Below are 65,959 nucleotides of genomic sequence, written 5' to 3'. Positions count from 1 at the left end.
TCCTCAACCGATTGACGTGTTGTTATCCATGAGGATGGAAAGTGAAGAAACTCTTCGGTCATACACAAATAGGTAGTGGGAGCTATATAAAGAAATATGAGGTAGGAATGAACAGGTGGCTACAAGTACATTTAGGCTCGAACTCCCACATAAGTCGAAATTGAGAGACTCTCTAACCATGTGCCCTCCTGAGAACATGCACCAGCTTATGAGAAGAATTGAGGAACACAAGAGATTGGAAGATGATAGGCTGCAAGGCAAAGGCAAAGCCCTGACCTCCTCCAAGTACAATAAAGACTCTCATCCTGAGAGACTAGCAGAGAACTAGAAAGGAATTAAAGGTCTCGAGTCTAAACTTGGCATCGCGGCCTGAGGGCGTTAATGTGACTTTTAAAGAGCTTGTCTATAAGATCCTTGAGCATATTAAGAATGAGCCTCACTTCTGATGACTAGGGAAGATGGGAGGGTACCCGGCTAGAAGGAATCAAAGCCTGTACTGCACCTACCATAGAGAGAAAGGTCATAATACCAAGTAATGTCATGTACTGAAAGACCATCTGAAGCAGCTTGTAAAGGTGGGGCATTTGAAAGAACTTGTTGTCGAACAAGGAAGGGGAAATGTAGGACAAGGATCAAGAAGTCGAGGTAGCACACTTCCCTCGCCCTTGGGAATTATTGAGGTTATTCATGCAGACTCTATTGGCGTGAATGTGAGCCGTCAGAGAGGCATATTGAGTGTGGCAACCCCGTCTGGGACAAAGGTGTTAGACCGACTTAAGAAAAGGCTCAGAGTGAATAAATACCCCATCTCTTTTAATGAGGGGGACTTTGAGGGAACGTCACAGCTACATGACGATGCTTTGGTCATGACTTCGCGAATTGGAGGATTCTTGGTGAAAAGAGTAATGATAGACCAAGGAAGTGGGGCTGAGATCATGTATCCCAATCTGTACAAAAGGCTAGGTTAAAGCCTGAAGATCTGAGCAATTATAGTACGCCGTTAGTGGGGTTTGATGGAAAAGTAGTGGTGCTCAAAGGGCAAATAAAGCTCTCGATAGTGATCAAGGAAGGAAGGTTAAGGTAGATTTCATAGTGGTGAATGCTTTTTCACCATACACGGCGATTTTGGGGTGACCTTGGATTCATGCCATGGGGCCATACCTTCTACATTGCATCAGAGGGTTAAATTTCCTACTAAAGATGAAGTCGCGGTAGTCTGAGCAATCAAAAGGTGGCAAGATAGTGCTTAGTGGCTACGATAAATCATGAGATTAAGCAGAAAAAGTAAGTTGAAATAGAGCAATTATAGCAATTATAGGGCCCCGAGGGCTTAATAGGAGCAGATAGTGTGGAGGAGTTGGTTTAAATATGGATTTTGCCTTACACTAACAGATACTTTTAGATATGAAGAGTTTGCGAGTAGAAGATCGAGTGGAAGTTCTCCTGTCACTAGTACAGAATTTTGACGTGTTTACATAGAATCCGTACGAGGTTCTTGGGGTGGACCCAACCTTTATTACACATAAGTTAAATATAGATCCCTTGGTCCCACCGAAAAAGCAAAATCTGAGGAGATCAGCAAAGCCACATGTGAAAGCCATGAAGGAGGAGGTAGAGAGATTGAAGCAGGCAAGGGCTATTAAGGAGGTGTTCTTTCCCGAGTGGCTATCAAATACGGTGGTGGTGAAGAAGAAAAATAGGAAATGAAGAGTTTGTGTCGATTTTACCGACCTTAACTGAGCATGCCCAAAGTACCCATTCCCCGTACCTAAGATAGATCAATTGGTGGATGCCACATAAGGACACCCAAGAATGAGTTTCTTGAACGCTTTTCAAGGTTATCATCAGATTGCGCTCGCACCTAAGGATCAGGAGAAAACCTCTTTCATATTACCCGAAGGTTATTATCATTACATGGTGATGCCTTTTGGGCTAAATAATGAGGGAGCTACGTATCAACGAATGGTTACTCAGATGTTTAAAGATTAGATCAGGGATATAGTGGAAGTTTATATTGATGACATAAAGAACGGAGGATTGAGTGACCACCCTGATGTGCCCCATATTTTACTTTTCTGCACTTTTATGATTCTCATATTTTTGTTTTTGAATTTAATAAAGGATTAGAATGTTCCAAATCCCCTGTGAAAACAATCTTATTATCTTTTAATTTGAGCAATAAGAGAATCACTTTTTAATTATCTTTGCTTATTGTCATCTCATTTATTTTTCTTTTTTCTTTTCTTTTCCTTTGCTATGTAACTTTTGCCCATGACATCCCTTCGGGAATTTTCGCCATGTCCATGGTCTTTTCTCCTAACTTTTTCCTAGATTGCCCTTTCGGGTTTTCAATCTAGCGGGGTTCTTTTGCCTTAATTTTTGCCTAGATCACCCTTTCAGGTTTTCAACCTAGCAAGCTTTTTTCTTTTTTCTTTTTTCTTTTTCTTTTTCTTTTTCTTTAAATGTGGTATTTTCGAAGTCTATTCATGTTAATCGGGCGAAGCATCTCTTCTCCATCCAAGTCTGTGATCCTTGTAGCACCTCTAGACATGATCTTCTTAATGATGAAAGGCCCAGACCACATTGGCTTCATCTTTCCTCTTGGATCAAAACTTTCATTTCTAAGCACCTTTAGAACCAAGTCCCCTTCTTTAAGGTTTCTCGGTTTCACTTTCTTGTTGAATGCTTTAACAGTCCTTTTTCGGTACCCTTGTGCATGATATTATGCCCTAGCCCTTTTCTCATCTATCAAAGTCAATTGTTCATATCTTAGCCTAATCTTCTTCTAGGACCTTAGTTTCCACCAACACTCTCAAAGATTGTATCTCCACCTCAATAGGAAGCACCGCCTCACTACCATAAACCAAAACGTAAGGTATTGCCTCAGTTGATGCATGAATAGAAGTTCTATAACCCCATAAGACAAACGGAAGTTTCTCGGCCCAATATTTGTATGTCACTACCATCTTGGCTAAGATGTTCTTCACATTTTTGTTAGCTACTTCTACGGCCCCATTAGCTTGTGGTCAATATGGTGAAGACTTGTGATGCTCAATGCCATATTCTTCCATGACCCTTCGAACTTCACCCTCAAATTGGGAACCATTATCGAAAATGATCTCATGGGGCACCCCAAGCCAACATATGATGTTGTTTTCTAAAAACCAAGCCACATGCTTAGCCTTCAATACAAAGTAGGAGGTTGCCTCCACCCATTTGGTAAAATGGTCAATTGCCACCAAAATGTATTCATGCCAATTTGAAGGCTTAGGAGCTATCCTTCCAATCACATCTATGCCCCAAACCAAGAATGGCCATGGAGAAGTCATGCTATACAAGTCATTCGGTTGTACATGGTTCAAGTTGGCATGTGTTTGACAATCATGGCAACTCTTCACATAATCCACATAATCAGTCTCCATCGTATTCCAATAGTACCTTATCCTTAGGATTTTCTTGGCTAACATCCTTCCATTTATATGAGGGCCACATATCCCTTGATGAATTTCTTCCATTACCCTCTTGGCTTCTTCCTTCTTCAAGCAACAAAGGTGTATACCATCATAGGACCTTCTATAGAGTTGCCTTCTACATAGGATATATTGTGTTGCCATCATCCTAATGGAACGATGTTCTCTCTTGTCGGCACCATCCGAATATGCCCCTAGTTCCAAGAACTTCATGATGTTATAGTACCATGGAACTTCCTCTTCCTCTATGGTCATTACTGAAACTTCGGTCTTCCTTTTGTGCACTTCCTCATAACTTTGCTCAATCTCCAAGGGTCGTGTTTATACTCCCTTGGGTATTTCAACCATAGAGGCCAAGGTAGCTAAGGCATCAGCAAACTGATTTTAAGCCCTAGGGATGATCGTATACTCAACCTTATCAAAGGTCTTGGTTAAGTCTTCCAAATGTTGTTGATAAGGCTTCAAGTGTTTCTCTTTCACCTTCCACAACTTTTGTGCTTGGGCTATGACCAAAGTTGAATCTCCAAAGACTTCGACCTCTTTTACCCTTAATTCTCGAAGAGCTTCCATTTCGACAATATAAGCCTCATATTCAACCATGTTATTCATCGTTTCAAAGTTTAACTTGATTGCCAAAGGTATGTGAGATCCCTCGGGAGTGATCGAGAGTATTCTTATCCCATTCCTATATTGGTTCATGGCTCCATCAAAGTACATCTTCCATGTCCCTAACTCAACATCCAAAATTTCCTCATCTGAAAAGTCTTCTTTTCCATCTTCCCCCTCTATAGGATTCTAGGCACAAAAATTCGACACGACACTCCCTTTGATAGTTTTCCTAGCCACATACTTCAAATCGAATTCTGCCAATAAGATCAACCATCTTGACAATCTTCCACTCAAAGCGAGTTTCTCAAAGAGATACTTTAATGAGTCCATTCTTGCTACCACTCATATTTAGAAAGATAAGATGATATGTCTCAATTTCTGTATGGCCCAAACAAGTGCAAAGCATGACTTTTCTATGGGAGTGTACCTAGTCTCATAATCATGGAACCTCTTGCTCAAGTAGTATATGGCCCTTTCATTCTTGTCGTTGTCTTCTTGTGCAAGCATACTTCCAACTGCATCCCCTATGATGGAGAGGTATAGGAGTAAGGGTTTTCCATGTTGTGGATGTACTAGGATAGGTGGGTGGAGGAGATTTTTTTTTATAAGTTCAAAGGCTTTCTGGCACTCATCGTTCCATGTATGCGGTTCATTCTTCCTTAGGAGTTTGAAGATAGGCTCACAAGTAGAAGTAAGCTTGGTAATGAATTGACTAATATATTGTTATCGACCCAAGAAACCCCTTATCTCTTTCTCACTTTTAGGTGGCGGAATCTCCAATATGGCTTCAATCTTGGATGGGTCAATTTTTATCCCTCTTTTGCTCACTTTAAAGCCTAGCAATTTTTCGGTAGTTACTCTAAAGGTACACTTTTATGGGTTCAATCTTAACCTATACTCTTTAGTCCCCTCAAAGAACTTCCTCAAGTTTATGGTGTGGCTTTCCCTATCTTTGATTTCACTATCATATCATCAACATACACATCTACCTCATTATGTATCATATCATGTAATAAAGCTGTAGCCACCTTTGGTAGGTTGCCCCAGCATTCTTGAGGCTAAACGACATCACCGTGTTACAATAGATTCCCCATTCAGTAGTGAAAGTGGTTTGGTCATATCTTGGAAGCCATCTTGATTTGGTTGTATTCCGAAAAACCATCCATGAGAGACATTAAGGCATTTCCTGCCGTGTTATCCACCAAGACATTAATGTGAGGGAGAGGAAAGTCATCATTAGGGCATGCTTTGTTCAAGTCCTTAAAATCCACACACATCCTCATCTTCCCATCCTTCTTGGGTACAAGCACGACATTGGCTATCCATTCAGCTTGGTGTATAGGTTTGATAAACCTTACCTTTAATTGCTTAGTGACTTCCTTCTTGATTTTTAAGAGCCATTCGATCCCTATTCTTCTCAACTTTTGTTTGACAGGTACCATGTGATCATGAGTATCAAAGTGATGTTGAGCTATCTCGAGGTCAATTCCAGGCATATCTTCATAGGACCATGCAAATACCTCTTGAAATTTCGTGAGGAGTTCTTGAAGATCTTTTCTTTCTTTTTCATTTAGAGTTGAGCCAATTTTAATTAAACATGGATTCTCATCATTGTCCAAATTAATAGTTTCAAGAGTTAGTTCCATGGGTTCAATTTTCTTTTCCAATTATTTATTAATTTCATTTTCAAATTCATTGAATCATTTTAGTGCAAAATTTCAATGTTGGGACACATTAAAGTAAGCCAAATCAGAATTCATCTTATTGAAAATATTGAAAAGTACATTGGAACTTGTATTACAAAACTTTTTCCCCATGTTTTCAAGAAACCCAACCCAAGTCTAATTATTAATGGGCCCTACAATAGACACGATGAATTCTGTTTTCTTTCTTCTTCAAGGCTTGCCACTCTTCCCCTCGGCCTTCTTCAGCCAATCTTCCTTCTTCAGAGGTTTCCATTTATGCATAGCTTCGGTTATGTCATACGGATCCTGGCCTTATTAGGGAAGTCTCTCCCCACCTCGTCAAAGAACCAGTCGTCGTCATCCCCAACAACTTATCATTTCATCATCTGCTTCTTCTTCTTTGTTCATCACAAGGTATTAGTCATTGTCTGAAGAAGGGTCCATGTCGCGTTCAAGCATGAAGCAAGCTGGGGTGACTTGAGTTGTTCCCACCTTTGAGGTCCATTCTGGCCAATCGTGATCTTCCCACGATCCTACGTCTCCTAATTCGGAGAAGTCGTTGACGTGAGCCCTCTTGAAAGTCTATGGTCCAAGAGCACTCTTCAGTATGGCATAAAGTTGGGTGGAAGTAGGCGGACCTTCCCTTCTGCCATCATGTGGTTGATGTCTTCTTGAGTCAACTCGCTTTGTCCATGATTAGCCTTGTCTTTTTCAGCTCCTTCTTTTTCTATCTCAGAAAGGTGGCTTATTATCTTCTTAAGGACTTCAACTTGTGCCTCTACACATTCAAGCATCTTTTGCATAAGGACCTTTTCACTTGAAGTGTCCATCTTTCCCTCTTGAGGGGTCTTCCCTTTGAATGTCTTGCCTTCCATGAGACTTGGATTAGAGCGATGTCTGAAAAGAAGTCTCATTTTCATCAAGTTCATGTCTCAATTAAACTTTTTTTTTAAAAAAAAAAAAAAAAAAACTTTTTAGATGTCCTTAAAAAATTCTTAAGTTTATTTTAATAAAGGTCCAATTACAATATCACTCCCTTCCCTCTCATGGATTTTTTCCTTTTGTTTCATTGGGCTTTGGTCCATTTACAATAAGGCTCTCATCTTACTCTCATGGGCTTTCATTAGAATGTACTTAGAAAATTTCAACCCTTTGTCTCAAACACGGGCTTACAACATATTCATCACCTTTGGGCTTTTCATTTTTCTTTACTATTTCACTCTTTTTTTTTTCTTTTTTCTTTTTCTTTTTTTAAATAGCCCTTTAGCTAGAATATATTGTAGCCTTCCTCTCAAAGTCCATGAAATTCTCATCATTTTGGGCCTAGGCATGCAACAAGGAGGCCCAAGATTATGGAAGTTTATATTGGCTTTGTAGGATTTTGGATACTAAGTCCATAACATATTTATTACTTTAGGCCCAAAGTCTTCTTTTTCCAAAAGGACTTTTTTCACTTGGGCCTATGATAGCAATTAGGCTATGGTTTTATAATCTTTCAAGTTAAGATATACCTTTAGATTTAGAGGCAAGTCTCTTATATGGAGAACTTCTTTTCTTTTATCCTATAATATCTTAGGGTATACCATAACGTTAGGGCCATCCCTTCTATTTTTATATCTTTTATTTGTTCCTTAATATTAGGTGAACACATGATATATGGTTGAACAAACAAGAGATATAAAGGGTATTCTTGGTGATAAGGTCTAGGATCTCTCTAATGTGGGTAGGCTCCCTAAAGTTAAAGGGATAGATAAGTAGGGCACTCGTATCTATTTGGGCTATGATTCCAACCGAGGGCTTAAGTGGACCCTATAGTGGATTAGTAGTAAACCCTTAACATACTCAAAACTCATTATAGGGGATGACACTGATTGTGAGTTTGTGAGATTAATTCTGGAAGATTTGGGCCTGAATGGAGCCTTCCATCTTCCCACTCATCACCAATTGAGGTTAAAGAATAAAAGAGAACAAGTGATGTATGTACAAACAAGTATTGAAATAGTTTTTATTAAGGTTAAGAAAAAAGACACATAGGAATTAAACTCACTATCTATAGTGGAGTCACCACTGTGGACACAAAAGTCAGTGTTGCCACCTAGTTTTTGCAATGATTTAGGAACTATATATATAGCTTCCTCTCGAGGAATGACCATTGATCTTACTACCAGAAATATGAGTTCGGAGTTTAGGTACGCTCTTAGGAAGGTGTAAGGCACCCAAGATTACCCAATACTAAGGTTAGCCTCTCATCATTATGTCTTACGTCTTAACCTTATTAAAAACACTTTCAATACTTGTATTCTCACTCACGAACATACACTAGCATATATCTAAGCATACAACATGACATCATTCATCTCAAAACAACATAACATATCCATCCATAATGCATAGGAAGCCGAAACCACACATAATCCTAACATGTGAAACCCTATCATACAAGTATATTTATCTCTATCGTCAAAATAAGACCATAAACAAATGTGTAAACATTTTCAATGCATGACTTACCTTTTACTTATCTCGCAGCAACTCAGCACCTAAGCATTATGCATGAACATTTGAATGCATGACCATGGCATTAAAACTAAGAAACCCTAATCTAAACATGTTAAAGACAAACAAGCATGTGAACAAAGTAAATAGAAATTTATGGAGCATAAAACATATGAAAAGAAACTAAACAGAACAAACATGTGAAAACAGAAACATTAAAACAAAAATTAGGGTTTATGAGCAGCGGCTCACGCACACAAGAATAGGCTTGCATACGCATAATCAAGCCTGCGTGCGTAGGCAAGATTATGCGTACGCAAGTCCTTGCCCAAAAAACCTAATAACATAGAAACAAAGCAGAACTTTAAAATGAAAATTCTAACAACCTACGTGCATAAAACATGAAGAGAACTATAAAACTAGCCTAAACAGACATACATAAACATAAGCAATGCAAAGAACATGATTAAAATGTAGAAAGAAAAGTAGAAAAGAGAGGGAAATAAAAAGAAAAGGTTGGAATCAATACCTTAAATGAGAAGCTTTACAAACTTGATTTTGATCGTTTCCCTCAATCAAATCTATCACAAGTTATTAAACAAGCGATTAGCAAAGTTAAACTAAAAGGATTGGGACTAGAAAAGGTCCCAATCAAATAAAATTGACTTGAAGGTATTTTGTGAAAAACTCTCTTTTGATTCATTATTTTCTAGTGAATCTTAGGTTTTTCTCGTGAGATTTCTGTGTGTTTTGAAAATATATCATATAAGGCTTTATATAGTGGAAAAAATGGGGTTTGGAACGGCTCTCAGACTATATGAAATTCATTTCAAACCTTGGCCATTATTGCAAAAAAACTTGCATTTTTTATGTTTCTGAAACTTTAGCTGCGTATGCAGGAGTATGCTTACAGATGGTCAAATTCAGGTCGGTCCCTCGAGCACGGTTAGTGCCTTTGGGAAGTTCGTTGTCGAACGCTATTTGACATCAGGAACATGTTTTAAGATAATCCTCAGAAGGAATCATTTTCTTTGGGATTCTAGGTAGAAGTGGAATTGCGTGGGAATTGATGCAAAAGTAATAATTTGGACCCTCACTAAGGGGAAACTATAAAAGAGAAGATGAGATGAATGGAGAGGGGGTTGGCAAACAGAGAGAGAGAGAGAGAGAGAGAGAGAGCGAGCAATACTTCGAGTGAGAAGGGAAATTAAAGGGTAGGTTAGAACTAGGCTTATGATCACAAAGATGAGGGGTTGGGCTATCAAGGCAGCATTTGAGGCAACAACCGGTGGGAATGCAAGGAAACCCACCAACAAATAAATTGAGAGTTCAAATTCTTCGTTCCTGAAAGAAGCACCACTGGGTTTGGGCACAACAAATATTGTCTTATCAAATATTCTAAAAAATGTAAAATTAAAATACGAGTGTCTTTAAGGCAATTGTTAATAATTCATATTAAGAAATTTTTTATAAAACTTGTATGAGGAATAGAAAAAATAAGTTAAAGAAATTAAAAAAAATTCTCATAATTAAAAAAAATAATAATAAAATAAGGTATCATTTTAAGTAATTAACCCCTTATTTTAAGTCATAAACCAAAATTACCCAATAACCCCTGAAGAACGAGCAATTTTCCAAGTCAACCCCACCACCCCCATTTTCACTCTCTGAAACTCTCTCTCTCTCACAGACTCTGTGTTGTGTATCTGACTCTGATCAGACCCAAACCCAAAACCCTAAGCTCCAAAAAAGCGAAAATGTCGAAGCTCCTCATATTCCTAACCCTAATTCCTCTCCTCCCAATTCTCACCACCTCCTTCTCTCCCGAAAACCCTTCGGGTCGCCGAGTCCTCGTCTTGCTCGACGACCTCGCCCTCAAATCCTCGCACTCCGTCTTCTTCAACTCCCTCCAGTCCCGCGGATTCGACCTCGATTTCAAGCTCGCCGATGATCCCAAGATCGGCCTCCACCGTTACGGCCAGTACCTATACGATGGCTTGATCTTGTTTTGCCCCACCACCGAGCGTAAGTTCCTTCAATTTTTTTCTCTCTCTCTTTTGGATCTGTTTGGTTCCCGAGAAAATGAGGGAAATGAAGTGAATTTTCGGATCTTATTAGCTCAATTTAGACAAATGGAGGTTAATAGTTTTCTTTCCGAATTGTGCTTGCATTTCCTCAGTGAATTTGAGCTGGATTAGGTTTGATATTTTGCGAATTCAGAGGGGTTTATATATTTATTTGATTGATTATAAATCTATTTGTATCAAATTCCTTACGTTTTTATTTGATTGCTCGTTTTTTCATCTGTTTCATTGTCGAGAATGTGAGGGAAATGAAATGAAAGTCTGGATCTTATTAGCTCAATTGAGACGAATGGAGGTTAATATTTTCCTTTCTAAATCGAGCTTGCATTTTCTCAGCAAGAAAACATGGCTTAAAGCTTTAATAGTAGCGATTTGAGCTGGATTAGGTTTGACAGTTTGGAAATTCAGAGGGATTTATTTATTTATTTGAGAATTATAAATCTATTTGTATCAAATTTTTATGTTTTTATTTGGTTAGCGGTTTCTCCTTAAAAAAAAAATCTGTTTGGTTGCCGAGAATATGAGGGAAATGAAAGAAGGTTTGAATGTTATTAGCTCAATCGAGACAATTGGTTTAGCATTAGTTGAATTGAGGTTCATTAATTGTTCTCCCTAAATTGGACTCACATTTTCTCAGCAAGCATACAGGGCCTAAGGCTTGAATAGTAGAGATTTGAGCTGAATTAGGTTTGATAGTTTGGCAATTCAGAGGGATGTTATTTATTTGTATATCTATTTGTATCAAATTCTTTAGGTTTTTCCTTGATTGCTCCTTTTTATTTGGTTCTATATGGTTGCCAAGAAACTGAGGGAAATGAAATGAAAGTTTGGATTTTATTAGCTCAGTTAAGACAAATGGTTGCATTAGTCATAGTTGGATGGGGGTCTGTTTGATAATCGTTTTCTTTTGATATTGTACTTAAATTTTCTCAACAAGCAAACGGGCTTTAAGGCTTGAATAGTAGCAATTTGAGCTGAATTAGGTTTGATATTTGGAAAATTAGAGGAATGTTATTTGTATGATTATTTATAAATGTACTTGTATCTATTTGACTTTTTTGCTTATAAAAAAAATAAATGTACTTGTACCAAATTCTGTAGGTTTTGGAGGATCCATTGATTTGGCAGCTATACTGGATTTTGTTGATTCGGGTCATGATTTGATTATTGCGGCCGATTCTAATGCATCTGATTTGATCAGAGAAATTGCCACTGAAAGTGGAGTTGATTTTGATGAGGTGGGTATTAGTATGTAAACATTTTGATCACCCACCATATATGTTCAATTTCTACAGTGTGTTTGGACTTCTTTGTTGTTTACTTTAATAAAAAAAATTACATGGAGACATTATTTCATTTATATGGGTACAGGACCCTGCTGCCCTGGTTATTGATCACAGCAGCTATGCTGTTTCAAACACTGAAGGAGACCATACATTGATTGCTAGTGATGAGTACATCAAGTCTGATGTAATTTTGGGAAGCAAGAAAATTGAGGCAAGTGCTGACATTTCTAACTTTAGTCATTAGTCTCTACAAAAATATTATTTCAGATGCACATCGCCTGACATACATTTAAGAGTTTTTGCAATGACTGGGCTTACAACTTTATTCATGAAATTTCCATAACACATTATTCTCTGATGTCATTTTCACCACGTTTCATAATAGCCTTTTCTCATGTTTAATATACTTTTACAACCACTGGCATACCGCACTAAGTTCACTGTCAATTATTGGTAAGTGGCTATGACATCACAGTATTCACTTTTGTTCACTGTTTGGATATACCTGTGACAGGCTCCTGTACTTTTTCAAGGAATAGGCCACTCATTAAATCCTTCCAATAGCCTGGTAAGATGTCCATCTCATGTGCCTTTAAACAACTAAGGGCATGTGCGAATATCAAAATTATTTTAATTTTAGTTCATATGCTTTTGTCATATTCATTTAATTTTTCCTTATCCTCCGTCAATAGGTGCTGAAAGTTCTTTCAGCTTCTCCTTCAGCATATTCTTCTAATCCAAAATCCAAGCTATCAAATCCTCCATCACTTACTGGATCTGCTATCTCTTTAGTTTCTATTGTGCAGGTATGTTGTAATTTAAATCTTCTTTTTCATCGACTCTAGCAAGCTCTTATGTAATGTTTGTGTGATTTTATGAAGTAAGAAACACGCACCTGGTAATGATTGACAACTATGCATGCCAAGCAATATTGTAGAGTTTCATACATCATACTTTGTTATCTGTTTCCTGTGTTTTGGTAAGGACATCTCCTCCTTTGCTCTAGGCTTAACATAGAGTTCAAAACAGTTTTTTTCCTATCTTAAATTGGCTTAATGGATGCATAAGAGAAGGCATAGCCTACATTCACATATAAAGTGTCTTTTTTTTTCCTCATTACCAATATTTGGCAGAACCAAAACTGATAATCAGGCTTGATTGTGTTTTAGATCTCGTGCAACGTAGGATTTTTTGTGGTGATATATCTACTTTGCGGATAACTTTGATGGAATTCAAACTAATTCCATTCTTAAAGGTCGCATGTACTGGATCCATGTTATCGAATTGGCATTATGAGCCTCAAAATTGGATTAATCTTTGTCTTTCTACTGAATTCTGCTTTCTGATATTACTTCCTATTCCAAAGAACAAGTTCCTTCAGCATAAGATAGCATATTATTAAAACTAAAGACTTCTTACTCCTAGTTGGTTGAGGAAGGCAACTGAACATTGGAGCTTGTTTTCCTGCTCGATGTAACCCTTTGGCATGTTTATTTGTGTTCGAGAAGTTGCAATTTTTTGGTTGTGTTGATGACTATTTGGTCTTGGGGATATGCTTTGTTACCGTAGTGCGCGCAACACAGATTCTTAGTAGGTTATGGTTGGAATGAGTATTAATATGTGAGAAGGATTTGTGTCTTATTAACTTTGCATGTATATGAAATCTTTATGTTCTCAATAGCATTTTAGGCTGCTTTGATCTCTATAATGCATGGTTCTAGCGCAGTTGATATCTTCATAAAATCTGAACAGTTTCAGCTGTTTTTTGTTGCAGGCTAGAAACAATGCTCGGATTTTAATCTCTGGCTCGTTAAGTATGTTCAGCAATCGGTATGTACTAGTTACTGGTCAGCCTTGCCAAATTTTTCTCATGTCATGTTCATTAATAAATTTTGGCTTTGTTTTCAGATTCTTCAGATCTGAGGTGCAGAAGGCTGGGAGTCCAACCAAGTGAGTTAATCTTTGGCCTGCCTTTGTTCACTGTCAAGCAAGTGGCAGGCTTAGTGAATACTGTATCCAAATATGACACGTTTGGACTACCCATATTCAAATGCCTAAACTATCTTATGCTAAATATGTTTAATGGTAGCTGCATTACCTTTTAACTTAAAAAAACAAAAAAAACAAAAAACCCAGAAGCTCGTTATCTCTATCCTGTAATCATTAGAAATGATTCAATGGTCAAACATTCATGTGCGTTTGGCAAAAAGCTTAAAGCTTTTTGCTTTTGGCCTCAGCTTTTTAACAAATAAACACCAAAATCTAGCTTTTAGCCTTTTGTCACACCTTTAATATAAAAGCTACCAAAAACTACACTTTTGATAAACACTATGCAAATAAGCCAATGAAAACTATGGGGTTCCAAACAGACACAAATTGTTGCTGAGGTAGATTCTTGCAGTTTTTTGCCTCATAATTCATTGACGGTGAGAAGGAAATTGAATAAATTATCTGTTAGAGGCAGCTATAACTGTTGTCAACAAACTCTTAGCCTAATCCTATAAGCACATTGGATATATTTATACATTGTAAGAGTGCAATATAAATTTATGAATTAATAGAACTTTGGACATAATACCCAATACAGTTTCTGATAGAGCTGTTGACGCCTATGGAGATTACTGTGCTCAGGATGTGCGGTTATCAATAAGGGCCTCCAGAACAGAGAGAAGTAAATAATAATAATAATGTCATGCTAATTTAATGCAAATTATAGTTTGGAAGTGGTGTTGATTGTTGACAAATGAGCTACACTCCTCTCTCCCTCTAAATATCTCTTCCAGCAACAATTGTTGCAGTCTCTCTATCTCCCATGATTGCCCTCTGTCTGATGATTACAGTACAAGTTTTCATGGAATTTAGAATCTCCTAATTAAATATTTTGATATCCATGAAAAATGAGGTCGTGATATAAATATACTTATGTGTCTTATTTTATGCATATTCTTTTTAATACTTAGAAATTGGCCATCTGCTTCTAAATAGAAACTGATTATGGATTTATTTTGTGGTATCAGACATGAGAAATCGGGTAATGAGCAGTTTTTGACTGAACTTAGCAAATGGGTTTTCCATGAAAGAGGTCATCTCAAGGTCAGTCTCTTACTTTAACCTAGATGTTACTTAGTTTTATCTGAATAAGATTCTGAAAAAAAAAAATCATTTATTTTATGTCATCATTTGACTACAATTTTTTTAAATCATTGCCTGCTGCATCATGTTTGGATCATAGGCTATGAATGTAAGACACCACAAAGCTGGAGAGGCCGATGAACCTACCATCTATAGGGTCAACGACGACTTGGTAATTTCACTTTTAGTACTGGAGTAATTATTAAATATAAGTGCTAAAATTTAATTAGAAAGGAAAGGTTTTGGCCACTACTCACATTTTAAATTTGGTTGAAGGAATATTCGGTTGAGATTTATGAGTGGTCTGGTGCAAGTTGGGAACCATATGTGGCTGACGATGTTCAAGTCCAGTTTTACATGATGAGTCCCTATGTTCTGAAGAATCTATCAACTGACAAGAAGGTACTTTATTAGATTATTTACGGCATATGTTGCATGCAACTTCACTGCCTAACTTTCTATTACACCTCTATTCATAATTACGTCATCTTGCAGGGTAGTTATTTTACAGCATTTAAGGTTCCAGATGTTTATGGGGTTTTCCAGTTCAAGGTTGAGTACCAAAGGCTTGGATACACAAGCTTATCCCTGTCAAAGCAGGTATATAATGTCTTGTACTCTGTGTTCAATGTAGGGCATTCTAAAAGGGGCATGGGTGGGGGGAGCGGAGCTGTTATTTTATGTAATAAATATTTGTAGTAAGAGTGGATATCATAGAATGCGGAAATGAATATAGCTTCCTTCCTATGCTTGATGCTAATTGCAATCAAGCTGGTTTTTGCTGTTTGAGTTGAAGAGTGGCTATATAAAAAGGTGTAGAGAAGAATCAGAAATGCACAATACTTATGTAGTCTGTGGTCTTTAGTTACGTTTATTTCTGAAGTTAGTTTCAACTGTCCTCCATTGGAATTGTCAGATTTCAACTCTTACATGACCATTTTTGCTAAGAAAATAATGCTTACTATGAGTCCTGGTCAACAATTAAAAATAATACAGAATGGAAAGCATGATCTGCGCTATGTCTCTCACATGATATTGCCTGTGTCATAACTTTCAAGCTATGGAGTAAGTTCAACAAAGTGATAACAAAGTCTAAGCATCTTGAAATCCAACTATCTGCAAATTGAATACCATCTTAGACAATTTGCAAGTATGATCTAGTAAAATATATTAACTTTTTCTTTCTCTTGTAACTATTGACCTGCAGATTCCAGTCCGACCCTTTAAGCACAATGAATATGAAAGATTTATACCAGCAGCCTATCCATATTATGGAGCAGCATTTTCAATGGTATGAGACTCTCTCTCTCTCTCTCTCTCTTATTTATTTACAATTTATTATAGGGAGAAATTAGCGCTTTAGGATTCTTCTATGAGTTCAGGTAACTGGACTCCTCTGCATGCTTCAGCTCTGGTTCTTTATACAGAAGCTGCAGTGTCTTTTTCTTATACCTAGTAATGCTGTCTAATCAGGGTTGGTTATTGGTCTGTAATCCTGATGGGGGAGTAATGAGCAAAGCTCAAGTTGTTGGCAATTAGTTGTTCACTTGTCGGCCCTGTTTGTCGACATGTGTCTACATAGTATGTCTTGGGGGGGTTGAAGTTTTCGATTGATTGACAGTCTTGGGCTATACCTATGCTAAAGGACTGACATTATTTTGTTTAAATTGATTTTTCCATTCTGTTGCCCATTTCTTCCAAAGCTGGAATTCTGTCACGTATGCCATACTATTGCATTGGCACAATGCCATCAGGCATCAGCAATGAGTGTCCCCTAGTTTTTTGGTGATACTGTACTTTTGAGTCTAATGCATCTCTCATTTCTGGAATTCTGATCTTTGTGATGATATTTTCTGATGCAGATGACAGGTTTCTTCATCTTCACTGCTGTCCACCTATACAGCAAGTAGCTGTAGAACCATAGGATGTGGGCATAATGTACTGTTGGGACTGCAAGCATAATTGTCTTATTGAAAATTTTGTTTAAGCAATGATGTAGCTTAGATGCTTTTGATAGTTGGACAAGTCACTTGAGTGATTTTTTTGATAAGCACGTCTCACTTGTTTTAGTTCTTGAGCTTATTTTTAAAGATATCTTATAGGCATACTAGTTTTCTTGCCAAATACCCCCCCAAAAAAAAAAAATTACAGGTAAATGTGATCACTAAAATTCTTTTCATTTAAAGTTCCTAATGGCTCATAATAATATCAAGAAAATTGTTGAACCGCTCCCTTGATAACAGCAACCAGAGGAATCCTCACGGTTATTAGATTTCTCCTCATTTGATTAACAAGAGATCGATGACACCAACGGTGAAAGGTTGACTATAGGTTTTGAACAAGGTAAACGAATTAAATCTTTGCGCTTGCTATGGTTGCCTGTGTTAACTCCATAAAAACTACAAAACGTTAAGACAACTCCTGTACTTGGAGAAGCACAAGCAACCCAATGTTGCGACCGTATCATAGTTCGATTGCAATTAGAATGGGGAGTTTTTCTTAAAGAATGGCAATGTGAAATATATTTTTAGAAGATAGCTTGTTTTTCTTATCCGGTGTTATGTGAACTGGTTTTCTTTTTACAATTCGTGCATGAACCCCTAATCAGATCAAACACGTGATTCCCAAAAAAAAGAAAAAGGATCAAACACGTGAAACCACGTTTTACCCTTGAAACTCTAATTCAAAACAAAAGGCCATACAGGCTAACATTACTATTATGAGGATAGAGCTAACGTTACTATTACGAGGTCTTAAGAGTCTTAGAGTGAAAATGGTGGTATCGAGGAGTTTTCTCACAATAGCTCTAAAAAATATGAGACTATTAAATTTAATGCAATATGCACATTTTTCTACCATTTGTTATTCAACACTTTAATTTTATTATTGTGATGCATTGGTAATTTCTATTCATTAAATATTAGAATTTTATGCTTGACTTTCTTAATTTAATCACATTAAGGAACCAAGGAGGTGTTTGGGTTTTTTTTCACCATTTCAACCTTTTCAAAAATCGTCCCCCAACAAGTGGTAATACCATATAACAAAATTTGTGTACTAAGTGGATGCCTTTTTTTTTCATTATTTATAATCTCCTTTTTTTTCAATCAACATATTTTATATGTAAATTAAGAAATTTTACTTCAAAAATATATATTAAAAAATTAACGTAAATTTCTTTAAGTGAAAGTCTCTCCCCAAAGTTTTAAAAATAATACTTCAATTAAAATTTTATAGGCACAAAGTGGCCCAAAATTCATTTGGATCAGGTCCCATTGTCAAACTATTATTTGTTGACTAGGCCCAATACCAAACTAGCTTCCTTCCCAACCCTCATACACAAAACCCTAATCCCCACAAACATATATATCTTCCCATCTTTCCTTCATTTCTTAGCCGTCAAACTCACACAAACACACACAGTTTCTCACCTTCCCCTTCCCCCCTCCCCAAAATCAATGGGTCGTGTAATCAGAGCTCAACGTAAGGGTGCTGGGTCCGTCTTCAAGTCCCACACCCACCACCGCAAGGGCCCCGCCAGGTTCCGCAGCCTCGACTTCGGCGAGCGCAACGGCTACCTCAAAGGCGTCGTCACCGAGATCATCCACGACCCGGGTCGCGGTGCCCCGCTTGCCCGAATCACCTTCCGCCACCCTTTCCGGTACAAGAAGCAGAACGAGCTCTTCGTCGCCGCCGAGGGCATGTACACCGGCCAGTTCGTCTACTGCGGGAAGAAGGCCACCCTTGTCGTTGGGAACGTGTTGCCCCTGAGATCCATTCCCGAAGGAGCTGTGGTGTGTAACGTCGAACACCATGTTGGAGATCGTGGGGTTTTCGCTAGATGTTCTGGGGACTATGCCATTGTTATTAGTCACAATCCTGATAACGACACTTCCAGGTCCTTTGCTTTTGGTTTTTGTGTTTTGTTTTTTGTTTATATGTTTAGATTTTATGGAATACGTGTGTTGTTCATTGATTTTTTTTTTTTTTTATGGAAAATGATGTGGGGTTTGTGGAATGTAAGGTGTAAACTTTGATAGATTGATCTGTTCGATTACTTGATTTTCTAACATGAATTACATATGCTATGAGAAATATGTTAATATCGAATTGGATCATACACGTTAATAAGTTTGTGTATATATTATATGTTTACAGACATAGAATTTAAAATCCATGCCCAAATATTAGCATAATTGAATTAATACAAAGAATTAGCATAAATAGCGTTGGGAACATGTTTCATTCATATGTTTTAAGGCTTTGTTGTTGTATCTTGTATCGGCCGAAACATCAATATTGGTGAAAACACCCAAAAAATCCCACATACAGCTGTTATAGGCTGGTAGTGTTATGGCATTGAGAAATTTGATTCCAACTCTACTTGCTACATAGAGTGGCATGTGCTTCTCTTCATTAAAGAAATTATTCTCCTTCTGTTTAGACAGGTTATGTTATGTGGCTCTTGTAATGGTAGATGGTAACTACCTGTTTAAATGAGCTGTTTTGATTAATGTCGACTCTTTTTTACATAACTTGAAACTTTGGTCATCCAGTTCAGTTATCTAGTTGATGTTTATTGATATAGAGTGTCTTCAATCCTCTTTGAAATTCATGCTCAAAGATAAATGAAATAATGGTTGGAGTGATTTGTTGTTCATATGATTGTGAAAGGAGAAGTGGGACTTGGAAACATTTGTTTACTAATAGTGCCAATTTGCAAACTGGAATGATGTGTCCGTCATCTTCTATTGATACATGTATCCGTATATTTTCTAATCTTATTGGAGTTCTTATATTGTTGTAACTTAAAGATCATATTGTTTTTTTAAGTAACCATGTATGTTTATGTTAAGTCCTGATGACTTCCCATGATTTGTGTTCTTTCCAAGAGCTATAGTTGATTAGTTCAGTAAAACTTACCAGAATTATGACTTGTTCCACTGGTATCATAGATGTGTATATTTCTATATTTTAATTCAGAAGTGTCAGTTGCTCATCAGTTTTGTATCTTTGCTCAATTTAACAGGGTCAAACTCCCATCTGGTGCTAAGAAGATTGTTCCAAGTGGCTGCCGAGCAATGATTGGGCAGGTTGCCGGTGGAGGGAGAACTGAGAAGCCCCTTCTCAAGGCTGGTAATGCTTACCACAAATTCAGAGTGAAGAGAAATTGCTGGCCCAAGGTACGTGGTGTGGCTATGAATCCAGTTGAGCATCCTCATGGAGGAGGTAACCATCAACATATTGGACATGCTAGCACCGTCAGGCGTGATGCACCTCCTGGTCAAAAGGTTGGTCTCATTGCTGCCAGGAGGACTGGTCGGCTTAGAGGACAAGCTGCTGCAACTGCTTCTAAAGCTGACAAGGCTTAAAAGAGTGTTATATTTTTTATCTGATGCTTCTCTTGATTATCATCTAAGACTAGTCGGTGAACTTTATTGCAGAAATTTTGTTTTGGATTGTCTTCTTTTTCTTTTTTCTTTTTTAAATTATAAGAATTGGTTTGTGCACGTTTTGAAATTAGTCCAATTAAACTGTTCCTATTTCTGTTGAAGTTCTCTTTACATTATACATATGATACAATTTAGTATCAACTATGCTTTAGCAAAGCTTTGATAATCAGAATAATTTTATTATTTTTGCATTATACTGATGCCTTTGGAATCCACAATAAGTTATAAACTTTTGACATAATGGTGGTAGCAGTGTTAGTAGCCGTCATTTTGGCCAGAATGGAGCTATGGGTATGTCCATTGACTTCATTCTGTCTCAGAGATGCTGAATAATTCAATTGTAAGGTGCTTTTGTAAGATTAGATTTACCTTGTTGATTGAAAGGCCCAACCTTTGGCTCTTTGGCCATAAGGCGATGAGTGATGCTGAATATAGTTGAGTTGCTGCTATTGATCGGAAACTGAAGTGTTAGATTCATTAGTGATGGATCTCTGTAAAAATGATATTTGACTTATTATTAATCCCATTGATGAGGCCAAGAGTGGGGCAGAAAGGCTTTTATTTCTTAATTAGACAAACTGTTATTAAGGGAGGTGGTGAACTAGATGCCTTCTGGGAGGACTATGAAGATGATATGAAGGCCTAACAGGGATTTGTGGGTGGTATGGAAAACTTGTTTGTTGTGGGGTTTCAGCAAATAAATGCCACTTAATGTAAGGCCTTGGAAGCGATGAAGATTTTGATGGGGATGCTAGAAGGTGGTGTAGAGGATTGGAAATCATATGGGTCGCTTCCCGTAGGCAGATGTATCGTAAGATGCTGTGAATTGGGGCCCTTTTTTTAATGAATTTGGGTGGAGTTTGACATAACCTAAGACCCTATTACTAAGCAAACAGATCAATTTTTTGGTTTTGCCAACTCCAATTTACTATGATGCTTTCAAGTTCAACTTGTGATTACTGTGGGGGGAAAAGCTTGAAATCAGTCCTTCGTGTTCTCTGGCCTGTCAATATGCAGTAGAGGTTTAGCATGCCGGTTGTTCAAAATAAGTTTAATCTAAGTTTTTCTAATTGGGCCATGATAGATATCATTGTCTGGATGGTCTAACACTTGCATTAGTTTTGGATGATTTAGTATCAGAGGAATGAAGCCATGCTTTTGTTGCCGGTTTGAGTTGGCTGCCTTTTATCCCCATCTTTATTTACAAATCATATTGTTGAGTTCAGCATATCCTGGACGGAAATGACTCCTCATTACAGAGCAAGACTTAAATAGAGTATTTAGGTGTTGTTTCTTAGGTTCTTTTAAGATTTTGCCATATGAATTTTTTCTCATAAGATAGAGCATAAAAGTGCATTATTTTTAATTAAGTAAAACATATGGTTGAATCTTAAAAGAAAAATCTAAAGGACAATACTTAAAATATTGTACCTAAGTTTTATTCCTCATTATAAATATGAACTAAGGCCAGAGGCTCAAGGCAAACAACAAAAATGCCTCACAGCAGATTCTGGGGGAACAAGCTGGGAAGAAAACAGATGGGGAACAAGCTGGGAAGAAAACAGATAAGGAATGTACTTGAGCAATGCAATTCAGCAATACACAAATCCTTTTTAGAATCTCATTAATAACATTTTTTTGGAGCTAATTTGGGGAGCAAAGTTGTCTTTAACTTAAAGGTGTTAGTTTGGGTTGCGCAAATCAAAGCCATAACCCAATTGGCTTTGTGGTAGTCAAAAAAAAATAATAATAATAATGGAATGTGAGCTCATCCGCTTGATTGGCTTGAAAAATATCGAAAGAGGGACATGAAATTCTTGAGGGAGATTGAAGCAGTCAAACATGGAGCCAGATGTTACTGTGATATAAAATCCTTTTTATTAGTGAGATGAACCAAAACACAATAGTCTTCATTTGTGACTTACAAAGTTGAACTGGCCAAACACAATAGTCTTCATGAGTGGTTCCAAACTGCCTTAATTAGCAAATCTAATGTTTCATCGTACCTGTCTACTGGTAAATCTTAATCCATCTTTTAGGATCATGGTGTTTGCCGCCTACATTATATTTTTAAAAATTGAGCAACCCATTAAAACTGATCTTTTGGTTTTGGATCTTTAATTATAACGATAGATTTCTCATGGTCATTTTATTTCCCCTTGATACCTTTATATCATAAAATTCCCCATGTACCAGTTAAATTCATTTAAAATTACATCTCCGTCCAGTGCATAATTGAAGTCAATTTACAACTAATAATTATCTTTTGCATTCAAAATATGCATCTATCATTTGGTATTCACACAACCATGAGATCCATATACCAGACACATGTAAGGCTAGAGAATGTGAGGCTCTACCAAAACAACGAAAATAAAATGAGGAATTTGAAAATCAATATACCCATGAAGAAAAGAGTGGTTCTTCCCAGAAAGAAAGGAAAAAAAAAAAAAAAAAAAACAATTTACACACTTCGAAGTTCTTTTTTTAATACCCAGAACAAAATGACAAATAAAAATAAAAATAACCCAAAAAATGAAGAAGGAAAATCAAAATATATGTATGGCGAGTTACTAAGAAAACACCTTGTGTTTGAAAATAAAAGGTGTTAATCAGCGAAACTTCCAGTGTTACTTTTGGCCTCCCATGAATCAGTCTAAGCACTAACCATTAAGGCTTTTTTAGCTTATCTGGGATTATGAAGGCACAAACAATAGAAAACCCAACAACCAAAAAAGAACAAATTAAAAGAAAAGAGCTCTAATAAGACACATTGGAGTGTCGTTGAAAACTCTTGTACAAAGAGATAGGAAAACATTTTACTTGAAAATTGAAAGAGAAAATACCAACGTTGGAAAGCCTAGCTCTTTTGGACTACAGCAAATCAGGTGCCTTGGAGGCTCTGCGGCTGAAAAGTCTGGTATTTATAATCACTGGTGATTGAAAAGTCAGCCAAAACCCTAATCCCCTCATGGTTTTAAGATTTCGTCCTTTACTTTAATGCTATTCCTATTTGTCACCTCAATGTTTTTAAGTTTTTAAGTTTTTCATCTTAACCCATATACTTAACGGAATGACATATCTTGCAAATTTTTTTTTTAATGAAGCTTAAGTTAAATGTTTTAGTCGTCAGGTGGTGTCCAAATCAAATTGTAAAAATTACGAAACTAATACAAAAATACAAATTTGAACAAATATAAAATTGAATTAATATGAATTTATAATGGACATCTTTGTAATTGGAAATGTGGAATAAGTTCTTATATCAATTTTTTTTTTCATTTGGAGACAGTGAAAGATATTGATTGGGAAAAATAGTCAATCAATACAATAACACGCTGCGGAATTATTTCTTTTTTCCCTCTTTTGTCTTTTTTTTTTTTTTTTTTTTTTTTTTTTTTAAATTTCAATTCAAAGCTTCTTTATAAAAATTTCACCTTTGTTTGATTCTAAGGGCAATTTCCTCAATTTTAAATCATGCACCATACAATTTAGGCGAAAATGCACTTTTGGTCCCTATATTTTGGGTCATTTCTCAATTTGGTCCCTAAACTGATTTTACTCCTAGGTCAGTCCTTGATTTTTTAAAATCATTTTTAAAATAGTCCCTGCCGTCAACCCGGTAACAGAAAAATCTAAGGTGGCAAACAGAGTGCATAGGTGGCATGTTAGATGCTGATATGGCTAATAAAATAACATCAATAAATACCACGTCAGCATCCATGTCAGCATTTTAATGACAAGTCAACATTTTAATTAATAAAAAAATTAAACCGAAAAAATTCAAAATCAAAAACAAAAAAAGAAAAAACTTTTTCAGAAGAACATTGTTCTTCTTCTTCCCCAAGACATGAACTTCATGTTTCATGTTCTTCCCCAAATCAAACCCAACATGACATCACTACTCAAAACCATATATTAATAACAATCTCCCAATCTCTCTCTATACATCACTACTCAAAACCATGGAAGAGGAGATAGTCGGGGCAGAAAGAGAAGAAGACGAAGAGTCGTCGTCGAAGATAACGCAGTCGACCCGAACGACAACGTTGTCGACTTGAGGGACGAGAGAGTGGAAGCGGCGCGAAATGATGCAGCACCAACCCAAGGCTTTAACATCGCCGATCCTGTTGAAGATCAAGAAGATAGAGTCGGGAAGACAGTCGAAGTGGTCAATGTGTGATTGCGACTCCGAAAATGTCAGATCTGACATTGTGAAAAAATGTAGGCTGGTTTGTGATCTGAATTCGTTAGTATAGGAAGTGGGTTTGGTGTAGATCTGGGAAATTATAAGCCATGTGTTTCTGTTTCTGCTTTACTTTCAAATTAAGATAAAGGTTTGTTCAAAGCTTTTTTGTTTTATATATATACATATTTGTTAGAAACAGAAATAGAACAAAACTCTTTTTTCAATTCGCAGAGATTTAGAGTTTGAAAGATGTGAGCTAGGAATTGAAAATGGCGGTGGAGAATGGGGATTTATTATCAATAAATCCAAGAAATTAGTTGGGTTTGATTTACTAGAGGTTTATGGGTTTGATTTCTTGGATTTATTGGGTTTGACTTATTGGATGTTTGTGGGTTTGATTTCTTAGATTTATTGGGTGGTTTATGAGTTTGATTTCTTGGATTTATTAGGTTTGATTTATTGGATGTTTATGGGTTTGATTTCTTGGCTTTATTGGGTTTGATTTAAGGAAGAACATGAAGCATGAAGTTCATGTCTTGGGGAAGAAGAAGAAGAATGTTATTCTGAAAAAGTTTTTTTTTTTTTTTTGAATATTTTCAGCTTAATTTAAAATTTTATTTTTTTTATTAATTAAAATGCTGACTTGTCATTAAAATGCTGACATGGATGCTGACGTGGTATTTATTGATGTTATTTTATTAGCCACATCAACATCTAACATGCCACCTATGCACTCCGTTTGCCACCTCAGATTTTTCTGTTATCGGGTTGACGGCAGGGACCATTTTAAAAACGATTTTAAAAACTCAAGGACTGACTTAGGAGCAAAATCAGTTTAGGGACCAAATTGAGAAATGGCCCAAAATGTAGGGACCAAAAGTGCATTTTCGCCTACAATTTATGAGGAAAATATGTTTTGTAACAATTTTTGTTTTCTATTTTCAAAAACTTGTTTTTGGGAATAAAAAGAAAAAACAATGTTCTTGTATTTTTGAAATCAAAACCCTTGGTGCGATGGTCACTCCACAAGTATAAGTGCTTCTGGGTGTGGGGGGTAAGAGCCGGAGTCAAGTATTTAAGAGGGAGTTTCACACACATATACACTTAGATTAGGTTATAGTAGAATTTCTATCTTGTATAAAAAAAATAAAAATCAAAATCAAAATCAAAAACTTGTTTGGTTAGTTGAAATTTAAAAAAAAAAAAAAATGAAGAAAAAAATAGAAAATACTGAAATATGTTATTATTAGGATTCAAACTCTGGTGCTAACTCATTAAATGAGATAGATTTATTAAATCAGACTCATGTTTTCATTAGCTTTTGTTAGTTTTCAATTTCCTTCACAAATTGAATTTTAAGAATAATTTTTATTTTCTATTCATTTTGGCTTGCCAAATAAGTTTTTTAGTCTAAAATATAAATATTTTTTTTTTTGAAAACAGAAAATAAGTGAAAAAACAGTTACCAAAACATAAGGGTATATACTATTCATAGCTATATTGAGAACATAGGTATAGGCGTATAGCTTGTGTCTGTGACTGTCTAGGGCAGTGTACTCTCTAGATTGACAAAGTAATCTTAATCATTTCTCTCTCTCTCTCTCTTGAACCCCTGCCCTCTATTTCTCTTCCGTTGCCCAAATGTGGTTGTCTCACTTTGAAAATTCAAACCTTTCCCATCCCAAACCCTTTTTTTTCTCTCTCTCATTCTTTGCAAAAATGTTACAACAAAAGATACAAATAACTTTTTTTTTTTTTTTGAGAAGAAAGATATGAGTAAGTTATTCAACATACTTCAGTACCCAATTTTTCCACAACATTTGAAATCAGCAAAATTGCACTATAGAAACAAGCATTAAAATCCTGAAGAAAAAAAAAACAGTATATTCAGATTTCAAACCTATTGAAACCCAAAGAACATGAAACAATTCGATAAATTCTCATCTTTAACATGTCTCAAATGCAAGTAATCACTAAATGAAAACTCTAGGTTCATTGAGTAGTAGATGAATAAAAGTTCATTGGAATATCTGGGTTGATAACAATTTCAGATGCTATTATGAATATTTTTATTTCGAATCCATTTTTTATTTTGTTCCCTTCTAAATGTCTTTATCATATCTATCTTTTGTGGTTTGGCTAAACTTAAATTATTTCTTGAAGGATTTTTTTTTTTTATCAAATGTGCGGAACCGATAAGTGATTTCTTGCATTTATATTAAAATAAATCCATTTGTCTTTCACCCCTTCCTAGAAATATGCATCATTGGTATTGTATCCAACAAAATTTAAAGATTAATGTTGCCTACATAACTTTTTCACAATAAATCCTAGACGACAAGTTATTAATGATTCTAATCTTGGCCTAACACTAAAATTACTTTTTTTGCCTTTCATTATCAACTTATTACCTAAAAATTTGTTATGAAAATATTGTACACATAGCAAAAATTTTTACATTGCCTAGCTAGTCATGGTTCAATAGATTGCACTTTACCTAATTTTGAAATCAATAGTCTTACAATAACTAATGATACAATAAAATATTTGAACCAAATTTTAAAATACAAGCAACTATCTCAACACAAATAACAACAATATCAATTAAAGAAGGCGAGATAGAGACCAACAACCATTTACCAAAGCCCTCACAATCGAATCCCCCAATTCCAATCCGTACTCCTAATCACAAAGTCTCGAAGCCAATAAAGTTCTTTAAATGCCAACCTTAGGGCTGCATGGTGCTTGGATCGTTAGTGGCATTGGAGCAATGGTGATTTGTAGAATTCCAATACATGGGTTGATGACTTGATGTTATTAGGTTAATTTAGGTGAAAAGAATCAGAAGAGACATAGAGAGAAAATAATAAATAAACTAATAGTGTTTAATTGTGTTGTGAAAAATAAAAAATTAAAAATAAGGTGAATTGTGGAATAATGAATTAAAATAAATAAAGTACTTATGAAGGGGATAGAGTCTATTATTATTTTTAAACTACCACTAATGTGAGTGCTTTTGGTACTAATAAATTAGTTTGCTTTACTTGTTTAGTTTTAGTATTCTCAACTGACAATTTTATATTTTCCTCAAAGAAAAAACTAATAGTTTTGTAGAATGAGGGCAAGGTTTATAACTTTCATTATTTTGAGAATTAAATTTTTTTTTCTGTGTCTTAACAATTTTTATTGTTGTTTGCATTAATTGTTCAATTTCACATTTGATTTTTTTATTTTTGTCATGGTCTTCTGTTGTTGTTAGGGTATACTCAAAGCCTTCTTGAAATGAAGAAAAAAAGTCAGAAAGAGAGGTGCATTATTACGATACTTTATTATTGCTCTTATTTTTATTTTGGGTCATTAAAGGTTTGATTGATTGATAGCCAACAAAAGGTTGGGGACATTTTGGTTTGTTTGTTAAAATTAGGTATATTTGGGGATGATTATTGGTGTTCTGTAAAGCTATTCATGTCTTTTGAATCTCAATTTAAGTACAAAGATTATTTGCTGCTTAATTTTGTACAAAGATTATCATTCACACTCTCAAGAATGTTGCGGTAACTTATTGCAACAATATTTTTTGTTGCAATAAAGTATTTTTAATAATAATAAAATTATTTTATTGCAACGAAATTTTTGTTGCAATAGCCTATTGCCACAGACTTATCGCAAAATATTGGGAAACATAATTTTTTTTGTTGCAATAGAGGTTTATTGCAACAATTTAAAGTTTATTGCAACAAAACCCCCAAATGCAATATTAAAAAATTTCTATTACGGTAACCTATTGCAACAAAAAATTTGTTGCAACAAATTGTATCAACAATATTTTTTGTTGTAATAAAGTATTTTTTAATAATAATAAAAATATTTTATTGCAACCAAACTCTATTATAACAAAAAATTTATTGCAATAGTCTATTGCCACAGACTTTATCATGGGAAACAAAATTTTTTCCATTGCAATAGATTTGAAGTTAATTGCAACAAAAAAAATTTCGTTGCAATAAGAGTTTTTTTCTTGTAGTGGTTTGTAATTTGGTACTTTATTTTTTCCATTGCAATAGATTTGAAGTTAATTGCAACAAAAAAAATTTCGTTGCAATAAGGGTTTTTTTCTTGTAGTGGTTTGTAATTTGGTACTTTATTAGTAATTTCACTAATTTGTATCAAAAATTACTTTTTTTTTCAATGTTTCTTTAGTACTGGTAGAATTCATTACGTGGGAGTTTGATCCTACGATGGGAAAGGTGCTTCACTTCGGACATTTTTATCAAAAGGTTTTCAAAGGTATAGGGAAGATTTTTTATTCTTATCATAAAAAGCACGATTCGGGTTTGTTGCAACAAATTGTAGTAACAATATTTTTTGTTGTAATAAAGTATTTTTAATAACAATAAAAATATTATTATTGTTAAAGTATTTTTAAAAAATAGTCTATTGCGACGAAATTTTTGCAATAGACTATACAGAGGAGGCCATGTGTCCTTTTTTCTTCTTTTGTCTAACTGGCTAGGCCCTACAAATACCACTTTTTTGCTGAATAGTATAAAAATACCAGTTAAACATATCAGAGTTCTCTAATCTCTCATCTCTCTCAGTCCAAACTCCAAAAAATTTGAGAAGACTAAACCCGCATCAACAGAGATGAGCACCTTCAGGGAGAGAAGAATAGATGCTGCTAGTCATCCCGAAGAGCTGGACATTGTTCGGAAATTGTCGGAGCAGGATGCATTCAAGAACCAGAAGCCACGTGCAATGAACGGATTAAATCCCTTAATTTCAGGACTTTCTCAAGAGGCTGCATGGGTAAGATTTTTAATAATTTGTTTCTTTGTCATTTTATTTTGATATGGCTTTTTTTTTTTTTTTTTTTTAATGTTTATATTGATTTTCTAATATGTTTTTAGACGATCGTTGATTTCTTGGACAAAGCACCGATTGGTTGCATTACATGGGAGTTCAATCCCACGACCAGGAAGGTGCTTCACTTTGGATTTTTTTACCGTAAGATATTCCAACGTATTGGGAACATTCTATACTCGTATCACAAGAACCGCCAGTTTTGCGGCAATGTTATTGGCCAAATGATGGTGTCTCAAAATCTAGATGTCTGCCATCCATATGATGGGGTGAGTAGGTTTTCTAATTTCGCCAAGGAGAAGAAAATAGATATCAGACACTTTCGCTGGCTACTGGCCTTGGTGGTCAAGAAGTGCTTCCCAAATGATTATGAAGAATCTTGTTCGCCTTTTTTCAAACTAATTTTTTCCGAAATGTATCTCCACCAAGAGGTTCTGAAACATAACTTCATGTTCCAATATTTCAACCCGGCTCTATATAGTAATAAGCATAAATTCTACTTTATTCATGCATTGAAGAATTTTGCAGACCGCAACAAAGATTTATATTACAAGGAAAATAGTGGACTTCTATTGTCTTTAGGGTATACTCAAAGCCTTCTTGAAATGAAGAAAAAAGTCAGAAAGAAAGGTGATTACGATACTTTATTATTGCTCTTATTTTTATTTTGGGTCATTAAAGGTTTAATTGATTGATAGCCAACAAAAGGTTGGGGACATTTTGGTTTTTTTGTTAAAAATGAGGTATATTTGGGGAAGGTTATTGGTGTTCTGTAAAGCTATTCATGTCTTTTGAATCTCGATTTACGTACAAAGATTATCATTCATGCTCTCAAGAATGTTGCGGTAACCTATCGCAACAATATTTTTTGTTGCAATAAAGTATTTTTAATAATAATAAAATTATTTTATTGCAACAAAACTCTATCGCAACGAAATTTTTGTTGCAATAGTATATTTCCACAGACTTTATTGCAATAGTGGGAAACATAATTTTTTTTGTTGCAATAGAGGTTTATTGCAACAAAATCCCCAAATGCAGTATTAAAAAATTTATGTTATGGTAACCTATTGCAACAAAAATTTGTTGCAACAAATTGTAACAACAATATTTTTTGTTGTAATAAAGTATTTTTAATAATAATAAAAATATTTTATCGCAACCAAACTCTATTACAACAAAATTTTTATTGCAATAGTCTATTGCCATAGACTTTATCGTGGGAAACAAAAGTTTTTCCGTTGCAATAGATTTGAAGTTAATTGCAACAAAAAAATTTCGTTGCAATAAGTGTTTTTTTTTCTTGTAGTAATTTGTAATTTGGTACTTTATTAGTAATTTCACTAATTTGCGTCAAAAATTACTCTTTTGTCAATGTTTCTTTAGTATTGTTAGAATTCATTATGTGGCAATTTGATCCTACAACGGGGAAAGTGCTTCACTTCGGACATTTTATTGAAAAGTTTTCAGAGGTATAGGGAAGATTTTCTATTCTTATCATAAAAAGCACGATTTGGGTTTATTGCAACAAATTGTAGTAACAATATTCTTTGTTGTAATAAAGTTTTTTTAATAATAATAAAAATATTATTATTGTTAAAGTATTTTTTAAAAATAGTTTATTGCAACAAAAATTTTGCAATAGATTATACATAGGAGGCCACGTGTCCTTTTTTTCTTTTTTTTTGTCTAATTGGCTTGGCCCTACAAATACCACTTTTTTGCTGAATAGTATAAAAATACCAATTAAACATATCAGAGTTCTCTAATCTCTCATCTCTCCCAGTCCAAACTCCAAAAAATTTGAGAAAACTAAACCCGCATCAATAGAGATAAGCACCTTCAGGGAGAGAAGAATAGATGTTGCTAGTCATCCCAAAGAGCTGGACATTGTTCTGAAATTGTCGGAGCTGGATGCATTCAAGAACCAGAAGCCGCGTGCAATGAACGGATTAAATCCCTTAATTTCAGGACTTTCTTGAGAGGCTGCATGGGTAAGATTTTTAATATTTTGTTTCTCTGTCATTTTATTTTGATATGGCTTTTTTTATTTATTTTTTTATGTTTATATTGATTTTCTAATATGTTTTTAGATGATCGTTGATTTCTTGGACAAAGCACCAATAGGTTGCATTACATGGGAGTTCGATCCCACGACTAGGAAGGTGCTTCACTTTGGATTTTTTTACCATAAGATATTCCGACGTATTGGGAAGATTCTGTACTCGTATCACAAGAACCGCCAGTTCTGCAACGATGTTATCGGCTGAATGATGGTGTCTCAAAATCTAGATGTCTGCCATCTGTATGATGGGGTGAGTAGGTTTTCTGATTTTGCCGAGGAGAAGAAAATAGATATTAGACACTTTTGTTGGCTACTGGCCTTGGTGGTCAAGAAGTGCTTCCCAAATGATTATGAAGAATCTTGTTCGCCTTTTCTCAAACTAATTTTTTTAGAAATGTATCTCCACCAAAAGGTTTTGAAACACAACTTCATGTTCCAATATTTTAACCCAGCTCTATATAGTAATAAGCATAAATTCAACTTTATTCATGCATTGAAGAATTTTGAGGACCGCAACAAAGATTTATATTACAAGGAAAATAGTGGACTTTTGTTGTCTTTAGGGTATACTCAAAGCCTTCTTAAAATGAAGAAAAAAGTCAGAAAGAAAGGTGCGTTATTACGATACTTTATTATTGCCACAGACTATTGCAATAGACTATTGCAATAGCCTATTACAATAAAATTTTTATTGCAATAGTCTATTGCAACAGACTTTATCGTAGGAAACAAAATTTTTTCCGTTGCAATAGATTTGAAGTTAATTGCAACAAAAAAATTTCTTTGCAATAAGGGTTTTTTTTTTCTTGTAGTGATTTGTAATTTGGTACTTTATTAGTAATTTCACTAATTTGTATAAAAAATTACTTTTTTTCAATGTTTCTTAAGTTCCGTCAGAATTCATTATGTGGGAGTTTGATCCTACGACAGGGAAGGTGTTTCACTTCAAACATTTTTATTAAAAGGTTTTCAGAGGTTTAGGGAAGATTTTGTATTCTTATCATAAAAAGCGCGATTCGGGTTTGTTGCAACAAATTGTAGTAACAATATTTTTTGTTGTAATAAAGTATTTTTAATAATAATAAAAATATTATTATTGTTTAAGTATTTATAAAAAATAGTCTATTGCAACAAAATTTTTGTTGCAATAGTCTATTGCCATAGACTTTATCGCAACAATGGGAAACATAATGTTTTCCATTGCAATAGAGGTTCATTGCAACAATTTGAAGTTAATTGCAACAAAAAATTTCGTTGCAATAAGGGTTTTTTCTTGTAGTGATTTGTAATTTGATACTTTATTAGTAATTTCACTAATTTGTATCAAAAAATATTTTTTTTTTGAATGTTTCTTTAGTACCGGTAGAATTCATTACATGGGAGTTTGATCCTACAATGGTGAAGGTGCTGCACTTCAGACATTTTTATCGAAAGGTTTTCAGAAGTGTAGGGAAGATTCTCTATTCTTATCATAAAAAGCATGATTCATGTTTGTTGCAACAAATTGTAGTAATAATATTTTTTGTTGTAATAAAGTATTTTTAATAATAAAAAAAATATTTTATTGCAACCAAACTCTATTGCAACGAAATTTTTGTTGCAATAGTCTATTGCCACATATTTTATTGCAACAGTGAGAAATAGAATTTTTTCCGTTGCAATAGAGATTTATTACAAAAATTTAAAGTTAATTGTAACAAAAAATTTTGTTGCAATAAGGGTTTTTCTTGTAGTGATTTGTAATTTGGTACTTTTTTAGTAATTTCACTAATTTGTATAAAAAATTACTTTTTTTGAATGTTTCTATAGTGCCGGTAGAATTCATTACGTGGGAAATTGATCCTACAATGAGGAAGGTGCTGCACTTCAAACATTTTTATTGAAAGGTTTTCAGAGGTGTAGTGAAGATTCTCTATTCTTATCATAAAAAGCTCGTTTCGGACCGAACCGGCCTGAATCAAATTGTATTGGGCTAAATCGGAAAACAAAAAAATAAAAATAAAAATCGTCATGAACATGCGTGCAGTCGCACTCACGGTCGCACAGTGCGTCCATGCGTATCAAACTCAGGTGCGCCAACCCAATCGGCGCACCCGGGCTTTCTAGATTCTAATCCTAAAATATATATTATTTGACCCATAGAAATTGTGGCCATTTAAATTTTCTATGTTGGTGTTCAACTCTACTTGAAGCTGTAAGAAAGTTTGATTTCAAAAATATCATAAGCCAAAGCTTTGCCGGCTAATCAAAAGTATATCTTAAGTTTCAATTTGATTTAGTACGTGTATGAAATTTGGCATGGTTTTGCCCAAACCAATCACATACATGTATTGCCTCTTCTTCTTTCTCTACAATTACAACCCTAATCCCATCAGAGTGTTAACTTTCAAAACTAGACACAATAGTGAGATCTTGTTCATTTTCAAGTTATGGTGAATTGTTCATGTCATTGTGATACCATTGATATAGTTTGTTCTAATTTGGTTTAGTGATTGTAGTTCTTTCTAACCCAAATGGATGGTGTTTCTACTCTATTAATTACTGAATATTGAATCTTTATTGGGGTTGATTCACCTTGACTTTGCACTTAAGGTTTATAGGTTTAAACCTTGTGCTATATATCCAAAAGTTAGGCTCTTTTGGACATACACCACTGTCAGTTTCTTTAAGACCTTCTTCCCTCTTCACGTGTGTGTTAAAAAAAGATTTTAATGATTAATTGTTTACAATTTGTACTTATTTACTTCTTTGACACCTTGTGATGATTGTAGTTTAAGTTTCTTATAATAATTACGAACTAATTACCACTGTTGACACATTAGATTAATTGAAACATTATTTTTTTATGGCATGAGCTATTTGATTCTCAGAAGTACGGGTGTGGATTCAAGTTCAGTTGTGGGTATGTTTATTAATAAATTATTAAATATATTTTTATTTATATTTTCTATATATTGCTAAACATATTTTTTTTTTTCATATAATGATAAACACATATCAATTTAAGAGCAATAGTAGATAATAAAGTGACAAAATTTAGGATTTGAGATGAGTTTAGGGTTTTTTCATTAAACTAGGATGTCAAAATGGTGTGTTTTAACAAAATTTTTTATCTTTTTTTCTAAACACTTATTTCGGCCCATATCAGATCGATTCGGGCCCTATTTCGGCTCGTTTCGGAGCGAATTTGATCATATTAGCCTGAATCATAAAATGAAAAAATAAAAATAAAAATCGTCACGGGCACATGTGCAATTGCGTCCACAGCCGCACGATGTGTCCATGCATATCGGACTCGAGTGTGCAGACCCAATCAGCACACTCGTACTTTCTAGGTTTGATTATCCTGGTATGTGTTTAAATATCATTATAATTTATTTTTCTTACATTTGATTCATGTAGTATTTTTTTCAAATGTTTTTTGTTTACAAGGATGAGTGTTCTTGTATACAAGTATGTGGGACGGACACTTCACTTTTGCTAATGAAAGGATTGAAATTCTTGCCTTATTTAAAATCATTATGGATATCAAGAAATGTAAAGGTACATTGAAATGAATTCGAAACTATCTTTATCTATTAGTTTAATTACGATTGCAGGGGTTTTTTTTTTTTTTTTTTTTTGGCAAGTACTATTTCAGCGTTTACATTTTGAAGCCATATTGTATTGTTTGTGGATAAATATTTGTTCACCTAATTTTCCCCTAGATAGAGTTTTCTTCCATATTTTAGGGCACCCTTGAATCAATAATTTTATCAATAATTTTATTACCTAAGCAAGTGTGAATTTTACGTATGATGAATTGAACCACTGTTTTGGGAAATGGATAAGCTCTCATCATGTTAGTCTTAAAGCATGTGATGTGTTGTACAGGTTTTGTGTCCCATGGTAATAGCATCATGTTTTTAATTTTTAGCTAAAATGCATTCTTGATTCCTGAAGTTTGCCTCAAGTGACATTGGCCTCCCAAATTTCAAAAGTAGTGCACTATTAGTTCCTTAACAAATGGCATGCTTTTAAAGGTTCTTTTTATGATCCATTAGCAAGTGCATACAACACATTTGCCAATTCTAAGGTATTCTCTATAATGGGATAAATCAAGTCATTCTTGTAACTGCTTAAAACCTGCACAAGAAACATGATTTAACATCAATGGAAGTTTTGAAGCATACAACATGATGCTCGTCTTGCTACAGGCATGTGCAATGCTGGGAACTAGCTATGTTGAAAATTGGTTCTCCCACTGAGGCAGTAATTGCATTGACATGTTAAGAAAGAATGTATAATGCATTATTTCTTTGATGAGGCAAGCCAATGAATACCTTCTGAGGGGTACTTGCTTCATGGTCTAGGCCAAGCCCAATGTCTACGTTCTTCTGTTTTAAGGGTTCAAGTGAACCATCCTCCTTTTTATTGTATACTTGTATTGAATGAAAACCAGATTAATTGTAGAATTCTCTGAACCTAGTATCATCTCCAAGATCTTGCAAATTAAGAACATCAAATATTTCTTTTTTAAAAGGGAGGAAAAGACACCAAACATTAACTAAATCATCACTAGGACTCCAGGGGTTATAAATTGAATTAGAATAACTAGGACTCCAGGGGTTACTAAATGGTAAATGCTATTCAAGGGTTGGTTTGAACTCTTTAACAGGCATGGAGGAGAATGCCTCTGAGGTCTACCTCATTCTTTCTATATTTAATAAAAGGGATCCTAAGAGCTTCCAAATCATGCAAAACCATTATGGGATCAATGGGATTGCATGGTCCGAAACCAACCCTCCTCCCTCTCCTGAAGTATTGGATAAAGAAGGAAACTAAAGGCAGGTGCTGCAAAGAAAATTTGACTGCTTTTAACATTTGAATTCATTGACATATCCAGGAATGCAATTTAAAACATATAATTTTATGAGTTGAATTCTCTTTGGTTTCTTCTCTCAAAGAGCTTAATCAGTTTGTAAGACTTAGTGTCTGTTTGAGAAAAATTTATTAAGCTTTTTACTGAATTTTTAAAACTGACCAATTGGGTAAATTTCTTTAACATAGCCTGTGGTCACATGTAAATACTACAAGAATGCAGAACAAGATCCTCTTCGTGCTAATGGATTTCCAGTGATCTCTTGGGTGTACAATACCTCAATAACTTGTTAGTGACATTTCCATACATGAATTTCGTACATAGATCAAAGGACAACATGATCGTCTTAATTTCATAGAATAAATAGCACTCTTCAGAGAATAACATTGGTTTGTGGAATGATCTGACCCCTGATGGCATTCAGATTTCTAGTTCATGTCAAAGGATTGGGGTAAAGGACTTGGGATTGGTCTAGGTTCCTAAACGTTTAGCATGCCTTAAGCTTTGAGGTTTTATTTATTTATTTATTTTTTTTTTTTTTCTGGTTTTTGTAGTAAGATGGTTAACTATAATTGTTGTTGGCAGGCAATACTGGATATCTCAGGGAATTTAAAACTTGAACTTCTTTCTAGGCCAGGCCTTATGGGCCATTTCTTCATTCTTGAATTTTCACTGTTCACTCTCAACTTGGGTGCCGAGAGTATCAAAGCCTTGTAGTTTGGAATATAGTTAGCAAAATCCGCTTATGATATATCCGCAGCAAATTCTTGATTACAGTTTGCAGTAGTTCTTGATTGTGCTGCCTTGTCCTTGTAAAAAATCAATTCATATTAATATATTATAATTAAATTGGTTGGTAGGTTTTTAAAATTATCTATGATAGAGTTACTCTTATAAATCTTAACATATATATATATGTATGTATATATTAATGCAAAATTGTAAATATTATTTACTTCGAAGAGCTTTAATAATCATAGCAAAAGAATTTACTCTACAAATCATTTTACTGGAAAATTGAAAGAGAAATACCAACGTTAGAAAGCCTAGCTCTTTTGGACTACAGCATATCAGGGGCCTTGGAGGCTATGTGGCTGAAAAGATTGGTATTTATATTTTATAGTCACTAGTCATTGTAAAGTCAGCTAAAACCCTAATCTCTCATGGTTTTAAGATTTCGTCCTTTACTTTAATGCTATTCCTATTTCCTATTTGTCACCTTAATGTTTTTAAGTTTTTCATCTTAACCCATCTACTTAACGGAATGACATACTTTGCCAATTTTTTTTTTTTTTTTTTTTTAAAGGAAGCTGAAGTCAAATGTTTTAGTAGTCAGGTGGCGTCCAAAGCAAATTGTGAAAATCACTAAGCTTATACAAAAATACAAATCTGAACAAATATGAAATTGAATAAATATGAATTTATAATGGACATCTTTGTAAGTGGAAATGTGGAATAAGTTCTTATATAATCAAGTTTCTTTCACTTGGAGATAGTGAAAGATATCGATGGGGGAAAAATAGTCAATCAATACAATAACACACTGCGCAATTATTTCTTTTTTCCCTCTTTGTCTAATTTTCTAATTTCAATTCAAAGCTTCTTTATAAAAAATTTCACCTTTGTTTGATTCTGAGGGCATTCCACAATTTTAAATCATGCACTGTACAATTTATGAGGAAAATAAGATTTTGTTACTTTTGTGTTGGGCACAAAAATATAAGTTTTGATAAGGATTAGGCCCGGTATCAACCATCAGTAACATAAAAAAGGCCCAAAAGACACGAAGTAGCAATGTAAAGTCCAATCAGGAAGCAAAAAGAGAGACAAGTGACGTAATTAAAGAGCCCCACGAACAACTGAGCGCAAACCATAGAACTTATTCAGAGTTCTAATAGAGCACATTTTAGAGATCAGTATATTAGGTTCTTAGGATTTAGTCTCTTAGTTCTTTAGGTCTGTAGTTTGATGTGATTATGTACATGTTTGTGTCATTGTGATAATTTGATCTGTATGAACTTTTATTTCGATGCAAATTAGTGTTATTTGGACCGGATCGATTGAATTATTGCGATTTGAGTCATGATAAGTAATATGTTAGCACAAATTCAAAACCTTCTCCATGATGCACCAATCCTTTTGCTCCAGAGAATTAGGAGAAAAATATAACAAATAAATGTTGTTGCACACTACAAAAATCATTAATTTTAATAAAAGTTCTCCATGAAATCTACAAATAGAAGCCTGATTGCATGTGTCAGGGTTCACAATATGGATAAAAGTAACAGAGACCAACCTCTAAATCCTAAACCAAATTCCAAAGCACATAATTTGACCTCAAATCGTCAAACTCCCATTACAACGACCACCAACTCAGCCAATCATCAGGAATCCAAATCAGAAGCTCCCAAAATTCCCCCCATAACTAATGAAATAGTCAAAGCTCCACACTTCAAGCCAAAATTTCCCATCTCTTTGTACAATAGTTTTCAATGGCACTCAAATGTGTGTTATAAGAGCTACTTCATTTAATTTGTTCTTTTTTGGTTCTTGGGTTTTCTATTGTTTGTGCCTTCATAATCCCAGATAAGCTAAAAAGCCTAAATGGTTAGTATTTAAACTGATTCATGGGAGGCCAAAAGTAACTTGGAAGTTTTGCTGATTAATGTCTTTTATTTTTTAAGCACCAAATGTTTTCTTAATAACTCGCCATACATATAACATATATTTTGATTTTCCTTCTTCATTTTTTGGGTTATTTTTATTTTTATTTTTCATTTTGTACAGGGTATTAAAAAAAACTTCAAAGTGTGTAATTTTTTTTTTTGTTTCTTTCTTTCTATGAAGACCCACTCTTTTCTTCATGGGTATAATGATTTTCAAATTCCTAATTTTTTTTTCAATGTTTTGGTTAAAGCCTTATATGTGTCTAGTATATAGGTCTCATAGTTGTGTGAATACCAAATGATAGATGCATATTTTGAATGCATAAGATAATTATTAGTTGTAAATGGACTCCAATAAAGCACTAGAAGGAGATATAATTTTAAGGGTTATATTAATGGGTGTTCTTAGGGCAATTGTTGACAAATCATTTTAGGAAAGTTTTAACACAACTTTTATGGAAAATAGAAAAATTTGTCAAAACATTAATTGTTTTTTTTTTCTTTTCCCATAAAACATTTCCTAAAATGGCTCATTGAGAGCATTTGCATTGGGCCTATGAAATGCCAAATGTAAGGAAATTTTGGCATTCAGGCCCAAAGGAGCTCAGCATCCGGAATTGTAAATGTAGACTATTGCAAAAAAAATTGCAATTGTGCTACAATATGATTCTACATTTAGAATATATGATTCTACATTTAGAATCATATTGTAGCTCAATTGTAAAAATAAAAATATTATTTTATTCCTTTTCTCTCTCATCTGTCTCCTGACTCTCCCACTCTCTCAACTCTGTCTCCCACGTCTCTCTCTCTCTCTCTTTTAGATTTCTCCCTCTCCCTTTGCTCTCCCTCAGGCCACCGTTGGCCACCATCGCCCAACAACGCCAAGCCCAAGCCGCGTCTCGATGTTTTGTTGCAATGTGGCCTTGATGTTTTGCTCCAATGGGTTTGCTCCGATGTGTGTGTGGTTTGCTTCGATCATGATGCATGCTGTTTGCTTCAATGGCTCATAGGTCAAGTGGTGGGTTTGGATAGGTGGATCAGTGTATCATGGGTTAGGTGGTGGTGTGGGTTTGGATCGTGGAGATTGGTGGGTTTTTTCGGTGGAGATGGGTGGGTTTCTGGGTTTGGATCGGTGCTGTGGGTTTGGATTGGTGTTGTTGTGGTTGGTGCTAAAGCTTGAGGGAGAAACAGAGGAAAAGGAAGAGAAAAAGAGAAATGGTAAAAAAAATAAGGAATAAAATAGAATATTTAAATAAAATGGGAAAAAAATTAGAGTTTTTGGATGTTGGATGTATTGTAAAATAGTATGGTATAATTAATAAAGTAGTTTTTTAGGATGGTAAAATAGGATGTGATAGAATTTTAGGATGTGAATGCTCAAATAAATACCCTTAGGGCATTCGTTAACATTTTCCTAGTTTTAAATGAATTTAACTGGTACATGGTGAATTTTATGACATTAAGGCATTGAGGGGAAAGAAAATGACCATGAGAAATCGGTCATTATAATTAGAGACCCAAAATATAGTTTTAATGGGCTTGCTGAACCATCTTTGATTTATGACACAACAAAATTCTCTGATTTGCCAGAACTCCACGGCCATATAAGTCATAACTATGTTTTATAGCGAGTTTGTGAAATATGGAAATTCACTTGAATCATATACAAATAAAGTTGGTAAATTCATTGATTTACTTTAATAGCCTATCTCTAATATACATACCATAAAAAAAAAATGTATACTTTCTGCACTGATGGATGGTTGTTACTTTTTGCCAAAGTAACATGATCTTATTTTCCTCAAAACATTAATCATTTTCTTTTCATAAAACCAATTCATTGTAACATTTTAAATCCATAAATAAAAGGAATAAGTTAGACCAACCTAAATCCTTCAAAAAAAAAAAAATAATAATAATAATAAAAAATAAATAAAAGGAATTATTGTTGCCTTGAAATGGTTCTCAAGACACTATTTTCAGTTTGATGTGCTTGTCTTACTTCATAGCTAGATAAGGCTATGAGGTCCGAAAATGCCTAACTTAAACCATTTAAAATATGCATAAGTTAACAACTAAAGGGGCCAAAGGCCTTGTAGCTGAATTGGCGTCTCTCTATGCATAAAGTGCTTGGGAGTCTAGGGAAGAAAGGGTTCAAGCTAAGGAGTTAGCAACATAAAAATAAAATAAAATAAAATAAAAAAACCTAAAGGGAATGATAAATCCTAAGATATATACTAAGTTTTTAATATGACTAAGTTAAACTACCCACTTTGAATTAACTAAGTTAAATTGTATGATCTCAAAGTAAGTCATCTCAATTAAAATTAAACCAAGGCAAATCATCTTGAATAGAGTCGTATTGCAAGAATTCAATTGATCCAATCCTAATAACACTGATTTGCATTGAAATAAAAGTTCATACAGATCAAATTATCACAAACATGTACATAATCACATCAAACTACAAATATTCACAAGTATAGATACTAAGGCATAAACTTAACATGATGTGAACTTATCATTTCACAACGTGGTGGTTTGATTCATCGTATGTAAAATTCACACGCTTGCTTAGGTAATACAATTATTGATTCAAGGGTGCCCCCATAGACAGAGGTGGAGCTAGGGGGGGGGGCGAGGGGGGGCCATTGCCCCCCCTAGCTTTTCCAATTTTCCATTAGAGTAGTGAAAAATTTAGAATCTATACAAAAAATGACTTACTGCCCCCTCTCAAAGTTCAGAATTTGGTCCTTCAAAATCTAAAATTTAGACCTTACACATGCATAATTGCCCCTCAAAATTTTCAAGTAGTTTAGAAAAACCCAACAAATTTAATTAGTGCAAAAAAACCCAAAATTTTAAATTACTACAAAGATATAGCCCATTTCATAGCCCATGGCCTTCAAGTACCAAAAAAAAAAAAAAAAACCCAAAATTTCCTTATTATACATTCCAAATCACCGGATCAATCCTTCAAACATATCAACATAGATTTTTCTTTTCTTTTTTAAAGACCCAAAACTCTTTGAAAAAAGAAAAGAAAAGAAAAAACCAAAACAAATCTAACCCATCGCACCGCCAGTTGCATTGCCATGAGTCCGTGGTCGTCCATTGACTCTAGCTCCTTCAAAGCACCACAGGTATCTCTCCCTCTATTTCTATCTCTTTGTTTAACCTGTGAAGGCTATGAACACCAAGTAATGTAAAGCAAAGACACTAATTAAGTAATTATGATATACTGCTTTTGTTATACCGTGTGCTGTATGGTTGTATTGTTGTACTTCAGCAATTAAATTTTAAAGGATTAAACTTGTCTGAGTTTGTTTTGTGGTGGGTCCGCCGATTTCATACATAACTTGTGGTTGTGATTTTTTTACCTATTTGTTCATAGCTTTTATATAATATATTGATAATAATAATAATACCGTGCTGGCGTGTTGTTGATTTTGCTCGTGAGTGTATGTATGTGTTATTGGATTTTTTTTTTTTTTTTTTTTGAGAGCATGTATTACTGAAACTTGATACATGAAAAGTGAATGTTATGTAAGAATCCTATATAATATTAATAGTGTTGTGTAGTTTATTAGTAGTGTAGACTTGATTGTTCATACATTTTTTTTTCTTTTTAAATTGACTGAATAACTAATTCATAAAATTTAATATTAATGTTTCAAAATATGAGTGATTTATGGGAAAAATGTTCACAATTTATGTATATTTTAAGGAAAGAAAATGTTTAGTATAATGAAGAATGTAGGGCACAATTTTGTTGAGTTAAAATTTATTTATGAAATAATTTTTTTTACTTAACAATTTCATTATATTTATTATTTAGTTGCCCCCCTGAACAAATTTCCTGGCTTCGCCACTGCCCATAGACAATTTGATATGTTTGGTTTCTAATCCTCAGCATTTTTATTTTTTTGTAATTCTTTTAACAATCTATTCTACGATTAAGCCTTGATGGCATGGAAACTCTTGACCAACAACAACAGAGGATAAGATCAATTCTTCCTACTCTTTATTTCCCAAACAGAGCAAATCATGGGGAGAACTAGAATTCCACCTTGAAAGAAATAGTGTTTCTTTTTTATAAAAATTTCTCTATTCTCATTTTCCTTTCTATATTATATCATTATAAGTCACCAAATTTTTTCGGTAGAATTTAATTTAATGGAATAGTTTTATAGGTATAAATTTCTCCCTCTGTATTTAAAAATTTTTTTATTGGATTTTTAGTCTCAATAGATTGTTAAATTAATGGGTGATGTGGTAGTTTTTTATTAAAAGGAAAGGAGATGGAATTAAATTTGTTAAATTAATGAGTCAAATTGGATGTAAGCGAATCCTGCTTTTCATCCTTTTTTTTAAAAAGAAAATACTAAAAGTACCATGAATTTTATTGCATGAAACTTACAGACTAATGTGGCAATGAATGTAATTGGTGGCTTGCCTCCTTATGAACGGTGTCACATTTGTTTATGAAATTAATGTAATAAAACTTATACTACTAGTTGAAAACATAACAAATTAAATCTTATAATTTTAAAATAATAAATTAAATATTCATTATGATTGTTGATTTTTGGAATCTTTAGATCTATTTTCTTACTGCAGAATTTATATGGTTTAATTTATTATGGTTTAGATATTAAGGATTTAACTTGTTACACCTTTTAAATGTGATATTCTTTAGATTTAGTTTTGATAATATATATTTTTTCAAAAATCAATAGTGGTATGAATCTTAATTGTTTCATCCCTTGTACATGCTATATAGATTAGTTTAGATAGAGTTTATTAGGAATTAGGTCTTTAGATTAGTGAAACTACCCATACATGTGATGCCATAAAAAAGGAGCAAATAATGGGTTAGGGAAATGGCATGATGGCAAGATAAGTAGGATAGAAAACATAAAAGGTATGTTGATTTTTGGGAAAATCCCTTTGCCTTATTAAGTGAGGTGAAACTCTACTTCAAGTCACTGTATATGTTACTTGAGAAGAACAATGAAAATTGATACAAGTGTGGGGGTTCTTTAACCCTCAAAACATGTCTTTTACAAAATACAAGTGAGAAGTTTTCATTTGTTATGGTTACATTAGCATGTAACTCATGCATATGCATAAATTAATTTAATAATAAACACACTTTTTAATTATAAAAATATAAATAATTGATTTAATTATTAAAAATATATAAATCTAATTAGATGCATATTAAAATTCATACTTAAGCCTAATGCTACGTAATTATGATTATTTTTATTTTAATTTTTAATAAAATAAAAAGAGTGATTTCAAGACACGTGTGTGGCTCAGGTTTGGTGATACTTTGGATACATGGATGGCTGGGATAAGCTTGGAGCTTCCTAGGTGAAACTCAACTCAAACCGCAGCTCCAACTCCTCTCTTGAGCCGAACTCCTGGTTTATACCTTAAAGCCCATTTCAAGAGATATAACCCCAATCCAGCACTATTAGAGGATGGCAATTGCAACCCGATCCGTGGGTACCCGGACCGACCCTAATGGGTCGGATTTTAACCGGTCCGATAAATAATAGGATCGAGTTCGGGTTTTAAACCCGACCCGACCCGGTTACAAGTTATAAAATTACAAAAAAACCCTACTATATATATATATATATATATATATATATATATACACTTATAACCCTAAAACTAATCCTCTCATTTCACAACACACACACTCACCAGCCTCCAGCCGCTCACTCTCACTCACTCTCAATCTCACCGCCGGACCAAGCTCAAGCTGTCACTGCCTGCCTCAAGCACTCCCTCAACCGATCAAACACCACGCAACCGGTAACTCACCCAAGCCACCACAGCCAAAACCAAGCCCAGAAAAAAAGATCCAAGAAAATCCTCGCCGACAAGCCCAACCACAGTCAAGCGATCAAGCTCCTCGCCCGTTGCAGATCCACCGATCAAGCACAACCTACTGAATGAGCTTCCTCTTTCTTTTTCCTTTACTCATTTTCTGATTTTTTTTGTCTTGAATCTAAATCCTTTTTCTCTGCGTTTTCTCTTCAGCCAAATACCAACAGAAGTAACCACAAGCATGAAGCCAGAAGAAACCAACACAGCCAGCAATAATCAAAGCAAAGAGAACCAAAAAAAAAAGAAAAAGCAAAGAGGGCATCAGCTGGTAAACCCGAAATTCCTCTTTTATTTTTATATAGCTCTATTTACACTTTTTGTTCACAATACACACATCATCACGGAGTGACAGCACCCACATTCTACTTCTAATCTACGCACACATACATGCGCTGTGCTCACCTGGACACATAACACAATAGCACAAAAACTCCATAGCTTAATCCCTGTTTGAGATTATGGGTTTGAGAGAGTAGCTTTTGGTTTGGGTTTAGAGAGAGAGAGAAAGTGAGAGTATGAGGGAGGCCGTTTGGGTTTGCGGTGTTAGAGGAGGTGCAACCACCGTCTGTGGTGGCGATGAAGATCGAAGATGGAGGAAGCTTGAGCTTCGGCCAGTGCGTTTTTGCAGAGAGAGCTCGGGTTGAGAGGCTGGGTTAAGGAGAAGGAATATAGGAAACGGGCCGGGTCTGACCCGACCCAGTGATGTGGGTTCCTTACCCGTTTAGTCTTGTGTAGGATTTGATCCAACCCAACTCAGTGGGCTTCTCTTGGCCCATTAGCTATAGAGCCTTAGGCCCCTTCTGTTTTAGCCCAATCCGAAGGTAACTCTAATAGGCATCCAGCCCCAACCCATCACTCCTTTAATGTTAGCCCAGATCCGAACCTACACAGGGTTTAGGCCCTTACACTTTGGATATAAACCCATATCTCTTTTTAATACATGTTTCAGCCCACCTTTTAAATAAAAAGGGCCCATCGGCATGTTTTCCTTTTAATTAATAAAATGCCATCATGTTTTCTTGCATGTTCATATTTTAATCCATATTTTGTCATATTTGCATATTGGTCCATGCTTTGTCATATTTGCATTATGCCATGGAATTTTCTCATATTTATATATTGGTCATAAGCTTGTCATAATTGCATTTTGACCAGAAAAATTCCCTAAATCATGTTTTAATCCCAAATATTACCAAAAATCATATTTTGACCTCAATTTTCTCAAAAATTTCATTTTGACCCAGAAAATTCTCAAAATCATCTTTTAATCCCAAAATTCCAAAAAATGATATTTTGACACCAGTTTTCCACAAAAATTGCATTTTAACCCAAAGAATTCCCAAAATCATGTTTTAATCCCAAAATTCTCAAAAATTATATTTTGACCTGGTTTTTCCCAAAAAAAAAAAAACATTTTGACCCAAAGCTTTCACAAAATCATTTTGATCCAACTTGCAATGGAACAGAATCAACTCTGTCCTTGTAAAGGATCTGAGAAAGATATCTATTGGCAATGAATAGATATTTGAAAACTTGTCAGTTATCCTCTGCTTCATCTCTCAATATAAGAAGGAAGATCAAATAACTTTTCTTTATCGATTGGATAAGACAACATTTAAATAAAAAAACCATAAAAAATTTTATACGTAGAAAAAAATTAATTCTCAAAATAACGAGAAGTTATGCACCTAGGGTTCATTCTGCAGTCGTGAGAAAGAACCATACTCTCTCTTTTTATATTCTAATTCGTCATTGATTTTTTTTTTTTTTTTTTGTTCTCCATTCTATTTGTTTCATTCTGATTATAAATCCTTTCGTTTTTCGTTTGCATACCTTTCATAAAATGTTCTTGCAAATTGCGTATAAAAGTCTTCCATTCGTATGATAGGGTGAGGAGGTTTTCTGATTTCATTGAGAGTAAGAAAACAAATATTAGACACTTTTGCTGGTTACTAGGCTTGGTGGTCAAAAAGTGCTTTCTAAATGATTACGAAGAAACTTGTTTGTCTATTTTCAAACTATTTTTTTCTGAAGTGTCTCCACCAAGAGGTGTTGAAACACAACTTTATGTTTCAATCTGTCTGGCTCTATATGGCAATAAGCACAAGTTCAACTTTATTCACGCATTAAAGAAATTCACCGACCACAACAAGGGTTTATTTTACGAGGAAAATAGCGGACTTCAAAACAATGCCTATTGATTTCAAACATGGTGGGGTAGAATCACAAATGACAAAGAGAAAACCAAAGAGACAATGTTGGGTGCTTGGGTTTCCTCAAAATAGTACACAGCTCCCAACATTGTTTCTTTCGTTTCCTCTTTGTCATCTGTGATTCTAATCCACCACATTTGGAATCCATAAGCCTTGTTCTGAAGTCCACTATTTTTCTTGTAATATAAATCTTTGTTGCGGTTCGCAAATTTATTCAATGCATGAATAATGTTGAATTTGTGCTTATTACTATATTGGAACATGAAGTTGTGTTTCAGAACCTCTCGGAGATACACTTCGGAAAAAATTAGTTTGGAAAAAGGCGAAAAAGATTCTTCATAATCATTTGGGAAGCACTTCTTGACCACCAGCGAAAGTGTTTGATATCTGTTTTCTTCCCCCCGGCAAAATTAGAAAACCTAATCACCCATCATACAATTGATAGACATCATTGATGAATATCTTTCTCAGGTCCTTGACTTTTATACGCAATTTGCAATAACATTTTATGAAAGGTATGCAAATGAAAAACAAAAGGATTTATAATCGGAATGAAACAAATAGAATGGAGAACAAAAAGAGGAAAGAAATCAATGATGAATTAGAATATAAAAAGAGGGGGCATGGTTCTTTCTTACGACTGCATTTCTTACGACTGCAGAATGAAACCAAGGTATGTAACTTCTAATTATTTTGAGAAATATTTTTTTTTTCTTATGTATTAAATTTTTTTATGGTTCTTTGTTTTAAATGTTGCCTTATCTGAACGATAAAGAAAAGTTATTTGATCTTCCTTATATTAAAATGCAACAGAGGATAACTGACAAGTTTCCAGGTTATTCATCGTTGATGGATATCTTTCTCAGGTCCTTTACAAGGACAGAGTCAGTTCTGTTTGATTGCAAGTTGGATCAAATCCTCGTGGAGGATGGTTCTTTTGCTGGGAAGATGTACATGAACTACACAACTTTTTCTTCAATTCAAGAAAAAAGTCATTAGAAAGAGTGATTAGAGACCTTAATATTTAAACAACAGTTTTAGTTTTTTAAACACCATTACCAAGCGAGACCTTAATATTTGCTACACTACCCTTTTTTTTTTTTTTGGGTTGAAATGTTTGCTACACTACTAAAATAAATAGCAAAATACTGTACTTACACATATCCCTAAGTAATTACAACAGGCTTTGAAACTATTAAATAGTCAATCATTTGGTTCAATGTTTCTGAAAAACCCTTCGTATTTTCATTCACCTTTTTCACTTCTACTCATTTATATACACATTTCCACAGCCCTTCATGCCATTCAATCTCAAATACGCTCAAATAAAAAACGATGTCATTGACTTCAACCTTTCAACAACACCTACATAAATCCAACACTATGGCATCATTTGATTCCAACCTGTATGAATAGGCAATGATCATGGAAGAGGACTTGCAGTTTTTATTCAGTGACGATAGCTCACGATTTTGATGTTAAAGTCAAACTTTGTGAATTTTGTGAAGGTTGTGATTTGTTTTAAGTCTTTAGGTATTTGGAAATTTGGTTTGGGAAAGTCGTAAATTTATTTTGTTTTAGAACTAAAGAAAAAGAAACATTATAAGTTATTATTGATGAAGTTAGGTTTATTTATTTATTTATTTATTATTATTATTATTATTATTATTATTATTTTGTGTTAGTACTCATAATTTGTAGATTTCTTAGTAGGTTATTTTACAGCTATTTTGTGTGATATGAACCATAATGATAATAAATAAAAATCGATGATTTCAAAGTATTTTTAGTTTTTTTTAAAGGATGTCGAAGCCCAAATAAAAACAATTAAATTACAACAAATGATTTCCGTAATTTCATTGAGATAATAATTGGATATTTGCAATTGAGATCTCCATATTTGATTGTCAGAATATAGTAGTTGAGGAAGTGTTTGAGAGGTTGTTTAAATTTATGTAATTTTAGGATATAAAAGTTTTTCCTGCTTTAAATTCTTATTCATAGATTTCAAAATCATTTAATTTGTTTAAAAAATGAAATCTACTTTTAATCGTAAATATTATAATATTTTATAGTCTTATATACAGAATTTTTAAAATAAAATATGAATTAAGAAAATGATGTTTCAAAATATTCAACAATATTGTGGTCAAAAATTAATATTAATAAGTGTTATATGTAGGTCTTAATATACATAAAAATTATTTCAAATGAAATTGTAAAGTATCGTCTACAATATTAAAAAAGTTGGGTCTCCAAACTGGAAGATGCACACTACATAGACATGTGTCCCTTGCTTAAAGCATAATATAATAGCATATGTCATCTCTTCTTAAAATTAGGGATTCACAATGAGAATGAATATTCATCTACCACTATATCCTTTCATTTTCTCTAAATTAATTTATATAGGTAATGGCCTTTAAAGCCCCTTTAATTCATATTTGTTGTGATTAATTAATATTTTGCAAAATCATAATTTTATTCATATAGAAGACAATAAATGTCACTGTAAAATGTTTCCTTTTCACTGTTGCATGTCTGAAGCCCACATGAATTACCATCTATTAGCCCAAAAACATTTTCAATAAGGAAAAATGATCCCTCCTCTTCCATCCCTTTACATCTGTTTTTTTTTTTTTTTAGAATCCCATTTACACTCTAAAATTTTAATTTCATCAATAATAACAACTTTAAAAAAGAGAAAATCATTATTTTAAATGACTCATCAATAGTTCTGGAAAAGAAAATATTATTATTTATATAACTCGTCCTCTAAAAGATCTTATATTTACACCTGTTTTATCATAATTGGTTGGGGTTAATGGGTTTGTCTGGGGAGTGTAGGAATTGTGGCAACGAATCTATACATATATATATGTATATATATTATTTGAGAAGAAGGCAAATGCAATGGATAAGTACAGACACATTTTTGTTTATTGCTAGTGAATGTGATTGGCAGAAGGAATTAATTGATGGAGTAAAACAAAACACTATTCACTGCTACAGCCTACAGCCTTTCTCTGTTTCTGTCTAGGGCAGAGAGCAGCAATCCTTCTCTATCTCTTCTGTTGCCCAAAAATCGTTCATACTTGAAAAATTCAAATCAATCCCAGCCCAAATCGCCTTTTTCTTCTCTTTTTTATTTTTTATTTTTTTAATAACAAAACAGAAAGAGTAGGTTACACATTAGGTGGCACAGCCCTGTCATAGTGCATAGGCGTGTTGGGATTCATATCCCGTGCAATACCTAGGGTATTGCATGATGTGCCATTGCTTTAATCCTAGCCATTCAATTGATCTAATGCTCAAAAATTGGACAGCTCAATAAACACGTCAGCGATCCGTGTGAGCCCTCATTTTTCTCTGTTCTTTTAATTTCTCCTCTCTCTCTTCTTCACGCTTACCCCTATTCAAAAATTTCAGAAACACTCTGGCTCTCTCTCTTCTAGCCGAACATGCCTCAGAGTCTCTCTCTCTCATGCCTCAAAAAAAAGCCACCAGTGATTCTCCGGTTACCTCTCCACCGAAGAATGAATGTGAACCAACAGTGTTTCAGCTACCCACCCAAATGTGATTAGATCTGGTAATCAAATTTATGAATTTTTTTTCTTTGTGTGATTTCTTTGCCAAAGATCATCTTTTTGTTCCATTTATAGCACTAAAAATTATCTATTTCTTTCATTGCTTTTTTTTTTTTATTTTTTATTTTTTAAATCTGATTCATTTATTGTTGAATGTTTTTGAGATTTTTATAATGGGTATGAAGCCCAGTACCAGTAGAGTGTGCGTGTGTGTCAATGGCCAAGGACTGGCTGGTGGAGATTTTGTTAGGTTGTGTCCTCTGATGCCGATGTTTGGTTGCTGGGTTTATCGGTTCCTTGTGTTATGTTTTTGTTTTCATTTCATGAGTTTCAAGGGGAAAAAATTTTGTGTTTACTGTGCAATCTTGTTCATAGCCAGGGATTTAGTTATTACAGATCAATTCTCAAACATCAGTTGAACCTTGGTGTCTCTGAATTTTATGACACTGTTACTTTGTCCATAACAAATTGTGAAAATTCAGAAATAAAAAGCATCAGGTTGCTTGATTTACAAAAGAAAAAAGGGTGATGGCATTTACAGGCATTTTGTATGCATGCTATTCTTGTAAATCTCCCATTGAAGTAGAAAATGTTTGAAATATATACAAAAAGTCTCACTATTCCACTCTCAACAAATAAGCCCAGCACAACCTACTGAATGAGCTTCCTCTTTCTTTTTCCTTTACTCATTGTCTGATTCTGCTTTTTTTTTTTTTGCTTGAATCTAAAACCTTTTTCTCTGCGTTTTCTTTTCAGCCAAATACCAACAGAAGTAACCACAAGCATGAAGCCAGAAGAAACCAACACAGCCAGAAATAATCAAAGCAAAGAGAGCCAAAAAAAAACAAAGAGGGCATTAGCTGGGTAAACCCGAAATTCCTCTTTTATTTTTCTATAGCTCTATCTACATTTTTTGTACACAATACACACACCATCACGGAGTCACAGCACCCACATTCTACTTCTAATCTACTCACACATACATGCGCTATGCTCACCTGGACACATAACACAATAGCACAAAAAGCTCCATAGCTTACTCCCTGTTTGAGATTATGCGTTTGAGAGAGTAGCTTTTGGTTTGGGTTTAGAGAGAGAGAGAAAGTGAGAGTATGAGGAAGGCCGTTTGGGTCTGCGGTGCTAGAGGAGGTGCAACCACCATCCGTGGTGGCGATGAAGATCGAAGATGGAGGAAGCTTGAGCTTCGGCCAGTGCGTTTTTGCAGAGAGAGCTCGGGTTGAGAGACCGGGTTAAGGAGAAGGAATATAGGAAACGGTCCAGGTCAGACCCGACCCAGTGATGTGGGTTCCTTACCCGTTTAGTCTTGTGTAGGATTTGATCCAACCCAGCTCAGTGGGCTTCTCTTAGCCCATTAGCTATAGAGCCTTAGGCCCCTTCTGTTTTAGCCCAATCCGAAGGTAACTCTAATAGGCATCCAGCCCCAGCTCATCACTCCTTTAATGTTAGCCCAGATCCGAACCTACACAGGGTCTAGGCCCTTACACTTTGGATATAAACCCATAACTCTTTTTAATACATGTTTCAGCCCACCTTTTAAATAAAAAGGGCCCATCGGCATGTTTTCCTTTTAATTAATAAAATGCCATCATGTTTTCTTGCATGTTCATATTTTAATCCATGCTTTGTCATATTTGCATTATGCCATGGAATTTTCTCATATTTATATATTGGTCATAAGCTTGTCATAATTGCATTTTGACCATAAAATTTCCCAAAATCATGTTTTAATCCCAAATATTACCAAAAATCATATTTTGACCTTGATTTTCCTCCAAAATTGCATTTTGACCCAGAAAATTCTCAAAATCATCTTTTAATCCCAAAAATTCCTAAAAATGATATTTTTGCGCCAGTTTTCCTCAAAAATTGTATTTTAACCCAAAATATTGCCAAAATCATGTTTTAATCCCAAAATTCTAAAAAATTATATTTTGACCTGGTTTTTCCCCAAAAAAAAAACATTTTGACCGAAAGCTTTCACAAACTCATGTTTTGAACCCCAAACTTTTACAAAATTACATTTTGGCCCCTAGTATCACCAAATTCCCTTTTCAATTTCTTTGAACGAATGAAGTGTCTAGTTGCTTAATAAATTTTATTGCTGATAGATCAAAATGGGATAACATATTATTTGGAATTCGCATGTTTATCCATATCCCAATCAAGCTAACTCCCCCTCCCCTTGCACTAATGTTTTGGTTCGTTATGTTTGTGCATGAGAATGAGAAAATGAAGAATAAAGTTGTTGAAAGGTGACATATTTCCTTCCTTTTCCTTTTATTTTTTGTTACATATATTCACATGCTAGTTATGTAGTTAATATTATACTCTAATGCTAGTTATACATATTTAAATTTGGCCTTCACATGCTATTTATATATATTTCTCATCTTTTGTTTGTAAACAAGTCTTTGAAATAAATATTCGTAAGCTATACATATACATATATATGTATATATGTGTGTATTTATATTGTCTTTAAAAAACAAAATGTCCAGTATCTAAATTTTTAAAACTTTTTAACCTAAAAGTTAACGTTAGAATTAAAAATAGAATGTGTTACAATCCTTTGGCTAGGCGGTGTGGGGGTAACTGAACTTTCAAGTTTATAATCTTTGGTTCAAGACTTTTGGGGCGTGCACACGAGGTACTGTCCTTTAGGCACTGTGGGGTGTTTAACACCTTTTCCGTACATAATGGAAATTCTGAATCTTTGATTTTTAGTTCTAGACGTTCTTTTGTTTTCTATTTTAACATAAGTGTCTTTGATTTCTGGTTTGAGCTGTTATTTTATTTTCTATTTTAACTAAAGAGCACTTAGGAGTCTCTTGGTTAAATTAGGAAATAAAATTTGATTAGACTTAGGTGACTAATCACACTTTTACAGCAACAAGGATAGGTTCAAGTTTCTCCTTGTACCCAAGAATCTTGGGAGTGAAACTCAGGCTATTGTATGTATAATTTTGGACTTAAAAATGAGAGCTATGGGCTTAACGAATGGTGGTTACAAATTTGAATGAAAATTATGAAACAGAGGAAACAATGTTTGGTCTCATATTTTCTACCAACGTAACGGTTTTGAGGTATATGTCAATCACCCAATTACTTTTTTGAATTTCCTTCGCAACTTCCAAATACACTTGCCGAATGGTACAAAAGCAAAAAACAAAAGGATTGGATAAGAGAGTGAGAAAAGATGATGGGTCATGGTGCAGTTTGAAACATCAGTTTGGTTTTTTTTTTTTTTGAGAATTAAAGTTTTTTTTATCCTTGTATATTGAATCTTAACAACAATAAAAATTGTTAAGACAACACAATATATGTGGGAAAAAAACTTTGGCCTCAGATTGCAGGTTGGATAAAGGACCATGACTCTTTATCTGGTCTTCCAAAGCATCATTGTATGCTTTCCTCAATAGGTTCTACCTACAATTTTCATCACTCTTTTTCACAATCCTTTCCTTTTTGGTTTTTGTACCATTCTAGAAATGTTCTTGCAAGTTGTGGAGAAAACTCGGAAGAGTGTCTAAGACTTTTTTCTTCATTTCAAGAAGGATTTGAGTAGACGCTAAAGACAATCGAAGATCATGACAAAAAGAAATAAATCAAATATGAAATTGAACAATTAATATAAAATTAGATTTCAATAAAAACTTAGTCATGAGTTTATTAATTTATTACATATATTTTTCCGGCAAAAGGGTTTTCTTCCTGAATAATTTTATATAACGTGCAACCAAACTCAAATAACTTATTACCCTTCAAAGATCTAATATATGAGTTCATCAGAGATGAATATATGCTTGGAAAATTCTGTGAGATCCTCTCTTCCATGTCCTTGTAGGAAGGTTAAATAACTTAGCATTATCAAAGAAGAATGATAATATCTAAACCAAATAACAATGAAAATTGTTAAGACACAAAAAAACCCCTTAAATTCTCAAATTAATATAAAGTTACAAACCTTGCCCTCATTTTGTAGATGGAATTAAGAACCTTGGCCCTTCTTTTGTTGTTCTAAAGCATCGTAAAATCATCTTTTCTGATACTTTAGAACAACATAAGAATTAAAGTTTTTTTTTTCTTCTTCTTTTGTGTCTTAACGATTTTTATTACTGTTTGGTTTAAATGTTGCCATACTTGGTTAATAATGCTAGGGTAGTTGAACTTCCATCCTACGATGAGCTGAAGGAGAGGATCTCATCGAAGTTTCTAGGCATATATTGATCTATGATGTACTCATATATTAGATCTTTTAAGAGTAAGGAGTTGTCTAAGTTTGGTTGCATGCTGGATAAAATCCTTTGTTGTTGACGCCTCCCTGGTTTGATTTTTCTGTCTTCGTGGTTTGGGTTTTGTTTTTTGTGGGTTTCTGTGTGGGTTTCAAGGTTTTGTAGGTTCGTGGTTTGGGTTTTGTTCTTCGTGATTTCTGGGTTTCAAGGTAGAAGGTTGTGAGTTTGGCTTTGCTGGTACGCTTCTTCGCCGTTCTCCTTTTTTTTTTTTTTTCGTTTTGTGTTTGCTACTTTGCTTGGTGCTTGGTGTTTGGGTGGTGAGAAAACGTGGGAAAGCAAAGGGATTTACTGGGTTTGTTTATTTTTTTTTTTTGGGTGGGTTAATTTTTTTTCTTTGTTTGCTTTCTTAGAAAATAAATGATAAGGAAACTGAAAAAATCGACCGAAACTGAAATCCAACCAAAATCGATTGATTTCCAATTATTTCAGTCGGTTCACAAATCGAAAATTTCGGTTTTGGTTGGCCAACACTTAGAATACCGATCGAAATTGAACCAACACACTCCTAGGTATACGGTTAAGAGAGAGGGAGAAAAAGGAGATAAAATTGATGAGAGGAGAGAGAAAAATAATAAAAAATTAATTTTTTCATACGACATTCTTGTCTGTACCGTTCCAAAGTTGGAACGTCACTGTTCACTTATGCCAAATGTTTTGGCACTTAGAATAGATTTTTGGTGTTTGGTGTGTCAAATTCCAGGTTGGCACATGGCGGTCTCATTTTGAAAATTCAAATCTATCCCATCCCAAACCTTTTTCTTTTTTGTCTTACATTCTTTGCAAAAATGTTAATACAAGTAAAAAAAAAAATATATATATATATATATAATTTCTTTTTAGAGAAGAAAGATACAAGTATCCAATTTTTACAGCCTGTTTGGTAGAGTTGTTAAACAATTCATTTTTAGTTTTTAAACAATATTATACACATTTTCACACATTTTTTCACTCACACGTATTTTAAAGAATTACAAACATTATTCAAACTCCTCTTCCAAATAGTCTCTTAGTTTTGTTTTATTTTAGTTTTACTTTATTTTTATTTTTTTAAACCAAAGTTAACCTGTAGATCTATTTTAAATAGATCTTGACCATGGATCCAAATCCAGTTTGTCAATATTAGCACAAATATCACTTTCTCTCTCTAGTCTCTAGTCTCTACTTTTTCATACGGAAATATTCAAAAGTCTCTCGTCTATCTTTGTCTTTCTTCAAGTAATCTCTCCCGCAAACACAAACTCACCATCACATTCACAGTAGACACAAATCTACAATCACACCCACAATATACACAAACGAGAGAGAAGAAAGAGAGACCCATTTGAGCTAGAGAGAGAAACGACCACCGATTTAAGATGAGCAGCAGTGAAAGGAAAATAGATGCTACTAATGTCAGTCTTATTGATGTTTTTCCTCAGCTCTTTGCGCTTGATGCTTTTAAAGATAAGAGACTAGATGCAATAGATAAACATAAATTGATGAGTGTGATTTCCTCACTTCGACGAGAAGAAGTATTGGTAAGATTTTAGTTTTTTTTTTTTTTTCTCCTTTATTTTGATGTACCTTTATTTATTTTTATGTTTCTATTGATGGTGTATGTGTTTTCACCTTTCAGACGATCGAGACATTCTTAACCTTAGATTTAGCGGCAGAATTTATTATGTGGGAATTTGATGTTACAACGGGAAAGGTACCACACTTTGGATACTTTTATCGAAAAATTTACAGAGGTGTAAGGAAAGTTCTGTACTCTCTGTAAGTTTTTCGATAAAAGTATCCGAAGTGTAGTACCTTTCCCGTTGTAACATCAAATTCCCACGTAATAAATTCTGCCGCTAAATCTAAGGTCAAGAATGTCTCGATCGTTTGAAAAGTGAAAACACATACAGCATCAATAGAAACATAAAAATAAATAAAGCTACATCAAAATAAAGGAGAAAAAAAACTAAAATCTTACCCATTCTTCTTCTCGTCGAAGTGAAGAAGTCACACGTCAATTTCTGTCTATCTATTGCATCTGGTCTCTTATCTTTGAAAGCATCAAGTGCAGAGAGTTGAGGAAAAACATCAATAAGACTGACATCTGACATTAGTAGCATCTATTTTCGTTTCCCTGTTGCTCATCTTAAATTGGTGGCCGTTTCTCTCTCTTGCTCAAATGGGTCTCTCTTCCTTCTCTCTCGTTTGTGTATATTGTGGGTGCGATTGTAGATTTGTGTTTGCTGTGAATGTGATGTTGAGTGTGTTTGCGGGAGAGATTACTTGAAGAAAGACATAGAGAGAGATTAGAGACTGTTGAATATTTCCGTATGAAAGAGTAGAGAGTAAGTGATATTTGTGCTAATAGTGACAAACTGGATTTGGATCTATGGTCAGGATCTATTTAAAATAGATCTAAAGGTTAACGCTGGTTTAAAAAATAAAAATAAAGTAAAACTAAAATAAAACAAAACTAAGGGATTATTTGGTAGAGGAGTTTGAATAATGTTGTTTGTAATTTTTTGAAATACGTGAGTAAAAAAATGTGTAATATTGTTTAAAAACTAAAAATGAATTGTTTAACAACTATACCTAACCGGCTGTAAAAATTGGTACTTGTATCTTTCTTCTCAAAAAGGAAATTATATATATATATATATATATAATGTATATTTACTTGTATCTTTTGTTGTAACATTTTTGCAAAGAATGCGAGACAAAAAAGAAAAAGGTTTGGGATGGGATAGGTTTGAATTTTCAAAATGAGACCACCATGTGCCAACCACACGCACTAACAATAAACAACAAAGCCCTTTCTCTTTTGCACTCTGCATTTGCTCACCAAAGTATCCAGACAATAGTCAAGATTGAACAAAAATTATAAAGATGGGGCTTCAACTCAAGATCATTGATCTTTTTGGCTCCCAAAAAAAAAAAAAAATCTTCTGTCTCAACTTCCCAGAAGAAAGAATTGATATTGTGGGGCCCAAATGGTAAAGTTTCTGATTATGGATGGGAAATTTGATTTCATGAGCCATTTTTAGGGCCAAGCCAGTAAGAGAAAAAAAAAAAAAAAACGTGGCCTCTTTTGTATATATTTAGATTCAACTAAACCATTCATTTTTAGAAACATTTTCTCGGAAATTGAAAAAGTATTGACAATTTTTTCAATTTTCGAGAAAATATTTCCAAATATGGATAGCTTAATGTATGTCCTTAGGACACACATTAATTGGACACCTTCTTTATGGATTTTGCAGGGCACACATTAAGCCATCCATTTTTAGAAACATTTTCTTAGGAATTGAAAAAATATTGACAGCTTTTTCAATTTCCGAGAAAATGTTTCCCAATATGGATAGCTTAATGTATGCCCTTAGGGCACACATTAACTGGACCATTTTCTTTATTAAATAGTTTAAAGTTTGAACTTTGTGGTCCATGAAATTTAAAGCCTGTGGCTATAAAATGGGATTGGTTGCTTTTGCTCCTAACAAAATACATACCTTGGGAAATTGGTATTATTAGTCTATAGAGTAGGCCACTTAATGGAGAGCAAGAGATGTGTACTGAGGAAACTTGTTGGTTGCAGACCTACTAACTAATTTGGGCAGATTCATTATCAGTGGAATTATTTGAATAGTAAAATAAATTAGTAAAAATAATCTTGCCAAACAGATACTTCATATTTCCTACCTCTAAGCTAAGGTTTCCAACAATATAGGTGACTTTTAAGAAATTGATATTGATTAACATGTTCTTATGTACTGGTTAACATTCTCCTCTCTCTCTCTCTCTATATATATATATATATATTTATTGATTTACATGTCAATTCAATTAATTAAGGGACAATCTAGGCTATATATCCAGCACCAAATTCTACCAACTCTTTTTTGTTTATTTATTGGTAAAAATATATTTATATATTACTACTATATATGTTGAGGATTATAAGATTATTGCTACGTGTATGTTGTGGAGGAAGTTCATCATATCCAGAGGGCAGTAGAGTAAAGTGCATCTATTCAGGACCACATCTTCTGATCTAACCACTGGGGAATATTTCATTCACGAAATAAGGTACTAGGCACTAGCCCACTATTTTCCTTTTTGCTGAATAGGTATCTAGGTCTATGTATATATCAATCACGATCCCCCCTCCTCCCCCTCTCTCTCTCTCTTCCCCCGTTTTCATATTATTAAAGTTAAAAATACATCAAACTTTAACACTATTTTAACCTGGACAAGGATTTTTTTGTGTTCAACCCTACTTTTTTGCTATAAGAATGTTTGATTTCAAAAATATCATAAGCCAAACTTTTGCCAGTTAATCACAAGTATATCTTGAGTTTCAATTTGATTTAGTACATGTATGAAATTTGGCATGGTTTTGCTCATTTCAATCACATACATGTATTGCCTTTTCTTCTTTCTCTACAGTTACAGCCCTAATCCCGTTAACTTTCAAAACTAGACACAAAAGTGAGATCCAGTTCATCTTCAAGTTTATGGTGAATTGTTCATGTCATTATGATACCATTGATATAGTTTGTTTTAATTTGGTTTAGTGATTGGTACTGACTATTGAATCTTTATTGTGGTTGATTCACTTTGACTTTGCACTTAAGATTAATTGTTTATAGTATGTACTTATTTACTTCGACACCTTGTAGTGTTTGTAGTTTAAGTTTCCTGTAATAATTACGAACTAATTACCACCGTTGACGCATTGGATTAACTGAAATGTTATTTTTGATGGCATGAGCTATTTGATTATCCTGGCATGTATTTAAATATTCATTATAATTGATTTTTCTTATATTTGATTCATGTAGTATTTTTTTTCAAATGTTTTTTTTTTTTTACAGGGATGAGTGTTCATTGTTCATTAAAGGGTTGCAATTTCAAGGATGGTTATAATATGTTATATGTATTTGGGATGGACGCTTCACTTTTGCTATTTGTTTTTGGTGCAGTTAGATAGAACTTAGATTAACTACTTGAACTGGTGGGATTGTAATTATATATCCCCTGATGAAGGAATTGAACTTCTTGGTTTATTTAAAATCATTATGGATATCAAGTGATGTAAGGCTACATTGAAAAAATCATTATATATTTTTTCAAGTACTGTTTCAGCATTTACATTTTGAAGTCATATTGTATTTGTGGATAAATATTTGTTCACCTTATTTTCCCAGATAGAGTTTTCTTCCATGTTATGGGGACCCCTTGAATCAATAATTGTATTACCTAACCGAGTGTGAATTTTACGATAACCACTGCGTCATGTTAGTCTTGAGGCATTTGATATGTTGTACGGGTTTATTGTCCCATGATATAATAGCATCATATTTTGAATTTTTAGCTAAAATGCATTCTTGATTCTTGAAGTTTGCCTTGAGTGACATTGGCCTCTCAAATTTCAAAAGTATTGCACTATTAGTTATTGAAAAAATGGCTTGCTTTTTAAGGTATTTTTTATGATCCATTAGCAAGAGCATACAACTCATTTGCCAATTCTAAGGTATTCTCTATAATGGGATAAATCAAGTCATTCTTGTAACTGCTTAAAACCTAAACAAGAAACATTATTTAATGTATTTGTATTATATGGACAGATAATGCCGTGTGTCAAATAATTATTTGTACATGTCAATATGTTTGCCAAGTGTCAATAATAATTTACAAATTTGAATGAAATAAACGTATTTCTTCAATATGGTATTTATGTTCATGTTTTAAATTTTATTTATGAGCACTAATTCTTAATTTGTTATTTGCCTCTTAATTTTCCTAACCATTACCTTCCAATGGCTATTCAAGTGAGAGATTTAAAAACAAAGGATTAGCTTTTATTTTTGCTCTTCTCCTATGGTGTTGGTGTGGCGTTGGATTTGAATCATTTGATGAGTCATTGTTAACCAAGCATATTTAGCATCTGCCACATTAATTGTCTTTAGCAGTTATGTTTATACTCATAAGAGCATCCACAACAGATGTGTCAAATGTGCCAAATGCCAAATATTTGGCACATTTGGCATACCAAAAACAGAGCATTGTTAGAGGTGTTAAATGTGTCAAATATTTGCAACATGTTACAGTACCGTCTCAAATTTAAGACGGTACGGACAACAATTGTAAAATATATATTGTTATTTTATTCCCGTTTTCTCTCTCCGTCTTCTCATCTCTATCTTCTCTCTCATCTCTGTGTTCTCTATTCGTCTTCCACAGCACGCCAATCACCAAAGGTCACCACTCGACGCCGCTGATCATTTGTCTTCTCTATTCCGCTTTGGGTTCTTTTTTTCTTTTTTCCTTCTTTCTTTTTTCTGTTCACGTTTTTTGGCTGTGGTTTGATGGGTGGGTTCGAATGGGCAAATCGGTGGTGGGTGGCTTCGGGTTGTGGGTTATGGCCGTGGGTGGGTTAAGATGGTGATGGGCGGATTAGTGGTGGGGGGTGGGTCGACTGGTGATGGGCAAATCGGTGATGGCGAATTGGTGGTTGTGTGTGTGTGTGTGTGTGTGTGTTTATTTTTATTTTATTTATTTTTTTTTTTTCTGGTGATTGTGGCTGCAACAATTTTTCTGGTTGTTGTTGTTGTTGTTGTGGTTGATGATGATGATGATGGAGGAGGAATTTAATATATTATTTTAATGTGTTGTAAATATTATTTTAATGTATATAATTGAAGAATAAAACATTTGATAAATGAGATATTGTAAAATAATGTGGTAAAATAATAAAGTAGGCTTTTGGTGTGTCAAAATGACATTTTTTATAAGACTACTGCTACGGATGCTCAAATAATTACCAAACACCAAAAACATCTATTTCTATTCAATTTCCCTACTTGACAAGATATGCTGGTTTATCTTCCTAGAAATGCTTCATATTTTTTTATAAGTTAAAACACGTGAAAGAAAGGATCATGGCAAAGTGAAAGAAAGATACTTTAGTTAGTCTTTGAGCGGTTCAATAGCTATTACTTTAAAATTTAAAATTGTACGTTGTTGCCAAAGGCCTTGTAGCTGAATTGGCACCTCCTCATGCACAAAGTGCTTGGGGGGGTTTAGGGAGGAATGGGTTCGAGCTATGGGGTTAGCAGCATGTTGTAATTATCTCTAAAAAAAAAAAAAACTGTACATTGTTGTACTCCTCTGTAAGGCTACGTACAATTGATTCCATGTAATGACTTATTTGCAGGCATGGCCAAGATTACAAAAATTTTTCTTGAACCTTAGCCCATATGGATTTGTACTTGCTTCGAAATTAATTCAAATCAATGCCAAAATGTATGTATTATAGAGGAACCTAGACTTCATGTTTGCTTGAGAGGATTTAAGTGATGCATTGAATATGTTATTGATGTTGGGGGATAGTAAACAAGAAGTGGCATTCATAAAAAAAAAAAAAAAAAAAAAAAATATATATATATATATATATATAGTGTGAGAGTGTTCAGCATCAGGGTCAACTCAATAGGTGATGCAATTAATGCAATTGTCTAAGGCCCCCAAATAAAAGAAGGCCCCCACTTGTAAAAAAATTATATATATAATATATTTATCTATATAATTTAGTTAAAAAAATTAACTACTTTTATTGGTCAATAAAATGCATTAAAAAGACCCAATTGTATTCTAAAATGCAGAAGATTAAAAATGGGGAAAAATAGTCAAACTTCAGCTAATAAAATTAAATTTTAGAAGACAAATTTATTAACTCATTCTTGAAATATGCTAAAATCAAAATTAATACCAGACAAATTCATTAATAATACAACGTAATTATCTTGAAATATGCTAAAATAGAGATTATAAATTTCAAAAATAAAAGAAAAATCTCTCATCTCTCTGCCTCTCCATCTATATTCTTACCCTTTTAGTTTCAAATAAAAAAAAATATTCTTACCTTTTTTTTCTTCATCTTGATTCTTGATATTTTTCTATAAACTCAATCTAGCTTGAAATCTTTCTTTGTTGATTCCCTTCAATTCACAGTAAATTCAAAATTGAAAAGGGGTGGCGTGGGCTGTGGGCATACTAGAGGTAATCTTCTCCCCATCTCTATCTTTTTGAAAATTAAGATGAGGAGTCTGTTATTTATTCAATTTAAATTATATATATATATATATATATATATAGAGGTAGGTTCAAGTTACACCTGGTGTAACTTTAAAAGAGTTATACCTTTTCTAAACCATTGGATTTAAGTAGATCGACAGTAAAAAAAGACACTCATTAATACTAATATTCTGATTTGTATCTCATTAATTATCCCTTATTTATTGCATCTTATATCTATCTCTAAACCTAAAAAAACACAAAAAAGTGTATGTCTCTCTCTAATTTTCTTTTTTCCCACCGTTTCTCCAAAAAAAAAAAAAAAAAAAAATTCCTCCACTGCACGCCTCTCTGTCTCTTACTCCTTCACCACTCTTCCACCTCCACCACCAGGTTGCTGACAAAAAAAGAAAAAAAAAGAAAAAGAAAGAGACCAAACAATCCAGTTAAGTTATTGAAATAAAGAGGGATGGTTAGAGATTATGCTTGACCGCCGATTGGTAAGAGACGATGGACGTGGCCTTGGGCAAGGAGTGAAGGATAATCGTCCTATGAATGTAGTCTTCCACATCCTTGTGGAATCCAACATTTCCACCACTGTAAGCTTGGTTTCCAATCCTTTTTCCTTGAGCCCCTCTCTTCTTTCTCATCGTGTTGGTGCTCATTTGAAAAAAAAAAAAAATTGAGAGTGCTCTGTCACATGACTCACATCTGGGTAGTTGTCTAGTTGACACTAAGGTCAGTAGTCATACTATCAAAAAGAGAAAAAACTGTTCTATAAGGTCATGAGTCTCATATGTTGATAGCTAATAGAGTTACAGAGGCAAGGCAATTGACCTGATAGAGTTACACAATTTCAGTAGTCGTACTTTCAAATTATTTTACCAACTGTACAACTTGTACATTGTCCATCAATCTGATTCCCTGATTGTTGGAGAAAAAAAAATACTTAAACAATCTAGGAAAATCACAGGTCAATCAAATTTAAAATTTGAAATTGTTGTTATGCTGCTACTCTAAGGATTATAAGACTTATCTTTTCTGGTTTATAAGAAAATTCAATAAAATTGGAGCTGTCATTGAAATTCAATGGAAATTTCCAGTTTGGTTGCCCATGAATGAAAGTGTTCAGCTTGGTTTTTTTTTTGCTGCTGGCAACTTGTTGAGGTGGAACAATGGTGGAGGAGCAATGGTGGAGAAGACAGAGAGATAGAGAAACGTAGAGAGAGAGAGAGAGAGAGTCAGACATTAAACATTTTTGGGTTTAGAATGTAATAAATGAGGGTAATTAATGAGATCCTAATAAGAATATTTGTAATAATGAGAGGTTTTTTTTTTTTTTTTTTTTTTTTTTTTTTTTTTTTTTATCGTTAGATTTACTTAAATCCAACGGTTTAAAAAATGTGTAACTCTAAAAAGTTACACCAGGTGTAACTTGAACCCATCTCATATATATATATATATATTAGTCTATTTCACTACATGATTGATTAATAGGAGTCATAGGACAGCACTTTTATGCACATAGCCATAGGACAAGCCAGACATCTGCACAGTTGCACACTGCACAGCAACACAGGCCGCACAGTTGCGCACTGCATAGTAGCACACAACACACTGCATAGTTGCACAAGCTGCATAGGCTACACAGCCCACAGTCATAGGACAACACGTTTTCTTATTTTATCAATTATTATAAATTATCATACCAATTAATAATTTGATGTGTATCATATCAACTCATTTGTATTATAGTGACACTAATTTATTGAACCATGTAATAAATTAATTTTTATTTGTGCAAGTTTAGACTTTAAAGTGGTCACGGCTTTAGAAAAATTGCAATAACCAGGTTCTGTTATTCTATTCTTTAAATTTTATTTTTAATTAAATTATCTTTTTTAATTATAAATTGTTTTTTATTTATCAATAAATATTTTCTCATTATAAATGTCTACTAGAAAATAGTTTTACTTTCGTAACTAATAGTTTTAAAATAAGTTATGCAAATAGATGAAAATACTCCAATTAATGTACTTAATTATTTAAAAAGACTAGATTCTTTTCCAAATGCGTATATTGCTTATAGAATATTACTAGCAATACCTGTTACGGTTGCATCTATGGAAATATGTTTTTCAAAATTAAAATTAATAAAATCTTATTTAAGGTCTACTATGTCATAAGAAAGATTAAGTGGATTAGCTATATTATCAATTGAAAACGAAATGTTAGAAGAACTTAAATACCAAAACTTAATTAGTAATTTTGCATCTCAAAAAGCAAGAAAAATAGATTTTAAATAAAAAAAATTCAATATATAGTATTTGATTAATATTTAAATATAAAAAAAGCCTCACTTAAAATTTTCGCCTAAGACTCCCAAAGTTGTTGATCTGCCCTATTTAGCATAAGTCGATTTGTATTTTGTTGCATGCACTATTAACTTCATTTGGTAAACATTAGAAATTGTGAAGATAAGAGTTAAAGGGTTAAAAGGAATATTTTAAGATTAAAGGAAAATTTTACATAAGAGTTAAAAGGTTATAATTCAGATGCAAAAAAGAAAGAAGGTCTAGACTCTAGACTAACATAAAACTTTAAATTTAGTGTTGAACTCGTCATAAAATAAAAAAATATAAAAATGAAAATAAAAAATAGAAAACTAGAAGGTTTCGTTTCTTTTAAAACTGGAATAGACAAAAAAATCTTAAGTTTTTTGTTGTGTACTGTTTATATATATTTTTTATGAGAGTTCTAATTGTCTATATCTCTTGTTGAAGATCTTCAACAAGAGACTTCTTTTAAGTTAAAATATATATATATATATATATATATTGTAGGATAGTCTAGAGCTAATTCATGATAAATATCTTCCTAATTATGACTAGGGTTATACATCGACTAGTTTCCACTTGATTGACTATTGTCATGACTCATATGTTGTGCAGACCAACATGGATATTGTTTCTTTGGGGATAAATGGTAGGTGCAAACGTAATGTATCTTTTTTTATTTGGCTGAATGCAAA

General features: G+C 33.8%; 2 protein-coding genes, 1 long non-coding RNA gene and 2 other non-coding genes across 7 annotated transcripts; 4 read left to right on the top strand and 1 right to left on the bottom strand.

Moving 5' to 3' along the window:
• Positions 1-9,915: 9,915 nt before the first annotated feature.
• Positions 9,916-16,831, top strand: LOC126707439 (dolichyl-diphosphooligosaccharide--protein glycosyltransferase 48 kDa subunit). Its single transcript, XM_050407075.1, has 13 exons — positions 9,916-10,285; positions 11,446-11,582; positions 11,716-11,841; positions 12,145-12,198; positions 12,323-12,436; positions 13,405-13,460; positions 13,539-13,580; positions 14,648-14,723; positions 14,863-14,934; positions 15,039-15,164; positions 15,258-15,362; positions 15,970-16,053; positions 16,625-16,831. The coding sequence occupies exons 1-13, from the start codon at positions 10,018-10,020 to the stop codon at positions 16,670-16,672; spliced, it is 1,308 nt and encodes a 435-aa protein (XP_050263032.1). The 5' UTR covers positions 9,916-10,017; the 3' UTR covers positions 16,673-16,831.
• A 1,316-nt stretch (positions 16,832-18,147) lies between these two features.
• Positions 18,148-20,316, top strand: LOC126705642 (60S ribosomal protein L8-3). Its single transcript, XM_050404747.1, has 2 exons — positions 18,148-18,660; positions 19,792-20,316. Exons 1-2 carry the CDS (start codon positions 18,221-18,223, stop codon positions 20,132-20,134), a joined length of 783 nt encoding a protein of 260 aa, XP_050260704.1. The 5' UTR covers positions 18,148-18,220; the 3' UTR covers positions 20,135-20,316.
• Positions 20,317-22,771: 2,455 nt separating this feature from the next.
• Positions 22,772-22,912, bottom strand: LOC126707765 (small nucleolar RNA snoR83). The gene has a single exon (XR_007649071.1). It is a non-coding gene; the product is annotated as a small nucleolar RNA snoR83 (small nucleolar RNA).
• Positions 22,913-38,769: 15,857 nt separating this feature from the next.
• LOC126707766 (small nucleolar RNA snoR83) lies at positions 38,770-38,909 on the top strand. The gene has a single exon (XR_007649072.1). It is a non-coding gene; the product is annotated as a small nucleolar RNA snoR83 (small nucleolar RNA).
• Positions 38,910-44,556: 5,647 nt separating this feature from the next.
• LOC126705729 (uncharacterized) lies at positions 44,557-60,232 on the top strand. 3 transcript variants are annotated; one of them, XR_007648416.1, is made up of 4 exons: positions 44,557-45,031; positions 51,320-52,836; positions 58,844-58,938; positions 59,727-60,232. It is a non-coding gene; the product is annotated as an uncharacterized LOC126705729 (long non-coding RNA). The 3 variants fall into 3 exon arrangements; XR_007648415.1 differs by having other exon boundaries at positions 44,557-45,447; positions 51,845-52,836; XR_007648414.1 differs by lacking the exon at positions 44,557-45,031 and adding an exon at positions 49,742-50,565.
• Positions 60,233-65,959: the final 5,727 nt, after the last annotated feature.

The sequence above is a fragment of the Quercus robur genome, chromosome 11 (assembly GCF_932294415.1).
Source record: "Quercus robur chromosome 11, dhQueRobu3.1, whole genome shotgun sequence".
NCBI classification, from domain to species: domain Eukaryota; kingdom Viridiplantae; phylum Streptophyta; class Magnoliopsida; order Fagales; family Fagaceae; genus Quercus; species Quercus robur.
Note: the sequence above shows the minus strand (reverse complement) of the source record. Positions and strands in the feature narration are given on the sequence as shown.

Coding starts and splice junctions, on each gene's coding strand:
- LOC126705642 (XM_050404747.1), top strand. CDS start 18,221: ATGGGTCGTGTAATCAGAGCTCAACGTAAGGGTGCTGGGTCCGTCTTC. Junction 18,661..19,791: donor CCTGATAACGACACTTCCAG/GTCCTTTGCTTT, acceptor TCAATTTAACAG/GGTCAAACTCCCATCTGGTG.
- LOC126707439 (XM_050407075.1), top strand. CDS start 10,018: ATGTCGAAGCTCCTCATATTCCTAACCCTAATTCCTCTCCTCCCAATT. Junction 10,286..11,445: donor GTTTTGCCCCACCACCGAGC/GTAAGTTCCTTC, acceptor CAAATTCTGTAG/GTTTTGGAGGATCCATTGAT. Junction 15,363..15,969: donor GCTTATCCCTGTCAAAGCAG/GTATATAATGTC, acceptor ATTGACCTGCAG/ATTCCAGTCCGACCCTTTAA.